This window comes from Humulus lupulus, chromosome 6, assembly GCF_963169125.1.
Source record: "Humulus lupulus chromosome 6, drHumLupu1.1, whole genome shotgun sequence".
Classification (NCBI taxonomy): domain Eukaryota; kingdom Viridiplantae; phylum Streptophyta; class Magnoliopsida; order Rosales; family Cannabaceae; genus Humulus; species Humulus lupulus.
Window position 1 is genome coordinate 134,903,933 of NC_084798.1, and position 72,089 is coordinate 134,976,021.

Consider the following 72,089-nt stretch of genomic DNA (forward strand, 5'->3'; position numbering starts at 1 on the left):
AAGAATCAATATGGTCAATAGCACTGAGGAGCCATGGTTTGCACCCATCATGAGGTACTTAAATGACGGGACCTTGCCTTTGGAAAAAAAAGAGGCCCGTAAACTGACTTACAGGGCTGCTCAATACACCCTAGTAGATGGAACCTTATATAAGAGAGGCTTCTTTACCCCGCTCTTGCAGTGCGTAGACAAGGAAGAGGGTTTAACAATTTTGTAAGAGATACACGAAGGGGAATGTGGAAATCATGCTGGGGGGCAGTCCACGGCAAAAATGGCCATCCGCCAGGGGTATTATTGGCCAACCATGGAGAAGGACGCGAGCGACTTCGTGAGAAGGTGTGACAAGTGCCAGAGACATGCGAATTATCCCCGACAGTCACCAAATAAGCTGGTGAGCATGACCAGTCCACGACCCTCACTGTGTGGGGAATTGACTTGATTGCAGCATTGCCAACAAGAAGAGGAGAAGCTAAATATGCGGTGGTAGCAGTCGACTATTTCATTAAGTGGGTGGAAGCGGAGTCTTTAGTCAACATAACAGCTAAGCAGATCACCACCTTTGTCAACAAGTATATTATCTGTAGATTTGGAGTACCTTACAAGATTATCTCCGACAATGGAATGCATTTTGGAGGAATATTTGAGGAATACTGTAAGGAAAAAGGAATCAAGAGGAGTTTCTCCGTAGTAGTACATCCACAAGCCAATGGACAAGTAGAGGCCATCAACAAGATCCTGAAAAGGAACTTGAAAACAAAGTTGGAAAAGTTGAAAGGGGCCTGGGTCAAGGAACTCCCCGATGTACTCTGGGCCTACAGTTCCACCCCTCGTTCCACCACTGGGGAGACACCTTTCGCCTTGGCCTACGGCTGCGAGGTTGTCCTTCCGATAGAAATGAAGATTAACTCCATCTGCACGCAAGCATATGATGACCAGGCTAGCATTGGTTGGGAACTTGGACCTGCTTGAAGCCAATAGAGAAAGGGCACAATTGAGGTTACCCACATATCAGAAACAGCAGCGAGGTACTACAATTCAAGGGTGCGTGAGAAAATGTTCAGGGTAGGAGACTAGGTACAGAGGAAAGTACTCTCCAACACGCGAGACCTGGGGGCAGGGATACTAGGGGCGAACTGGGAAGGACCCTACTAGGTCGCTCAGTGCATACCACCAAACACCTACAAACTGGCCCGCATGGAACGTGAAACACCTCAAGAAATACTACCAGTGAGACTTCTGCACCCGGTGCAAAGAAGACCTATGTTTAGTTTGTTCCTTGTTATGATAACTTAGTGAGTAAGAATCAAAGAGGCTACCTGGGTAACCTCCCCATTAGATGTAACCCTTTCATGTATGTCATTGTAACCCGCACGCTATGAATGAAACTGTTCGCAACTTCACATGTTATTCTTTTTCTCTATAGCATCCGCCAAAGTGTCTGCTGAAATAAATTTCACCAAGCACTTGGGGGGTAGGACAGAAGGAAAAATATACAGCAAAGAAAAGGATCCTAAAAAGGACCCCCTATTAGGAGGATCCTAAAAGGACCCCCTTATCGGGAGGATCCTAAAAGGACCCCTTATATTAGGACCCTTATAAACAGGAAGAAGACCTTGCAAGGCATCACTTGAGTTCACAAGGATTAGCTACCCTTGTGAACATCAAGGAGGCCAAAAGGTTCTACAAGAAAAGCTTCCAAATAAAGGTGGATGCTCCCACGAGAGGAAAGGCCTCAGAAAGAGCGCCAACCAATAAGCCTAGAGCGGCCACCAAGCCGTATAGCCAAAAAAGGTCATAAAAGAGACCCTTGCAAAAATAGTACTATGAATAATGATGAGAAGGACGCTTCTCGCAAGAGATAATAATCGCCTGCAAAAATATATAAAAGGTTAACTAGAACCCAAGGGGTCAATATATCCTTATAAGAACAATCAAGAGGCACCAAAGAGGGACCTATTGAACCCCTTTGCATGGGCTCCAAAGGACCTCAAGCCTGATAAATCAAAAAGATAACCTATTGAACCCCATCATGCAGGCTCAAAAGGACCTCGAACACAGAGGAATAAAAATGAACGATCACATATGTATATATAAAAAAAGATTTTTGATAACTTAACAAGACTCGGAGAAATTACAAGAAAAATAGGGCTCGAACGAGCATACACACACATTGGACTAACTGGAAAAAATCACAAAATGATAATCTCAAGGCCTCCTGCCACGGGCGTTCCACTCAACCGCCCGGGCAACGGCGTGCTCGCCAAAGGAGGAGAAATCGAAGTTAGGATTCTGCCTCCATACCCCGTAAAGGGCGTGCTCTATGGATCTTTACTCAATAGCCACCTTGTCCACCTCCATAGCTGCCTTGTCTGCCTCTAACGAAGCAACCCTCCCCTACAACACTGCGATAGTAGCCTTGGCACCCTCAAGTTTGGTCTCTAAGCTAGTGAGCCTTTCATGTATCATCGTGGCCTTAGCAATTTCCCTCTTATTCTTTTTTGTTGAGGAGGAAGCCTTCGCCAAGGCCTTCTCTAGCATAAGCCTGGTTTCAGCAAGTTCCCTCTTGAGCCCCTGGACCGTAAGACAATCCCTCTCAGCATTTGACGTGGAGAGGTCTTGAGCCGAGTCGGAAAATCGTTGAGCCATTGTATAGGTCTGCACAAGAAAAATAACAATAACGATGATAAGCAACAAAAAAAAAAAGAAAGAGAGGAAAAAGGGATAAGGCCGACATAAGATGCATGAACTCACCCAAGTAGCGGAACACGCAAGAGTTTCCCCGAGCTTCGACATAGTAAAACTCCCAAGAACTCTCCAATTAGCCTCAGGAAGGTCTATGGCAATCTGGACATACCGTCGCCCATAAGAGGACACCATGCGACCCAACCAGGGCGCCCCTTCTGAGCCAAGGGCACTTGGCTGAGTAAGGACAGATGACCCGCTCGCCGAAGGAGGAAGGGGCGCAGGAAGATCAGAAAAATGAGCCCCCGATGGACCAGGAGGGGGCACAGGAAGATCGAAAAATTAAGCCCCCGATGGACAAGGGTCAAGGGAAGCCTTAGGAAAAGCATCGAAGTCCTCAGAATAAGGACAGATGAAATACCCCAGCATGGCCTGTTGATCTTGGGAGTGGGAGGCCATGTCACGGTCTGTAGGGGCTACAGGAGGGCACCCCCTAGGAGACAAAGATGGTTGGTGGGGTTGCCCATGTCCATGGGAGACCCCCTCTGGCACACGCTAAGCCTCAACCCCATCCGAGTGATATTCAGCTGAAGCAGCCTTCTTCTTCTTTGATCCATAATTACTCCACAACAACCCGGGATCCAAAACCGGGGACAGCTTGTGAAGCTTGAGTTTGTCCACGGTGAAGAGGTATGCAGCCATTTTCTTGGTAGGGTTAGCCTCAAGGAATGTATCCAGTGCATCCGCCTCTAACCCAACAACTCCAGGCGTGGCGAAATGCTCTACACAATCCACACAGTTGCCGACACAAACATAAGTTCTAAAACAGTAAGTTAAAAAAAAAGGGCGGGGGGGGGGGGGGGGGGGGAGGGGAGCTTGAAGTGCTTACTATGAGCAGAGCGAAAGTGCTCACGGATAGAGAGGGGACCCTTCACAAAGAAAAAGTGCTGCTTCCAGGACCCTGGGTTGGATACAGCTCCCTCTATCAAGGGGACCAAAGTATTGGCTTTTTACAGGAAAAAAAAGCTCTTAGACTTAGGAGAGGGCATGAGATTGTACATGAAATGCACCTCTTGGGACGTAGGAGCATGCTGGTAACGATCCATATACGAGATGAAGAGGCAACTCAAGGTTAGCCAGCTATTGGGCGCTAGCTGGAGTGGAGCAAGGTCAAAATAAATTGAGAACTGTGATGAAAAACGGGTGTAATGGGATTGTACCGCCTACTTTCAAGATATGCTCGCTCATAGCCACGTAACCCGAATTTGGGTAGTCAGCCTGGCACGTGTTCGAAGGAACGTATAATGTGTAGTCTGGTGGAACACGATAGTTCTCCATTATTTCCAACAGTTTATTTTCAGGCACATGGGACATTAGAGTGGATGCCAACAGGGGGCCAGTGCCCTGATCATCAGCAGTCACCTGTCGTCGCCCTCTCTTCGGCATATTTGCAAAACTAAAAGAAAAAGTTGAGTTGGAAACAGGGCACTTTACCCTCCATTTTTTCTTCCTAGCAAGAATCTTCCACCGAGGCACCGGCTGTGAAAGCGATAAATTAGGGTAGATCGAGAATAAGGGTTGAGGAGAAGACGGGACGGTCCCATGACAGTCATTAAGGGAAAACGAGTTAGGAGGCTCAGGCGAGAGATTTCCCTCCATAAACTCCAACTCCATCTACAAATCTAAAAGGGTCACCCTAAGGTTCGCTACATGATCGTTAAGGTCAAGGGAGAAAGGTACTCCGTCTCGCCTTAACACCGAGTCTATTTCGCTCTCTACCACCCAAATTTTACGCCTAAGTTAAGCCATATGCTCAAGATGACGAATGCGGGCCTGCCTTAATGTGTCGTAGTCATAGTGAGGATTTTCCTCAGGGGACTCCGAGTCTGAAGACAAGTCAACAAACTCAACCCCCGGAGGAGCATTGAATGGACCATCACATGCCATGAGACCTCGTCCCGAAAGCAAAAAGGGTTCACATATAAATGACAGGATTGCTACAAAACACAAAGGAATGGGCTCAAAACCTCTAGGTACAAGCGCTCTAACTAACCCACTACAGGGTATGAATAAGGACATGCAGCTGGGTTAACTCACGACAAGCTCAGGCCAAAATACCCCCTCCCGAGTGGTGCTAATTTGGACCCAATAAACATAATGGGGAAATAAATTATACCTCAAGCAAGTAAAATTGAGTGTTGTCATGGTCAAAAGGAGGTCGGGGCCAAAAGCACTGTCACGTCCAAACATAGGCAAGTGGTCGAAAGTATGCGTCTGCAAAAACAAAGGAAAAGGGTGTTTTAGTCCTCAAATGCCTGCATGGATATAGACATGCAAGAAATGAACTCAAATATATATATATAAAAAATTAAAAACAAAAGAAGGGAAAAGATAACAAAAATGAGGTTGTGGGGAATTGAACCCCTCACCTCTTGAAAGGAGCAAGGATCCTAAAACCACTAAGCTGAAGAGGTAAGGTGTGAATAATAGGCTAGACATGAAGATGTATTTATAAGAATAAAAAAGGAGAGTCTACCAGAGCAACTAAAGGTCCCTCCTAGACTGAGGGGCAAGTGTGGATACTCAAAATGTCATGCTTGTAAAAGACCCGAAATACATGCTTAGGCCCATGAACGTCTAAATACATGATTGAGCCGTGATGACCCATGGGCCATCATTGTTTTATGATTGCCTACTCTTGGCGCCCCCAGCGAGGCTAGATCTCATGCAGGAGCGTCTCGTGAGGCCCTTGCCTCGCGCCTCCTCTTGGTGCACCCCACCTTACCTCGCCTAGATGAGAGCCCGAAGGGTCATGTCTGGGCGTGCATCACATCCATTAGCACCACGGACCAGTATACATCGCTTCATACGCCCACCAACAGCCTTGCGTCCCTACCCCTTGGAAGACAGCCTCACGGGACCTCAGGGTCTCGTGCACCTGGCCCTCGGCAGATGGCCTCGCGAGCCCCCAGTGCCTCGTACCTCTGGCCCGCACACCAGCGCGCCGCAGGCCCTCGGTAGATGGCATCGCGAGCCCTTAGCGTCTCGTGCCTCTGGCCCATGCACCAATGCTCCACTGGCCCTCGGCAGGTGGCCTCGCGAGACCACAACGTCTTGCACCCCTACCCCTAAGAAAATGGCCTCGCGAGCACCCAGCGCCTTGTGCCCCTAGCCCTCCGCAGATGGCCTCACGAGCCCCCAGCGCCTCACGCCCTTGGCCTTCGGAAGTGGGCCTCGAGAGCTCTCAATGCCTCGAGCCCCTGGCCCTCAGCAGATGGCCTCGCAAGCCCCCAGCACCTCGCGCCTCTGGCCCTTGGCGGATGGCCTCACGAGGCCCTAGTGCCTCGCGCCCCTGGCCCTCGGTAGATGGTCTCGTAAGCCCCCAGCGTCTCGCGCCCCTGGCCCTCGGCAGATTCCCCCAGCGTCTCGCGCCCTTGGCCCTTGGCAGATGGCCTCGTGAGCCCCCAGTGTCTTGCTCCTCTGGTCCACGCATGGACCCGTGCCCCGCGCACCAACGCACCAATGTCGGAAACGCAGCCCACGATCTCACGCAGCACCACTAGCTACACCGCGGCCTTGCGAGACATCGCGCCATCACACCAAGAGCCTCGTGCCACTAGCCGCACCAAACGACTTCGTGACTCCGCCTCACACGTGGTCCTTCCACCCATGCCTTGTGGGAGTATATCTCCCATGATAACCCATACAAACTCCAACAGCTACAGGGTAAGAAAGTAGGATACATGATAAGTATAAGTAAACCCACGAGTGACACAAAACAGATTATACGGATATGAAGGACGTACAGGGGTACAAATCTGAATGCCCTAGGGTACTAACCCTAAAGACCACACCAGACAAGTAGTGGTCGTACAAATGAGGTGCCTGTTGTGGTCCTCACCAGCCCATCTCTGACACTAGTGCTGGGCAAATAGTGGAGACATCCCCACAGAATTTGACCGTGTACTGGAGCCAACACCACAACCCCTGAGACCACTCTCCTGACAGTGTACCTATGTACCATCTTGTCCCTTGGACCACAATGTATCAGGGGCCATTAGAGCCCGTTATAAAAGGAATCCCACTTCCACATGGAAGTGGGTTGGAAAAAACATTGTAGCACCATACCATAAGAAATACAAGTTCTTTTCACCATTTTCCTTCTGCAAGTATTATCTAAGTTTCTGTTTAGATTTTTGAAGTTCTTCATTGGTAAGCTCTACACTATGATTTTTCTAAATTAACTTCGTTCACGAGTTCTCACCGTCAACAGAAGGTATATTGTAGCGCACCAAAAAAAAATTATTTATTTTATTTAAATGTTGTGCTTTATTTTATTCAATTGTTAAGTGTTGTGAATTAAAATAATTGTTAGAATTTTTTGGTAGAATTTTGTGACTTTAATTGTTAATTGTTATTTATTTATTTATTTTTAAAAAATTTGCATAATTGGGTTTTGGTTGTATGCACTAAGGTCCATGGTAGGTAGTGATGTACCCTAGTTATTGAGTGTGTGCATGTGCATGGTTGTATGGTGCACTTATATAGATTTCCTACACATTTTTTTTTCTTTTATTAGATTTATTTTATTTAATTACAAGAAAAAATAAATAAATAGAGGAAGAGGAAATGAGGAGTGTGGCGTGTGGAGTGCGAACACAGGCTAGGAGGGTTGTTTCCTTTTTAAAAAAAAAATACCATATTAATATGAAATTGGATGGGAAAAAGGAAGGTCCACCACCCTTTATTAGAAATATAGGAAATCAAGGGATTAAATAAAATAAAATAAAAAGGAAAAGAAATTAGTTGCCTTTTCTTGTTGGGAGCTAGGTTATTCGGCCATGAGGGAATAAAAGCGGAAGGAAACTCTTTTGTTGACCTCATTTGCTTGTAGAGCCAGCCGACCATAGAAGGAGAGAAATAGAGAGAGTGCATGCGATCTAGAGAGAGAAAGGAGGAAAGAAAGAAGGAGAAGAAGGAAAGGGTTTCAAAATCCCTAGGTATGTACTCATCTATTGGTGCTTTAAATCCTTGGTTAAGAGTCTTCTTCTTCATTAATCAAAGAATATTTTGTGGTTTTCTTTCTTTCTTTGAACAATTTGAATGGAATGGTTTAATAATTTTTTGCAAACTCTAAAAGATGTGGCTTGAATGTATGATTTTTTCAAATATCTATCAAACTATTATGCGATGTTCCTTCCTTATGATTTTCCTTTGATTGCCTTAGAATCTCATAATGTCGACTAGAGAAAGAGGAGGCAAGGGAAGAGGAGGAGGCCAAGGAAAGGGTGTCTCCACAAGGTCTAAAAACACGACAACCCTTGACAAGGGAATGCCATCAGTTCAACCTGCAGCTCCAACCGTACCATCTGTGGGCCTGGCCGTGGAAGTAGCAAGGTTGAGATAACAACTAAGGCTGAGAGATGAGGAATTGGCACATGCTATCCAAGCACCCCAAGTGCCCCAAATGCCCCAAGTGCATCAAGTGCCTGTGGCGCAACCTCAACCGCCAACACCACCGCCTGCACCACTGCCGGTAATTTATGGGTTTGAACCAGTGTATGAACGTCTCAGAAAGCAAGCTCCACCAACCTTTGAGAGGAAAGTTGACCCCATTGCAGCAGAGCATTGGTTAAGATCGGTCAAGGCCGTCTTCGATCATTGATATAATTGTTAGGAAAAAATGTATTTGCCTCAATGGAAATGGTAAGAAATTACAACTCTATACAATATATTACAAATAAATAATGATTGATTAAAAAGGAGTTACAACTCTATAACTGAAAATTACAAATAAACAAAGAAAATGAAGAAGATGATGAAGAAGAAGAGAATGGTGAGAATACAACTCTAAGCAAAATATTACAAGTAAAATAAAGGTGGTTGAAACAAAAGAAAGGATTACAACTCTTCAACAAAATATACAAGTAAAACAGAACAAGAGAATAAGAAGAAAACAATACAATAAAATGGAGAACAGAAATACAAGAAAAACTCTCACATACACAACCTAAGTGAAGAGGGTTGGGGATCACCAACTTCAACAAGGTTTAAAACCTTTGTCCAAAAGCTTATTTCCCCCTAACTCAAGCACTAAGGGATCTTTCTCAGATATTGGAAAAGCTTTCTGGAATTATCAAGCCTCAAGGTGTTTCTAGCCAAGTGCTCTAATGGATAGAAAAGTTGTGTCTTACAAGTGAGCTATATGCTCCTATTTATAGAGTTTAGAGACACCGTTTGAATTTCAAATTCCACCAACCCCCATGGCTGTTACCAATGTTTAATTCGATTAATATGGAATTAAATATGAGATTTGGGAGTTATTTGGGTATTTTGAGTCGTTCAACAAAGATTGAAAAAACAGAAAAATTGGTCAGTTTTTGGCCTGTGGCCGCGGCCACAAGTCTCTGTCCCACAGGGCCGCGGCCACCGACCAATTTCAGCACTTAAAAATGTGCTGTTTTTCCAAACGGTTCCAAACCCTCCCAAATGATTTTGTAACTCCCAAAATACATTATTGGGGTTAAAATCATATCTCTAACATCCATTTCACATATGGCTTTATGAAATTCATCTCAATATTGTGTAACAACAAATTTACACAATAAAGGGTAATATTTGGAAGTTACAAATTTGTAACACCAAATATGTTACATTATTTGGATATATCTCATATATCTAAATATTGTAACTCTCTATTATATGTTACAATATGTGACACTCTTTGTCACATTTATTTAATCTAAAACATTGTATTATATTATAATATAATATTACATTATATTATAAAATAATATAACATTCCCCTACTAGATTAAATAGTTATCTATTGTAACACTTATTTAATCAATCATTATATTTTGAAATATAACATATCCCCTACTTGATTAAATAAGAACTCTCTCTTATAGGAATCATTGCATTAGTGCATAAAGCAAAGTGTTTTTCAACTTGAACTTTACTATAGTGTAATTATCACAAAATCTGTTGAAAATTTGGTTGCACTAGGCATTGAGCCATCTTTTAATGATAACAAATCGGTGATAACACACACACCTTTGCGATGTTCACTTGAGACCTCTATGTCTCAATTTACACCATTAATGGCCATGTGCACTTTCCATTCATGGACGTTCTTGAGAATACACCCAATTCTCATGAGAGGCGGCACCACCCCTAGGTCCATATAGGTAGAATTCTTACAGTATTTTGTTACCAAAATTACTTGTCTTTACAAAACTGAATTCTATTAAAAAACCTTTCGATTTTAACCCTCCACTTGGTAACACACAAGTACTCAATATCTCAGATGGGACTTGTTTTGAGTACAACTAATATTCACTTGATTGACTTGTTGTTACCTATTGAACCTAACACTAGTTGAATAACTAGTGTTAAGAAAGCTTACCATCAATCATGAACCTCTTTAGGGAGTTTAAGTCGCATCCCACGAGATGATGCAGCCACTAAATCCCTCGTTAGTGGCTTAGTGAAAGGATCCACCAGATTTTCACTTGTTCTCACATAGGATATTGAGATGACTCCTCTTTGAATCAATTCTCTTACATATCCATGTCTTAGACTAATGTGTCTAGACTTCCCATTATACACTCCGCTATATGCTCTAGCCAATGTCGATTGGCTATCACAATGTATCGATATAGTAAATACATTATCTTTGATTAGGGGAATATCTATCAACAGATCCCTTAACCATTCGGCCTCTTTGCCGGTAGCAGCTAAAGCTATGAACTCTGCTTCCGTAGTGGAATGAGATATATAGGTTTGTTTCTTGGAATCCCAAGAAATTCCACCTCCACTAAGTGTAAATACCCAACCAGTTGTGGACAAGTTGTCCCCAAGATTGGATATCCAACTTGCATCTATATATCCTTCTAAAATCAAAGGAAATTTGGAGTAGTGAAGACTTAGTCCTTTGGTTTTCTTGAGATAACCTAGGACTCTTCCAATTTCCATCCAGTGATCCACACTTTGATTACTTGTAAACCTACTAAGTTTACTTACCGCAAATGCTATATCAATTCTAGTACAATGGGCAGCGTACATTAGACTCCCTATAGCACTAGCGTACTCCAATTGAGTCACCGCTCTTCCTTCATTCTTCTCTAGTTTTACACTATGATCGAATGGAGTATTGGCATCTTTAACCTTGAGATGGTTAAATTTGTTCAATACTTTCTCAACAAAGTGGGCTTGCCCTAACGCAAAACCCCCACTATGTTTCTTTACTTTGATACCGAGTATGGTATCAACTTCTCCAAGATCTTTCATCTTGAAGGTTGATGATGGAAACCTCTTCGTTTCTTCTATCCCTTTCATGCTATTACTTAGAATAAGCATGTCATCCACATATAGGCAAACAATGATCACATATCCCTTACAAGTTTTGGAATACAAACACTTGTCTCCATTGTTATGTCTAAACCCATTAGACATGATGGCTTGATCAAATTTCTCATGCCATTGCTTAGGAGCTTGTTTCAATCCATATAAGGATTTTACAAGTCTACAAACTTTATGTTCATATTTTGGTAGGACAAACCCTTCGGGTTGTTCCATATAGACCTCCTCATTGAGGTCACCATTAAGGAATGTCATTTTGACATCCATTTGATGAACATACAAGTTGTGTATAGAAGCTAAAGCGAACAAAATTCTTATAGAAGTTGTTCTTGCAACAGGCGCATAAGTATCGAAATAATCGATACACACTTTTTGCCTAAACCCTTTAGCTACTAATCTAGCTTTAAAGGTTTGGATAGTGCCGTCAGTGTGGTATTTTCTCCTAAATACCCACTTACACCCAATTGTCTTAGACCCCGGTGGGAGGTCTACCAATTCTCAAGTGTTATTGGAAAGAATGCAATCCATCTCATCGATGATGGCTTCTTTCCCAAATGTACTGTCTCTCGATTGCATAACTTCTCTATAAGTCTTAGGATCATCCTCAACGAGAAGTACACTAGGTATTTTCCTAATAACTTCCTCTCTATTTCCTTCTACCATGTAGAATGAAATTCGTTGAGAATCTATCTCATCCACTACTAGACTTTTATGATTTTTAAGCCTTTGAATTCTTCTAGGTTCAAAGGGTTGCTTTACATCCTTTTGAGAATTCTCCTCTTGAGAACCAACTTTGGATGTAGAAGCTTAAGAATTGTTCTCATATAACAAATTCTCCTTTAGAGATGTTGAAGCTTGAAAATTGATGTCACATAACATATTCTCAAAAAATTCAACTTCTCTAGATTCCATCACAATATTAGTCTCTAAGTCTAATAGCCTATAAGCTTTACTATTGTTGGCATAACCAACAAAAGCACACGTTTTGACTCTTGAACCTAACTTTGTTCTATTAGGTTCGGTTTTCTTGCAATATGCAAGACACCCCCACACTTTGAAGTACCCTATGTTGGGTTTTCTTCCTTTCCATAACTCATATGGAGATATCTCATTTTTCTTCATCGGTATTCGATTAAGAATGTGACAAGCGGTTAAAAGCGCTTCACCCCATAAGTTGAAGTTCAACTTAGAAAACACCAACATAGAATTTATCATCTCTAGATAAGTCCTATTTTTCCTTTAGGCAATATCATTGTGTTGTGGTGTATAAGGTGCAGTGCACTCATAAATTATACCATTTTATTCACAAAATGTATTGAATTCATTAGCGCAGTACTCTCCTCCTCTATCACTTCTTAGCACCGTAATCTTTTTATTTAGTTGATTTTCAACTTCTAATTTATACAATTTAAAAATGTCAAAAGTTTCATCTTTATGCTTTAAAAGAAATACGTATGTATATCTACTAAAATCATCTATAAAAGTAAGAAAATACCTTTTACAACCTCTAGTTAAAACACCATTTAATTCACAAAGATCACTATGGATTAAATCTAGTAAATTAGATTATCTTTCTACACTAGGAAATGGTTTCTTAATCATTTTTGCCTTAACACATGTTTCACATTTACCATAGTTTTTAATATTGCATGCAATCATACCACATTTTATTACTCTTTTCATGGTTGAAAAACCTATATGCGATAGTCTAAGAAGCCACAAAAATAAAGAATCATACTCAACAATATAGGCGGAATTAGCATTTTTATTGATAACATTGAAAGTTACATCATTGGTGCACAATTTAACCACTCCCTCACAAGAGTACCATTTTCCCAAGAATACATTTGATTTGGTAAGTATAAGTTTACCGAACTCAAAAACGGCTTTAATGCTGGGCTTGCCGAGCAAATCACCACTTACCAAGTTTCTACTCATTTCGGGAACATAAAATACATAAACTAATGTAAATTTCTTGTCGGAGGTGAAGTAGACTTCAATAGTACATTTGCCAAGTACCTTGGATTTGCCCTCATTGCCCATTTGTATCTCATGGTTGCCCTTTGACTCTTCAAAGGTCTTGAACAATGATTTTTCATAGGTGACATGGACGGTGGCACATGTATCATACCACCACCCTTTCACCTTGCCTTGGACCGCATTCACCTCACTAAGGGTAGCAACTATGTTTTCCTCTTGAGTTGCGTTCACCTTAGGTCCTTGTTGGTCTTTTCTATGCCTACACTCCCTAGCATAGTGACCATTTTTCCCACACACAAAGCAAGGACCTTTCTCGCCCTTAAACTTGTTTGGGTTGGTTTTTGGACCCAAAGGTTTCTCGCTACCCTTTTCCCCTTTTTTTTTGGGATGTTTTCGTTGTGACACCGCATTTGCTTTGGAAGTCTCTCCATTAGACCCCTCCACAAGTTTATCTCTACATATCGATTCCTCTTCGATTAGAATATGCTTTTGGATCTCCTCCAAAGAATAATCCTCATTTTTATGAAGGATTCTTTTCCTATAGCTCTTCCAAGAAGGTGGTAATTTAGCCACTATAGCACCAACTTGAAAGGCCTCAGGAAGCTCAATCTTTAACACTTTCAATTTGTTAACAATTATTTGCAATTCATGTATTTGAGGAAGAATAGGCTTATCACCAAAAAATTTGAAATCGAAGTATTGAGATATCAAAAACTTTTTGGTACCTTCCTCTTCCGCCTTAAACTTTTTCTCAAGTGCATCCCATATCTCCTTGACCGATTTGGTTTCGGTGTAGAGGTCATAGAGCCTATCAGAAAGGGCATTGAGGATATGACCCCTACAAAGGAGATTGTCCTCCTCCCTCTTCCTTCTCTTCTCCACCTCCTCGGGAGTGTCCTTGTCGGATGGCGTTGGGAGAGGTTCTAGAGTGGATTCTAGAATGTAGGCGATTTTGAGAGTGGTCAAAAGGAATCTCACCTTGTCTTGCCACCTAGTGAAATTGGATCCATCAAAGGAATAAGCTTTTGAATGTTAGGAAAAAATGTATTTGCCTCAATGGAAATGGTAAGAAATTACAACTATATGCAATATATTACAAATAAATGATGATTGATTAAAAAGGAGTTACAACTCTATAACTTAAAATTACAAATAAACAAAGAAAATGAAGAAGATGATGAAGAAGAAGAGAATGGTGTGAATACAACTCTAAGCAAAAGATTACAACTAAAATAAAGGTGGTTGAAACAAAAGAAAGGATTACAACTCTTAAACAAAATATACAAGTAAAAAAGAACAAGAGAATAAGAAGAAAACAATACAATAAAATGGAGAACAGAAATACAAGAAAAACTCTCACTTACACAACCTAAGTGAAGAGGGTTGGGGATCACCAACTTCAACAAGGTTTAAAACCTTTGTCCAAAAGCTTATTTCCCCCTAACACTAAGGGATCTCTCTCAGATATTGGAAAAGCTTTCTGGAATTATCAAGCCTCAAGGTGTTTCTAGCCAAGTGCTCTAATGGATAGAAAAGTTGTGTCTTACAAGTGAGCTATAGGCTCCTATTTATAGAGTTTAGAGACACCCTTTGAATTTCAAATTCCACCAACCCCCATGACTGTTACCAATGTTTAATTGGATTAATATGGAATTAAATATGAGATTTGGGAGTTATTTGGATTTTTTGAGCCGTTCAACAAAGATTGAAAAAATTGAAAAATTGGTCAGTTTCGCAGCCAGATACATTAGTGGCCGCGGCCACTAGTCTCTGTCCCACAGGCCACGCCCACCAACATTCAGTGGCTGCGGCCACCGACCAATTTCAACACTTAAAAATGTGTTGTTTTTCCAAACGGTTCCAAACCCTCCCAAATGATTTTTGTATCTCCCAAAACACATTATTGGGGTTAAAATCATATCTCTATTAGCCATTTCACATATGGCTTTATGAAATTCATCTCAATATTGTGTAACAACAAATTTACACAATAAAGGGTAATATTTGGAAGTTACAAATTTGTAACACCAAATATGTTACATTATTTGGATATATCTCATATATCTAAATATTGTAACTCTCTATTATATGTTACAATATGTGACACTCTTTGTCACATTTATTTAATCTAAAACATTATATTATAAAATAATATAACAATAATTTGCATCATTCTTTTGGTGATTTTATGTGTAATTATGCCTATTGGAAAATTATGGGTAGTTTTCACCATGTGTGCATGGCCCATGCGCACATGTGATATATGAGTTGGGCACAAGAAAGTCTTATGTGATGGTAATGGATGTTATTTAATTATGATATAGACTCATTGTGAAGTTTGTCAAGTTTGATTTGCTTGGACCTGAGGTAAGGAAGTTAGATAGAATTCTATTTGTTTATGCTATGAATTGTAAGGTTTGCTTGTGTGAATAAGAATGTTATGAATGATGATACTTTGGTGATATGAATTATAAAATGCTATTTTGTGTTGATATGGCTGGATTTATGTGTCATTTGATTGATGTATGTTATGTAATAGTTGTTAGCGTTATGAATGCGAAACACCAAAAAGGGGTTACTAAGGATGAGAAGACGTAACCCGAGTTACTAAGGATAAGAAGACGTAACCCATAGGGCAGACGTGCCTTGGTTATTCAAGGACCAGAGATCCTGTCTACCTCAAGATGTGACATGCACAAGTTAGCGGGTCATGTTCACAAAGATATGATGTTTTGTTTTTTGATGACTATGTATATGATGTTTATGTTATGATGATTATGTATATGATGTTTATGTTATGATGGCTATGTATATGTTTATGATGATGATGGTTACTATAACAATGCTTATGATGTATGACGATGTATGAGTATGAATATGTTTTTGTCGTATTCTACTTGAGTATTATTTGTACTTCCTTACTGGGCTTTAAGCTCACCCCCTTACTTTCCCTTCTAGGTAGCAAATAGGTTTTCTCTTTGGCACGCGTGGTGATGTGGGGAGTTCTATCATCAGAGTGTGTATGGCGTGGGGGCATTCTATGGACTAGAAACGATCAGTTTAAACACCATTTTCTACAGAATAATGTTATGTTTATTTTAAATTTTTAGAACTTATTAGTGGGACTTGAACTTTAATTATTTTTAAAACGTTGCATGGAAACTGTTATTTTTCTTTTAAATTATTAGGCCCAACTTGCATGTTTTAGCAAGGCCCCATTGGGATATTTATAATAATTGGTTTTTCTTCTATAAACTTAGGAGCATGCAAATATTTTATACAGTATTAGATTAGGGCGTTTTAAACAAGGTTTACAACCTTTGTGCAAAAGCTTATTTTCCCCTATCTCAAGCACTAAAGGGATTCTCTCAAATGGAAATAGCTCTCTAGAATAAACAAGTCTCTAGGTGATTTTCTAGCCAAGTTCTCTAGAATAAAATAGTATGTAAAATAAGAGAGCAATAGGCTCCTATTTATAGAGTTTTGAGATACCTTTTGAATTTCAAATTCTATTAAACCCCATGGCTGTTACCAATGTTTAGTTAGATGTTTTATGGAATTAAAATAGAGATTTGAGAGTTACTTGGTCGTTGGAAACGTTCAAAATTGGATAAAACCGAAGTTGGAAAAAAGGTTGTCAACCCCTTTGGCCGCGGGCGCTGGCTTTTGTTCCCCAGGATGAGACAAACACTGGTCGCAGCCACAAAGCATTTCAGCCACCCAATTTTCCAAGCTCTTGCAAAACGTTCCAAACTCATTCCCACTTGATTTTGTAACTTCCATACACATTATGGGAGTTAAAATCACATCTCCAACAGCCATATCACTTATCACTTTGTGAAATTCAAACTCAAAAATGTGTAACATATAATCTACACATTATTGGGTAATATTTGGGTGTTACAAATTTGTAACTGATTTTGTATTGGATAAAACCGAAGTTGGAAAAAAGGTTGTCAGCTTCTCTAGTCGTGGCCTAGGATATGCCTGACCACGACCGCTGGCTTTTGTTCCCCAGGCTACGGCCTGGGACAAACACTGGTCGCAGCTACAAAGCATTTCAGCCACCCAATTTTCCAAGCTCTTCCAAAATGTTCCAAACTCATTCCCACTTGATTTTGTAACTTCCATAAACATTATGGGAGTTAAAATCACATCTCCAACAACCATATCACTTATCACTTTGTGAAATTCAAACTCAAAAATGTGTAACATATAATCTACACATTATTGGGTAATATTTGGGAGTTACAAATTTTTAACTTATTTTGTAACCCCAAATATGTTACACATTTGGATATGCACACTATCCAAAAAAATGTAACTCTCATTTATATTATGTTATAATATGCATGTGACACACTTTGTCACATTATTTAATTTAAATATTATATTGAAGATTATATAACATTCTCCCACTAGATTAAATAGTTCACTATTGTAACACTTATTTAATCAATCAACATTATATTTAAAATATAACATTTCCCCTACTTGATTAAATAATAACTCTCTCGTATAGAATTCATTGCATTGGTGCATAAAGTAAAGTGTTCTTCAACTTGAACTTTACTATAGTGTAATTATCACAAGGCCTGTTCAAAATTTGGTTGCACTAGGCATTGAACCAACTTACCACAATAACAAACCAGTGATAACACACACGCCTTGTTCACTTGAGACATCTTTGTCGCACTCTGCACCGTTAATGGCCATGTGTATTTTCCATTTATGGATGTTCTTGAGAATACTCCCAATTCACATGAGAGGCGGCACCACCCCTAGGTCCATACAGGTATAAGTCTTATAGTATTTTGTTATCATAAAATATTTGTCTATTCAATACTGAGTTCTATTAAAATAAACCTTTTAGTTTTAACCCTCAAATCTGTAAGTTAGAAGTACTCATATCTCAGATGGGACTATTTTGAGTACAATTAATATTCACTTGATTGACTTGTTACTACCTATTGAACATAATACTAGTTAAGTAATTAGAATTAAGATAGGTTACCATCAATCGTGAATCTCTTTAGGGAGTTTAAGTCTCGTCCCTCGAGATGAGGTAGCCACTAAATCTCTCGTTAGTGGCTTAGTGAAAGGATCCGACAAGCTTTCACTTGTTCTCACAGAGGATATTGAGATGACTCATCTTTGAATCAATTATCTTACATATCCATGTCTTAGACTAATGTGTCTAGACTTCCCATTATACACTCTGCTATATGCTCTAGCCCATGTTGCTTGGCTATCACATTGTATTGATATAGTGGATACATTATCTTTGATTAGGGGTATCTCGGTCAAAAGATCCCTTAACCATTCAGCCTATTTGTCAGAAGCAACTAGAGCTATGATCTTTGCTTCCATAGTGGAGTGAGATATACAGGTTTGTTTCTTGGAACCCTAAGAAATTGCACCCCCACCAAGTGTAAGTACCCAACCTGTGGTGGAAAATTGTCTCCTAGATTGGATATCTAACTTGCATCTTTATATCCTTCTAAGATTGAAGGAAATTTAGAGTAGTGAAGGCTTAGTCCTTTGGTTTTCTTAAGATAACCTAGGACTTTTCCAATAGTCTTCCAATGATCCACACTTGGATTACTTGTAAACCTACTAAGTTTACTTACAACAAAAGCTACATTAGGTCTAGTACACTGAGCGGCATACATAAGACTCCCTATAGCACTTGCATATTCCAATTGAGCCTCCGTTATTCCTTCATTCACTACTACAAAAACACCCTCTTAGGACACTTTTTTAGGGCACTCGCCTAAATATGAGTCCTAAAAACAACTCTGGGACTTCTTAGGACTCGCGTTGCAACTCCATAAAGAATTTATTTTAGGACATACGGAGCGAGTCCTAAAAGCTATGTGTGTCCTAAAAGTTTGATTTTTTTTTTAACAAACACCTTCTGGACTTTTTCGGACTCGTGTTGCGAGTCCTTAAAGAATTTCTTTTAGGGCTCGTGGAGCAAGTCCTAAAAACTATGTGTGTCCTAAAATTTTGAATTTTTTTAACAAAAGTTTTATTATTATTTATTAAAAAAAACAAAAAAAATCACTCAACCCTTTTTTTTTCTCTCTCTCCTCGATTCCCTCTCTCTCTCTCTCTCTCTCCCTCTCTCTCCTTGCGTCATCTTTGCCAGGGTCGAACGGTCGCCGTCCCATCTCCGGCCACCACCACGCGCCATACCATCGGATGCGCCGTCCCCCAAAACCCCCGACCCCCGAAGATGGACACCTCACGAGCGGCCTAAGGCCCTCAGCGGGGCATTCGAAGTTCGGTCGTTCATGGGTTTCTCCCAAACTTTCCGAGCATTTTCCGGTCACCTCAAGCCACCACGAGATGAACCGCCACCTCCACCATACTCCTTGCTTCTTGGGCTTCAAAACCCACTAAAAAATTAGACTCAATGGTCACTAGAGTTGGAAGTCAATGGTTGTCGGAATCCATGGTGATTTCCGAACCTTCAAGCGTAGATCAGAGATTTTTTGGTCCATTCCAAACTACACCACCGCCACCACGACATTTCCCTTGGATTGGGCTTTAAAACCCAATAATTTGTTTTCCGAACCACCACCTTTGAATGGTGGCACCACCGCCATCGCCTGAGCCCCGCCGCCGCCGACCACCACTGTGCTTTGGGATTCAAAACCCACCAATTAATGTTTTAAAAATAAAAAATAAAACTTTTCAGGACTCGCAACGCGTGTCCTAAAAAGCCTTTTTTGTAGTAGTTATGGTCGAATGGAGGATTGGCATATTTAACCTTGAAATGGTTAAATTTGTTCAATACTTTCTCAATATAGTGGGTATGCCTCAACGCAAAATCCCCACTATTTTTCTTAACTTTGATACCAAGTATGGTATCAACTTCTCCATAATCTTTCATCTTGAAGATTGATGACATAAATCTCTTCATTTCTACTATCCCTTTCATGTTATCACTTAAGATAAGCATGTCATCCACATATAGACAAACAGTGATCACATATCCCTTACCAGTTTTGGAATACAAACACACTTGTCTCCATTGTTATGTCTAAACCCATAGGATCATCCTCAACGAGAAGTACAATTGGAATTTTCCTAATGAATTCTTCTCTATTTCATTCTACCATGTAGAATGAAATTCGTTGAGAATCTATTCCATCCAATCCTAGTATTTTCTCTTTTCTAACCCTTTGACTTCTTCTAAGTTCAATGGGTTGCTCTACATTCCTTTCAGAATTTTCCTCTTGAGAATTATTTTTGGAAGTAGATGCTTGAGAATTGTTCTCATATAAAAAATTCTCCTTTAGAGAGTTTGAAGCATGAGACTTGTTGTCATATAAAATGTTCTCAAATAATTCAACTTCCCTAGATTCTATCACAACATTAGATTCTAGGTCTAATAGCCTATAAGCTTTACTATTGTTGGCATAACCAACAAAAGCACACTTTGTTCTAATAGGATCGTTTTCTTGCAATATGCAAGACACCCCCACACTTTGAAGTACGCTATATTGGGTTTTCTTCTTTTCCCTAACTCATATGGATGTATCTAATTTTTCTTCATCAGTATTTGATTAAGAATGTGAGGTAGTTAACAACGCTTCACCCCATAAGTAGAAGTTCAACTTTGAAAACACCAATATAGAATTTATCATCTCTAGATAGGTTGTATTTTTCCTTTAAAAAACATCATTGTGTAGTGGTGCATAAGGTGCGATGCACTCAAGAATTATGCCATTTTCTTCACAAAATGCATTGTATTCATTATAGAAGTACTCACCTCCTCTATCACTTCTTAGCACCTTTTTTTTGGTGAATAAGATCATTGTATTTCTCAAAACCAATTCATGTACAAATTCCATATATGATTCCAATTCTATAACTCCCCACTATACCTATCTTCTATACATCAGCTAGATATTTTGACAAATAGCATGAAACCAATCTCTATCTAAATGATTTGTTTTGTTTGGAATTATAGTGTATATCCACAAACTAATATCTCTTTGTATTGCTTGGACCGTATGAGCTGTAGACCAAACCTTTTGTGACCATAGTATGTCATTCCTCACTCTCCAAATGTGATAAATCAAGGAAGCAACAACAGCTGTTAAGATACTTTTTCGAAATCTGCTCCATCTCCTTGTTTTCAAGATACTTCTTAGCACCTTAATCCTTTTATTTAGTTGAATTCTAACTTCTAATTTATAAAATTTAAAAGCATCAAAAGTCTCATCTTTATACTTTAAAGAAATACATAGGTATATCTACTAAAATCATATATAAAACAAAGAAAATACCTTTTACCACCTCTAGTTCAAACTCCATTTAATCCACAAAGATCGATATGGATTAAATCAAGTAAATTAGATGATCTTTCTTGTTGCGGATTTTATGCTACGCAAGTATATTAATTGCAATTTATAATAAATCTTGGTAAGACCAAGTATCATCCCGCGAAGATTGATTTATCAATAACCAATTAATTAATTCTTGATTTCTATTTGGCTAACGAAAATTGGATTTGTAAAATTTAAAATCAAGAAAGCATAAATAAATGTAAAGTGCACCAATAAATTAACAACAAGAACGCAAGAATGAAATTCTCGAACGAGAACAATTAGGAATTCTAATCTTCTCTACTATCCACTCTATTATTCTTTAATGAAATTACCCTTGAAATTATTCTCACTAAAATGATAGGTCTACAAAAGTAATAACTACTCGGATTAAGAAACAGAAAACTCAACCTAATGTGAATTCCCTCTATTTCTATGGTTAATACAAACAATAGGAAGCAATAAATACAGCCCTAAATCATATAGACCGATTTGATACTCTCGTTTTAAATTGAAATTTACGTCTACTAAATTTTATCATATTCAAATCTCACTTTTTAGATTTTGATTCAAATTCATAAATCGTATATAAAATGTGTGCAATCAATAATATACACGGGAAACAAAAATTGAGTAAAGTTTAGATGAAGAAGAAATAGACAAATGAATTAAATCATAATAGAGTTTCAAGAGAGTAAATTAAAAACCCTAATAATGAAATTAGTTCATAAACATGACTATGAAATCAATAATACTGATGATTAAAATAAAGAAAGACAAAGAAAAGAGAAAGAGAATTTTAAATCTAATCCGATCTTCCTCGAAATGGCTCCCCTGCGTTTTCTTCCTCTCCTACTCTACTAAAAAAAAAACTCTCCTCTCGAAATTAGGATTAAAACCTAATTTTTTTTACCTTCAGAAGCAATGCGGGCCACGATCCAACACTTCAAGTGTCGCGGCCCATGTCAATTTGGCTTCGCATGGACGTCAGCTGGGTTGCGACCCAACCTTTTCATCACTGCAGCTCTGGGTCAATTTTTGGGCAGACAAAGCCTTTAGTGCCGCTTCTCTTCATCCCTGCGTCGTGGCCCATGTTGACCCTTGAAAATAAGAGAAGCTTTCTGCCTTGGACCTGGCCGTGGATCAGCATTGTAGTGCCGCGACCCTTAAGAACTTTCCCAGTTTTTACATTTTTTAGTCCGAAAATTCATTGAAGTCGTTAAATGACTCAAAGATCCATCTTAATATGGAAACAACACCGAAAAGCCAGATTTTGTCATCTTTTTCTGCTAATTTGATAAAATTGTTCTTTTCCTTTTTTTTATAAGCTAAAACCTTAAAACAAACAAAAACAAGTGTAATATTGCACTAAACAATAAAGAAACTTAAAAAAACTACCTAAAAGCAACACAAAACTAGACTCAACAAACTCCCCCAAACTTAACATGTACTCATCCTCGAGTAAAGAACTCTAAACACTCTAAAAAAACACAAACAGACTCTAAAATGAATCAAAGTCAAATATTTCTCAAATTCACTTAGAAGCATCAATACATATGACAACCAAATCATGATTAATGAATAAACAAGTACTCAACTTAGTTTACACAAATTGAATTCACACCAGCAGCTCATAGAGTCCATAATCCCATAGACTAAAACTTGCTCAAGAATCACAAGGACTTTTCAAGGTTATCACAAACTACTTAGGTAAAGGTGAGTGAAAAAGTCATTTCAACTCAACCTACCACAAGTATATAAACCAATCAAACTAGTAAACAACTTTACAATCCCCAATCAACCCTTCTTTTCCTCTTGTTCATTGCTCGAGAGAGATTTATCGTAACTCAACCAAATATTTTTTTTTTCTTTTGTTTGTGATTTTCTTTTTTTTTTCTTTTTTTTTTTCAAAAGATGTATACTTCCCCCAAACTTATTTCTTTATTACTCACGGGAAGTAACATTTAAATATAATATATATTATTTCTTTTCTTCTCTCTCTCTAAAAACCATTCCCAACACCTTACTTCCCCAATTACATATTATATACTCATGGTAGTCAACAGAAAAGGAATATAACTGAGGTTGATGAAAACATGGTACAAACAATGAAAAAGTTAATTTAAAGCTCAAACAAGTTAACTATGGATATCAAATTGTAAAATTCGGCTCGAAAGGCTCAAACATTCCAACAAAATGCCTTAACTATCTTCCTAAGCATGCTAAGTCTCAAAATTTTCATCTCGAATAGTAAACAAGCAAGTTCTAGAAGTTTCCAACATCTTTCCTCAAACCATAGATTCAGCAACGCATAAACCACACCATTGAGTACAAGAAATTCAACAATCACGATCAAGTGTTCATCTTTATTAATAACCACAAGTAAACTCAAGAAATATCCAGCTTAAGCACAGAGATTTTTTTCATAGCATAGCTTTCAGTTCCACAAAATATAACACATTGTATTTGTTGGAAAACTTATACATGATCTTTATTTATTTTCATGTAGATCTAATATTAAACAAGTTAATATGAGACAACCTAGAACATGTTTCTAAAATTGAATTCAAAGAGAAATAATGATAAGAATACTTACATTATACATACCGGAATGAATGAGTCATTTCTTCAATTTCTCTAACCCTTGTATCCTTTCTGTCGCAGAGTATTACCAAGAAACTGAATCATTCTTCAAATTTCTTCACAGTCTTCCAAAGTATATTTAGAATCACCTAGTCTAGGGTGGGCAATTCTCAACACATGAGATAGATACAGAGAGAAGAAGAGAAAATAATAATGAGGCTTAGAAAATGACTTATGTAATAGAGAGAATCTAAAACCTAATAGAAACTTGTGATTCAATTTATGATTTCAACTCTCACTTAGCATTCCTTTTATAGGCTCAATTAGGTCACTTATTTAATTAAAAGATCAATAAAATAATAGCCAATTGTAACGCACTGGTTACTCCAAGACCATTACTGTGAACTTTGAACCGTGCTTAACTCGCTAATCGAGTCATTTGGTTATAAACGTGCAGCTAGGTGTTATTAATAGGCTAAGGTGAAAAACTCGATCAAAAGGAAAGGATATATTTTATTAAAAAACATAAAACTGTACATGGTACCATAAAAGTGTTTACAAGTTATTTACAACTCAAAATGGTCATTACAATGTAAAAATTACAACCCACCGACCTAAGTGGCAAAAATAGGGTTAACCCCTAGTTCCTTTGAGAAACACCTTGGCCGTGGTAGTCAAGCGGCCGCATATGTACACATCGCCACCTAAGCTCTCCACTCAAGGTTGGGTGAGCTATTCTTTCCCTTTACATGCACCACATAGCACCCATGAGCCAAGGCTCAGCAAGAAAACTCATTACTGCATGTATATAATATCAAATGATGATCATACAAAGCTTATAGCCCTAACTAGATGAGTGAATATTACTTCAAGGTTCTGGTAACCATGCTGGGACTTGTAGCCCTAATCAGATAATATCGAGATTCTGATAATCATGCTGGGGTGTGTAGCCCTAATCAAATGAGTGACTGATGAGTAAGTCACTAGTTTAAATCAGATGAGTGATTGTGGAGTCACAAACTTGAATCGGATAAGTGGCTCATGTGTGAGTCACGAACTTGGGCTCAGTACTACTGCTGAACTTGACTAGTAAGTCACAGCTTCACAGTCAGTACTGACACCATTGTCGATTCCTGGCTCATAGGTCAGTGCCATTCACAGAAAAGCAAGATTGCTAAGCATTTAATATGCAATCAATTTCCACATATATATCACTCAACATGCCTCATGAATAACCATGCATGTCACATATGGGGTGCAGTTTTCTTACCTATGGTTCGAGCGAGAAATAATACAAGAACGACCCGTGAGAACGATCGAACCTTTGATTCCTTAGCGGTCACCTAGACAAAACCAAATATAATTCCCATCAATGAAAATGAACAATAAAAGGTTCATGACCTAAACCTCACTCCCAGGACCTCGAATCGTACCCAAACGGTGAGTAAATTTGATCGTGAGCATTAGGAATTGAAACCCCCTGCCAAAAACCCTCAAAAGTGCTCAAAATAGGAATTTAGAAAAGCAGGGTAGCGCTACAGCGCTGCCCCCCTAGCGCTCTAGCGCTACAAGCAGGGTTGAATGGCCCTGGCTAGCGTTGTAGCGTCCTCCCTTTGGCGCTGTAGCGCTAGGACCAGGCTGATCATCCCTGGTTTTTCCCTCCTTCGATTCTTCCATTTCCCTCCTTAAAAACATGCTCTCAAACCTCATTCAAACTCCCAATTGAACCCAAATAACCTACATACAAGTCCTAGGCATCATAACCCAAGAATATTGTAATGCCCTAAACTCCAGGGACTGTTACGATGTGCATTTTAAACAGTGCTAAACTCGCTAATCGAGTCATTTGGCCATAATCGTGTAACTAAGTATGATTATCGATTTAGGGTTAAAATTTTTGGTTAAGATATAATGTTTCACTATAACGTTTACTGTATACATTGCGATCCAAAAAATATAACTTAAAGGTTAATTAGAACAAAATATTTACAACCAGCCGACCTAAGCTGCAAAATAGGGTTTGACCCTAGTTCCTCTTTCAACCCTCGACCGTGGCGGTCGATCAGCTACATATGTACACATCCTCACCTAAGCTCTCGAACTGACGGATGGTCCAGCTTTCTTTTGCCTTTACCTGCACCACATAGCACCCGTGAGCCGAAGCCCAGCAAGAAAACTCAATATGCTCATGAAGAGTAATACATGTCATCAAATCATAATGTGCATGCCTAGCAATAATAGCCTTAATCACACATGAAAATAAGTCCAAACAATGATGGTTGTGGGCCCAGCCCTCCTGTATGGATGACTATCAAGTCAATCCTAAACAAATGAGTGATTAACACATGAGGTTTCAATAACCATGCTGGGGCTTATAGCCCTAATCAAATGAGTGACTGAGGATTAAGTCACTAACATGGAATATGCTCCCTTCGATGAGTGACTGATGAGCAAGTCACTAAAATGGAATCTGCTCCCTTCGATGAGTGACTGATGAGCAAGTCACTAACATGGGATCTGCACCCTTAGATGAGTGACTGATGAGTCACTAGTGTGGGTTCCGTACCCATAGCCATGTGATGATACAGTCACCTGGGCCTTCTGGCCCTGGCTCTGAATAACTAGCCATAGACTAGACAAGCGCTTATATTTTTCATCGAACTTGAGGTCGGTCCGGCATTAATGCTCATGATGAGTCATTCAATGCAGATGTCGATTAGATCTAATCTTTTCGGCTCTGCGTTCATGACACATGCCGCTCCTGACTCATAGGTCAATAACACACGACCAGTGCTCAGTACTACTGTCGAACTTGACTAGTAAGTCACAACTTCATAGTCAGTTCTGACACCATTGCTGATTCTTACTAGTAAGTCAGTGTCATGCATAAGTAAGCAAATCTTCCAGGCATATATCATATGTCAAATATCCAAATGTAGGGCATTTAGCATGCTTACTTAACAATTTCTAGCATAATTAGGATCATGCACAAACATATAGACTTATGCTCTGATCAATCTCATATTCAACATTCATGGCATGCCCTAACCACATGTTTCTCGTGCATCACATGCATCACATACTGGGTGCAGTTTTCTTACCTCTGGTCCAAGCACAGGTTACCAATAAACGAGCCACAAGCACGACCCTGATTCCAATCCCCTAGCGATAACCTAGACATAACCATAAACGGTGATCCAATGAGTTCAAGTTCTAAAACCCATTCTTGGAACAAAGACCTAGCCTTCAGGACATCAAATCCCACTAAATCGGGTAGTAGGAACGATCCCAAGGCCTAAGGTTTGAATTCCCATGATCAAAACATCACTTCGGCCTCAAATGCCCTCAAGCACCGCGACCCCACCTTCCAAGCGTCGCGGCCCTCAGGCCCATCAGCACCACCGCCCACCTGCACCAAGCTCGGGCCGCAGTGTCCAGGAACAAGGCCACAGCCCCACCTCGAAACCTAGACATAACCTTAATTTTCCTCTTTTAAAACCTTCCAAAAATATATCCAAACATCTCCAAATCAAAAAATAAAAGTTCCTAAATATCCTAATCATCCAAAACAATTAAAACCCAAGTCTCAAATCAATCAAAAACTCATCAAAACACAAAATCCAATTCAAGCTTAAAAACTTATAACTTAATACTTGGATTACCTCCGATTGAGTTGTTTCCCAACTAAATCCTCTGGCTAATAAGCTTCTAATCTTCCCTAGAATCGTTGTACCTTGATCTTCGCTTGAATCCAAGTCCTAGAACTCAAGTTTCCTTCGAAAATGCGATCGAGAGACGAAAATGGAACTTTGAGGGAGAGAGAACATTCTGAACGTTCTTTTTATTTCTTAACAAATTACTTCAAGCTTAAGTAACCTCAAACAAATCCTAATGCTCGCGGTCCCGAAAATACCCCCGGAGGTAAAATAGACAAAACTTCCAGAATTTCCCCCTAATCTCACTAACTCTCAATTTATCATTAAATATTTATTCCCATTACCCAATATCCCGGTAATGTACTAAATACCCCATGACTCACTCCGAGTCAAGTATAAATCCCGTTGTGATTTTCCCACTAGCTTACCTCCTAGGATCGTCTTGTGCTGAGTAACCCTAGCATAACCAAATAATAAAGAAGCACCACACATATACCACATATATGCCAAATATGCCCGAAATGGCCAAAATATGAAAATCACCAAATTAATCAGAAATGGGTTCACATGCATATTTAATACACCTAAACATGCATATAATCATTTAATAACATAATAAATCAATTATGGCTCTCCCGGCCTCCTAATCAAGGTCCTAAACCTTATTAGGAAATTTGGGGCATTACACAACCCTTGCCAAAAACTCCCATCAATTCTCATTATCAACCTTAAAAATCCAGCTGAAAACCAAAATGAAAACAGAGCAAGAACCAAAGTTCTAATGGCTAGAAACTTACCTCAAGCTCAGTATGGAACCCTCTTCAATGGTAGAATACAACCCTAGACCCTCAAGGTTCACTTCCCTAGCTTGGTTCCTCAAATGGAGCTCAAAAACTCAAAGAGAAAAGTAAGAAAAATGTTGAATGGGAGAAGAAGAACTATGCTCTGTTTTGCAAGTTTCTATAGTCTTCAATGGTTATATCTATCCTTAGGTGAAAAGACTATATTGCCCCTAAACGCAAATAAAATCCTTAACAACCACCAAGGGCAAAATCGTCATTTCCAGCCTTTCTCGTTAATCTTAATTAATGCTCTCCAATTCCCATTATTTCCAATATTCTCAAATGCTAATAAATCATATTCCATTACCCTTTAATTCCCAGTAATTTTCTAATCACCAAATTACCCCGAGACTCACCCCGAGCCCCGAAATCAACCCCGTTATGACCAAACCGCTAACTTGCACTCAAAGATTTTCTCATGTCGAATGGCTCGAACAAATCCACAATATAATGTGGCCTCATCAATAGTTCACCAACACGCATGAACATACACAATTATTCCCTCAACGGGCCAAATTACCAAAATGCCCCTATAAAGAAATGTGGACCCACATGCATGCATTTACCATCATATAATAATATAATTCACATAATTATGCATATAATCAATTAATGGCATAATAAATCAATTATGGCCCTCCCGACCTACTAATCCAACCATTAAACATCATTAGGGATTTTGGGGCATTACACCAATAATCAGCCCTAGGTCGAAATTATCATGGGCTTTAGCCCCGTGAAATTTCTCATTTAATTATAAGCCTGTTGGACATAAAATCAAGGCCTGTATTATTTTCAATTGATTTAATTAATTAAACAATTATTCAAATCCTTTATCAAATTAATTATTTATAATTTGAACCTTGATTTTAACTTATTTATTATTTTATATATCAATTTATCTTAATTAATAAATTTGCCATAATTTCTAGTTTCTTCTCTAAATTGTATAACTCTGTGAAACTATAAAATATTGACATGGTCAACCTTGATAATTCTAATTGATAATTAAATCAATTAATTGAGACTATCAAGGTGATTTTATCCAAGGTACAGTGGGGACCATGGCCCTATGAAATCAAGATCCAATAAGTTATCATAAATCTAACAAATAAATTTACTAACTTATTAATTCCTCGTAACTCCACTAAAGACTCGTAATTGCACTCTTGAATTCATAGAACGCTCTATAAGCAATATAGATACATTATTAATTACCCATTGTTACAATCATAATTGTCACTCAAACCTCTATAGACGGTCTACAATGTGATGGGACTAAAATACTATTTTACCCCTCATTGTATTTTATCTTTAAAACACTTAGTTCCTTGTAAATGATATTTCAGTAAACTAATATTAATTACTGAAATGAGATCTTTGTCATTTAGCACCTTGAACCACACTAAAAGGAAACCATCGTTTCACTTCTTCATCAGAAGCTATAGATGTTCATCTCTATGATTAACACTCCAACTCAATTATACTACCGAGTTCCCATGATGTAAGTATGGGCTAGTATGTAGGGTAAGCTGGTAACGAACAAGTCAAAGAACTCAAATAATACAATCAGTTAGAATACTAACCACTCAGAATTAAGATTGTATTAACCTATGGTCAACTATATGATATGACTAGAATAGATAATAATGATATGTTTACTTATCACATCTACTGTCAATATCGGTCCAGTCCGATGTGACAAATACATTCGATCTTATCTAGTTTGGTAATGTTCTGGAAAAAACATAACACTGCAATGTGTAAGTAGATCATATCATAGATTGGTAAGTCAGTGTAAATCCTATGCACTTACTAATCTTACGACTAACTTATATTTGAACATATAATTATATTTATATTCCACTGTGATTACATCACTATAAATACGATTAGCTATATACTCGGGATTTAATAGAAGTTTATATCAAACAAATAATCATGAAATTAAACATGTGAGCAAAGTGATTGACCAAATCAAAAAATTATTTCTATTCTTTTATTGATAATAAATGAGATTACAAAGAAATTGAGTTTTAATTAGGCATAAAACCCCTACAATATTCACTGAATCTCATCGGCTATCATTATCTACTTGATTCCACAAACATGACACTCTAAAAATCCTAGACACAACAACACAATAAATAAAACACAAAATAATAAGAATCCTCCCCCAAAATTAGTTGACACATTGTCCCCAATGTTCAAAATAGAAGCAAAACGAAGAAGACTTACCGAGATTCTCTAGCGCAAGGGCGCTTCTTATGCAGCGCCTAGGAACTTTCCCCTGGAGCAACATTCTTCGACTTTTTTAATTTTTTATTAATTTTTCACATTTTTCACGATTTTAAAAATAGAAGAAAAACTACATAATTAATATTGAACCTAAAAACTATGCAAATAAAAACAGCAAACAAATAGTTCCCAAAAATTCAAATTATTCAAAAATAAAAATAAAAAGTAAAGCAAAATTTGAAGTTACCATTGGGATGCCTCCCGAATGCGTTGTTGTTAACGTCATTTAGCTGGACATTGACCTTCTTATTAAATTCAACTCGGATCCAAGCCACCTCTCAAGTCCTTGAGAGCTATAGTGTCATAAGAAGACATTCTTTTCTTGATATTACAGAGTGGTGGGACTTTCCACCACTCATGTAACAGTTGAGCTTTCCCACTAATGAACCTTTTCAAATGATGACACATTATTTGACTGCCAACTTGAGCAATGACCTTTGTCTTGATAACTTTCAACTTACTGCCACCTCATGTTATCACATCCACTCTACAACATGTTGGAATTTCAGTTGCAGCAAACACATTAAATGTCACCCCCTCATTTTGTACTCACAACTTCAATTCCCTTTTTTGTACATCAATTAGCACCCTTCTAGTAGCTAAAAATGGTCTCCCAAGAATAATCAGAATATTTTCATCTTCCTCCATATCAAGAATAATAAAGTCCATAGGAAAGATGAATTTGTCCACTTTCACCAATATATCCTCAATAATACCTCTTGGGTGCTTCACTGAACAATTTGTCATTTGTGAGGACACGGTAGTAGGGCAAGCCTAAAATACAACCTAAACACAACACAAAACTAGACTCAACAAACTCCCCCAAACTTAACATTTACTTGCCCTCGAGTAAAGAACTCTAAGCACTCTAAAAAAACACAAACGGACTCTAAAATGAATCAAGTCAATAACAATTGATCTAGCCTCAAAAATCATGAATATCATGCAATATCATCCTTAAAACATTATAGCCATCATTTTACAATCCATAATTTTAAGTCAAATATTTCTCAAATTCACTTAGAAGCATCAATACATATGACAACCAAATCATGATTAATGAATAAACAAGTACTCAATTTAGTTTACACAAACTGAATTCACACCAGCTCTCCATTGAGTCCATAATCCCATAGGCTTGCGAACTTACTATTCTCCACTAATTTAGACTAAAACATGCTCAAGAATCACAAAGACTTTTCAAGATGATCATGAACAACTTAGGTGAAGGTGGGTGAAAAAGTCATTTGAGCTCAACCTACCACAAGTATATAAACCAATCAAACCAATATACAACTTTACAATCCACAATCAACCCTTCTTTACCTCTTGTTCATTGTTGTAGAGAGATTTATCATAACTCAACTAAATATATATATTTTTCTTTTTTTTTCTGTAGTTAGTGATTTTGTTTTTTTTTTCTTTTTTTTTTCAAAAGATGTATACTTCCCCCAAACTTATTTCTTTATTACTCACGAGAAGTAACACCAAAAATCCAGATTTTTGTCATCTTTTTCTACCAATTTGCTCCAATTGTTCTTTTCATTTATTTATAAGCTAAAACCTGAAAACAAACAAAAACAAGCATAATACCACACTAAACAATAGAGAAACTTAATAAAAACTACTTAAACCACAACCTAAACACAACACAGAACTAGCTCCACATTTCTACACTAGGAAATGGTTTCTTTATCATTTTTTCTTTAACACATGTTTCACATTGTCCTAATTTTTTTAATGTTGTATGCAATCATACCATATTTTACTACTCATTTCATGGTTGAAAAGCTCATATGAGATAGTCTAAGATGCCATAAAATTAAAGAATTATACTCAACAATATAAGCGGAATTAGCATCTTTATTGATAACATTGAAAGTTACATCATTGGTGCACAACTTACCATACCCTCACAAGAGTACCCCTTTACCAAAATACATTAGACTTGGTAAGAATAAGTTTACTGGACTCAAAAATGACCTTAATGCCGGGCTTGCGAATAAAATCTCCACTTACCGAATTTCTACTCATTTCGGGAACATAAAGCACATTCACTAATGTGACCTTCTTGCCGGAGGTGAAAAAGACTTCAATTGTACCTTTGCCAAGTACCTTGGATTTACCCTCATTGCCCATTTGAATCTCATGGTTTCCCTTTGACTCTTCAAAGGTCTTGAACAATGTTTTTTATATGTGACATGGACGGTGGCACATGTGTCATACCACCACTCCTTCACCTTGCTTTGGGGCGCATTACCCTCACTAAGGGTAGCAACTATATTCTCCTCTTGAGTTGCATTCACCTTAGGTCATTGTTGGTCTTTTCTATGCCTACACTCTCTAGCATAGTGACCATTTTTTCCACACACAAAGTAAGGACATTTCTCGTCCTTAAACTTGTTTGGGTTGATTTTTGGACCCAAAGGTTTCTCATTACCCTTCTTTCTTTGGAAGTCTCTCCATTAGACCCATCCACAAGTTTATCTCTACATATTGATTCCTCCTCGATTCGAATATGTTTTTGGATTTCCTTCAAAGAATAATCCTCATTTTTATGAAGTATTCTTTTTCCATAGCTCCTCCAAGTTGGTGGTAATTTTGCCACTATTGCACCAACTTGAAAGGCCTCGGGAAGCTCAATCCTCAAAACTTTCAATTTGTTAACAATTATTTGAAGCTCATGAATTTTAGGAAGAATAGGTTTATCACCAAAAAATTTGAAATCAAAGTATTGAGAAATTAAACACTTTTTGGTACCTTCCTCTTCCGCCTTGAATTTTTTCTCAAAGTTCATCCCGAATCTCCTTTGCCGACTTGGTCTTGGTATAGAGGTCATAGAGCCTATCGGATAGGGTGTTGAGGATATGACCACTACAAAGAAGATTGTCCTCCTCTATCTTCCTTCTTTTCTCCACCACCCCGGCAGTGTCTTTGTCGGATGGCGGCAGGAGAGGTTCAAGGGTGGACTCTAGGATGTAGGTAATCTTGAGAGTGGTCAAGAGGAATCTCACCTTGCCTTGCCACCAAGTGAAATTGGATCCATCAAACCTATCCAACCTCACTAGGTCTTGGTTCATGATCTTGATGCTCTCACCTTCCATTGAAACAAACTAGGGATAAGCTTTTGAATGTTAGAGATTCATATATTGCCTCAAAGGAAAATAGCAAGCTCTTACAACTCTAACCAATATAATACAAATCACAAGGTGATTGATTAAATAAGTTACAACTCTATTACAAAAAATACATGTAAATATAGAAAGATATAGATGAAGAGAGTTATAGAAAATACAACTCTATAATAAAAGGGTACAAATAAACTAAAAGATGAAGAACAAGAGATATAGATGGAAGTACAACTCAATAGCATATAGATACAACTAAATATGTAAATAGACAAAAAAAGAGGTGAAGATAAAAAAAACAATAGAATAATAGAAGAATAAGACTAATAAACAAACACTCACACTTACACAACCAAAGTGAAGAGCATTGGGGATCACCAAATTGAACAACGTTTAGAACCTTTGTCCAAAAGCTTATTTCCCCCTATCTCAAGCACTAAGTGATTCTCTCAAATAGAAATAGCTCTCTGGAATAAACAAGCCTCTAGGTGATTGTCAAGCCAAGTGCTCTAGTAGATAGAAAATAGTATGTCAAACAAGTGAGCAATAGGCTCCTATTTATAGAGTTTTGAGACAGCTTTTGAATTTCACATTCCACCAACCTCCATGGCTATTACCAATGTTTAATTGGATATTTTATGGAATTAAAATATAGATTTGAGAGTTACTTGGTTGTTGGAAACGTTAAAAATTAGATAAAACTGAAATTGGAAAAAAGGTCGCTAGCCTCTCTGGCCATGGCTTGGGATATGTCTGGCCGCGGCTGCTGGCTTTTGTTCCTCAGGCCGCGGCCAGGGACAAGCACTGGCCGCAGCCACAGAGCATTTCAGCCACCCAATTTCCAAATTTTTCCAGAACGTTCCAAACTCATTCTCACTTGATTTTGTAACTTCCATACACATTATGATAGTTAAAATCACACCTCCAACAGCCACATCACTTATGGCTTTGTGAAATTAAAACTCAAAAATGTGTAGCATATAATCTACACATTATTGGGTAATATTTGAGAGTTACAAATTTGTAACTGATTTTGTAACCCCAAATATGTTACACATTTGATTATTCACACTATCCAAAAAATGTAACTCTCATATATATTATGTTACAATATGTGACACACTTTGTCACATTATTTAATATAAACATTATATGAAAAATAATATAATATGATATTGGAAATCATCATCCAATCCAATCAAATTTTTCCTCAAAATCTAATCCAATCCAGTTGTAGTTGGATTGGACAGGTTATCTTATCTTTGAACCTAAATTTTAATATTAAAGAAAGTAACAAATAAAAAAAAGCATACAAAATAAATCATATAAAAAGCTTAACATTATTTAGTAATAATATTCAATTAAGCATTTATAATTACCACATTAAGTCGTTAAAATATTAAGCTTACAACACAATCATTCAAATTTACAACTAATATCGCAAAAGCAATAACTAGAGTACTTAGATAGTAACACAACATGAACACAAGAACATCTCCACAATGCTAACATAACATCCAAAAATAACAATAATCAAATTAAATATATTTATTTATAATATAATATGTATGAAATATATATATATTGATGGCCCCAAGAGTGGGTACGTTTTAAATATTTATAACTCGCAAGCGTACGAATCGTATATGGAGCATAGTGTTCGTGTAAGCACGAGGTCAAACCCAAAGGAATTGACTAAAATAAAAAGAAAACTATTTTAAACCAAAATTAAATAAATTATAACATAGCTCCAAAGATTCATAAGATTTAATGTCAAGAAAATAAAATAAAAGATAGGAAATAATGATATTTAAGACAAGAAAAATAAACAAACTATGATTTGTAAACAAGTTGTAAAAGAAATATTATTAAGGTATTAGAATCCACAAAATTTAAGTTTAATAATACTTATAAGTATATTGATTCTCAAGTTTTATTGATAGTAGAAATTAATCGAACTAACAATTTTTTTAAATTAGTTTTTGTATTTAAGCACAAGTTATTATAGAAATATAGAATTTATCTTCACTTATAAAATTATAATTTCAAAGAATTTAGTGTGGATCAATCTAATGAAACAACAAAGAAATCAAAGAACATTACTTATAAGGCAAAACATAATATTTTTGTTCTAAGCTTGGATGTGCTAAATTTAATGGCACACCTTAATCAAATAATATTATGATTTTGCACAAATGAAAAACAAAGTGTAAGTATGTTCCAACAATAAAAAATACAAGATATTAAAGATGAAAGAAGATATTTGAAGAAGAAAATCCATAGACATTATTGCACAAAATGAGAAATCAACATACAAAATAAACATTATCTAGTTAAATATTATTTCATCATCACCTTAATAATCTTAAAACGATTAGAAACGCATAACTAGATAGAAATTACAATACAAAAGAGATACATACTTGGAAATGCTCTTGGAAAATACTGAAATGTAGAAGAGAATGGTAGAGAGAAAGTGTCGAAAAGATGATAATAACTCAAAAATTAAGCACCCCAAAATGCTCTTGAAACTCCTTATTTATAGCCAAAATAAAGTACTAAAATAATCAATTTAAATTAATTAGATTAAATCTTAAATGAAAAATAATATGACAAGTAGAAGTAAATTTTAGGGAGTAATAATGATTTTAGGGCCACTGGGTAGAGGGGGAAGGCCCAGGCCCATGGGACCTTCAGCTGGCTTCTCCTGGGTCATGGGCTCAAATGGAGGTTGAAAATTAGGCCCTGGAATTCACCAATTTCCTTTGCTTTTCTCTCAAATCTAACACTTTTCTTTTTTTTTTTTTGATCAAAAGAAAATATATATTGATCAACTAACAGTTACAAACAAACCAGAGGAAGGGAACAACCCACCCCAGCCAAAACCAGTGCAACAATCACAGATTCATTACAAACTTAAGCATTTGCTTTTCACGATATGAACACTTACTGCCTACTAAATTCAAAATTCTAGCTTTGATAGAAAATATAATCAAATGGTCAATCCTATACACTGGTAAGCAAAAGTTATCATGCCAGCAATGGTTCCTATTCTGCCATATGTGATACACAGCAGCTGCACATGATGCATGAAGAACCACCGAAAACCAGCCAGCCCGAGGCAAAGCCAGCCACTTGATCCATTTACTAAACTGAACCGGCCAAGAAAATCCTCTTAGCCAACCCTGGTCAGCAATGATAACATTTCTGGAGAAGACACAATAAAAAAATAAGTGAGTATGAGACTCTTCCTCTTGACCACAAACAGGACAGCAAGCTGAAATGAGAGGGATATGGCAGGACTGCAACCAGTCTCTGGTATTCAACTTCTGGTTTAGTGCAAGCCAGAGAATAAACTGGTGTTTAGGAGCTGAAAGTCTACACCAGACAGCCTTTACATACTGCACCAGCTCACCAGGAAACACAGTCACATACAAGGTGCCCAGATGGATTTTTCCATTCCTAACCGCAGCATTCATCTCTGCACCAGACCAGAGGTGGCTCAACTTAATGATTCTCCTCCAATACCAACTTGTATCTTGCTTTAAACGATACTCCCATATTGACTCACCCTTTAGATAAACACCATTAACCCATTTAACCCATAACAAGTCCTGTTTGGAAGAGATTGCCCAAAAGTATTTAGCCATCACTATTTTGTTCCAAGAAGAGCTGTCCTTGAACCCCAACCCTCCAAAGCATTTAGGTTTGCTGACATGCTCCCAGGATATCCTATGCATTTTACTTCTATTCTCCCTCTCACCCCAAAGGAACCTCAAACACAGCCTATCAATAGCTTTCACAACTTTTTGAGGTAAAATAAAGATGTTCATCCAATAGGATCGAATCCCCAACAAAACTGAGTTGATTAAATGAACTCGGCCAGCATAAGATAAATGACGATTAGACCACCCTTTCAGCCTAGCTCTCATTTTTTCAATCAGAATATCACAATCACTTGCCCTCCACTTGGTCGGTCTCAAGGGAACTCCCAAATAACTTGTAACGACCCAAAATCGCTAATAAGGCTTAAGGGCCTTGATTAGTGTGCCAGGAGGGCAGGTTGGGATTTATGTGTGATTTTATGAGTTAAATGCGTGGTTATGATTTAAAGCATGTTATTTGGCTATTTGTTTATCTGAGATGCATGACTACGTATATTAGTATGCATGTAGGCCCGGATCGTGTTAGAAGGGCGTAATTGTAATTTTGGCCATGTTGGGCATAACTGTATCGATAAGTGATAATTGTATTCTGTGAATTGTACCACGTGAGTGTGGTTTTATTATTGTGATGCACGTGCCGAGACGGTCCTAGAGAGCTAGTTAACTCAAGAGTCACAACGGGATTTCTATACCCGGCTCGGGAGGAGCCTAGGGGTACCTCGGGAATTTTATGGTTAAGTTGAGATTTAGCGGGTAATGGTTATTGGAGATTTAGTAACCTGGGTAACCATTAGTTACTGCTGAGAGTAACAAGTTTTAGAAAGAAAATGGTAGAAATGAAATAGAAATGAAAGGACTTAAGTGCCCTTGAGGTTTAGGTAGGAAAGGATAGGCAAGGAGGGGCAAAATGGTCATTTGGTTGGGAATTAGATAAATGGCAGCTGGGTTATATGGGGTACACGGTTTGGGGCTTAGTTATTTTGGTCATTGATTGGTTTTGTTAAAAATAAAGAGAAGAAAAGTTAGGGCAATGAGAAGAAGAAGAAGAAGAAGAAGAAGAAGAAGAAGAAGAAGAAGAAGAAGAAGTGAAGTGAAGGAGCTGAAATTTGGAGACTTAGGAGATGAATCAAGGGAGCTTAGGATGAGATTCTCTACTTAAGGTAAGGATTTATGCATATTTAAGTTTGATTATGTTTAGATTTGTGAAACTTAAAGCTTGAGTTAAGTTTTTTAAAGTTTGGGTTTGAAGTTGCTGATTTTTGCAATCTAAGGGTGGATTGTTGGATATGTTTGTGTTTTGAGCTTGAATCTAGTGTTTATGGGTTGTTAGATGGTCCATTTGAAGTCTTAAGTTGATTTTGTGGTTTGGGTATTGGTTTGGTATGATTTGGGAAGGTTTTAGCTCGGAGAAAACGCAAGAGAAAACCCAGATTTTCTGGGTTCGCGTATGAGCGCCGCGGCCCTGTTCTTGGGCGCCGCGGCGCGAGGTTGCATCAGGAGGAGGCCAAGTCGCTGGGCGCCGTGGCCCGTGAAGGGAGTGCCGCGGCCCTAGGCCAATTTTGACACCCAAAATTCTGGTTTTTAGGGCTTTTGCCCGGGGACTCGGGGGTTGGTTCCGATGTATCGTTTTAGGGAAATAGAGGTTCCGAGAGTGCGGGATTGGTCCCGGGAAGTGGTTTTGGGTTGGTTAGTATTAAAAGTGTTGTATGTGTGTTGTGACTAGGATTTCGAGGAGGCTCGTGCTAGAGGACCGTGCTTGTGGCCTTGGTGCATCGGAAAGCTCGGGAAGTAGGTAAGAAAACTATATCACCCGTAGGATGGGGCGTGGGCCCATAGTGTGATTGCGGGGCACGGCCCTATATTGCATGATGAGATGATTGCCGGGCATGGCCCTATATTGCATTACATGTTAGGGTGTAGACTTAATGAATTAATATTTATTGGAATGTTGTTGTGTTATGCTATATGTGTGATTATAGTAAATTGAACGGCAAGGGCCGAGAACGGCGTAGGCCGGGTACGGCAGCGGGGCCGAAAGTAACACCTAGCACATGGGATGCTATAGTCAGGGTGGGACCCAGGGGATACATGAGTTATCCTCGCGGTGAGAACCGATACCCCAGGGCTTTGGTAAGGTTTCTGGGGCGGCATGGCCGTGTTTGCTTAGTCTAATGATTGACTTGTTTATTTGTGGATTATCTGTTATGATAAACTGTATACATTGCATATGTTATGTTCTGCATGAGTTTTCTTGCTGGGCTTCGGCTCACGGGTGCTCTGTGTTGCAGGTAAGGGCAATGACTGAGTCAACCAACCATGAGTACGGAGAGCGTGAAGCGACGTGTACATGTTTGGCCTGCCCGACTGCTTTGGTTGGGGGTTTATTTGAAAATGGCTGTAATAATCTATGATTTTGTAACTGATCAACTGTAAACTTATTTCAAGATGTAAATAGTTTTCAAACCTTATTTTGGGATCCCAATTGTCTAATACTAGAAGTTTTTTTTGAGTCAACGCATTTTAAAAGATTACATCCTTAACTTTTATTAGTCACACTTTTGCTTCAAAACCTCGGTTAGCGAGTTCATTGCACTGTTTTGTCTTAAAACTCACTTAGTAACGGCTCTAAGGAAGTAGGGCGTTACATAACTCATGGGAAATTGCCCTTCTAACAGACAAAAATCCTGAAGCAATCTGTCTTTCTCCCCTGCATCAAGCCCTCCTATGTAAACTCTGGATTTATTTTTACTTACAGTGAGACCCGAAGAGTTAGCAAACACAGTGAACACTTGCTGAATAATTCTAACTGAATCCTGATTAGCCTTGCAAAACAAAAGAAGGTCATCCGCGAAACAGAGATTAACTAGCTTTAAAGACTTACATAAGGGATGAAACCTGAATTCTTTCTCCGTTGAAGCTTTAAGCAACAATCTAGTGAGGTAATCCATCACTATAACGAACAGTAAGGGCGAAATAGGATCTCCTTGTTTCAGCCCTCTAGCACCTTGAAATCGCCCTTGAATACTTCCATTCAAAACCAAGGAATAAGAAGAACCCCTGAGACAAATCATAAATCCATCTTATAAACCTCTTCGGAAAGCACAATGCATTAAGGAGATTTTCCAAAAAATTCCAGTCAATTGAGTCATAAGCTTTGCTTATATCAATCTTCATAAGGCAACGAGGAGAAATATTTCTCCTATCATAACCTTTAAGCAAATCTTGGAGAATAAGAACATTATGAGCAAGGAGGCGATTCTTAATAAATGCCCCTTGATTCTGGTTTATCAAAGCAGGAAGCACTTTATTAAGTCTATTGCATAACATTTTGGAAATGCATTTATATAATGTATTGCGACAAGCAATAGGCCTAAACTCAGAAGCATTAACTGGTTGATCAACTTTCGGAATTAGAGATTATAAGGTACTGTTCAAAGAGTGAGGAATAATATCTTATTCAAAAAAATCTAGAACAGCCCAAGCAATTTCCAAACCAATATCCTTCCATAAAGCTTTAAAAAATCTAGCCCCAAACCCATCCGGACCTTGAGAGAATTGATGCTAAACATGGCTATTTTTACCTCTTTGACAGTAAAAGGTTTAATTAAACACAGCTGGTCCTCCCTGCTCAAAACAGCTCCAAACCAGATAGCTTGATCATCAATCACCCCTGAAGCTTTACTAGCTGTACCCAGAAAGTTTTTGAAGTGAACCAGAAAGTGGTCTGTAACTTTATCATAATCATCAACAATTTTACCATCATTAGAAACAAAAGAAACAATTCTATTAGCTAGCTTTCTTTTCTTTAGGCTGGCATGAAAGAAAGAGGAGTTGGAATCCCCAAACCTTAACCAATCTATTTTACTCTTTTGATACATAAAGCTAGCATATAACTTCTCTTGCCTCTTAAACTCAAGATAAGTCTCCCGGTCTTCAATGGAAAGCATTCTATTGGACGGATCAGCAAGACATTTAGAATGAGCTTGTTGATACTCAAACTTGCTTCTCTCATAATTACACGAAACATCCCCCATAATCTTCCAGTTAAATCTCTTCAGAGTATGCTTGAATTTTTCTTTTCAGCAAGACTTTGCTTTTCTTTCTTCTTTTTTTGAATTTTTCAAGAAAAATGCACATCACATCCTACAAAATAAACATGCATTAAGTCATAATCAAATATTTTCTATTATAAAATAAATCATATCAATTCTTTGAAAATATTAATTAAAATTAACATTTGAGATCAATAAAAGTGTATTTTTTGACTTCTAACTAAATAATAATAATTCCAATAATAAAACTACATCATTTTACAAAAATATAACTATATAAACACACAAAAATATATAAATTAAAATAAACCTAATAAATTCTAAATAACTTAAAAACTTAATAAATTACTTAAAAATTTTAAGAACTAAGCAACAATTGACATATAAAATGTGATAAAATAACTCTATTTTGTAGAGTTATCATATATATATATATATTAATTGTAATTGGATTGGATCAGTTCCTAATTGGATCTTCACAGTCTCATCCGCCATTCGTTCCAATCCAATTAACATCAACTTATCAAATCCAATCCAATTGTAATTGGACTGGTCAGGGTAATTGAATTGGTTTGGATCCTGAGCACCCTTAACTTTTTCCAACATAAATATATATATATGGAGCGACTACAACGCATCCTTTTTTTTTGCAACACCGGTGCATCCTTTTTCTATTTCGGCACCAGAATAGTTATAATCCCAATTTTTTTTATATGATGATATACATTATAGGTATCTACAACATCCTACAAATTTTCAAGAAATTCTGCATAAATTATGGTACCGAAACAAAGTCTAAACTGTCTGTTGCACTCGTACCTATTTTTTTGTGTATGCGTGTAAAATTTGACAATTTGAACTTTGTTTTCGGTTTCGTAAACTATTAAGAATTTCTTGAAAATTTGCAGAATATTCTAAATATCTACAATGTACACCGTCATATAAAAATATTTGAGATTATATCTATCCAGGTGCCAAAATAGAAAAAAATGCACCGATGTTGTAAAAAAAGGAATGCCTTGTGGTTCCTATATTAATATATACATATTTATTAAAAGTAAATTATAATAAAGAAAACTAAAGTGGCTGAGCGCCATGTGGTTTTGCTCAGAAGAAAGATAATAAAAGTTCAGTGTGAAGACTCTAGTCCAAACAGAAATGAAGATAAAGGGCAGTGCTCTATGTCAATCATGACAAATGAAGAATGAAGAAGAGGAGAAGAGTAGGTTCACCCATTAGCTCACTCTTTTTCTTCATATTCTCATTATGAAACCTTTTAAAATAAAGTTCTACTCATCACTATTAATTATATATATGGCCCTAGCTATTAGACTATTAATTAAGTAGTAGTATAGTACTTCTAAAACAATAATTAAAACACATTTTACTTTGATTAATAATTAAAATAAATCCAAAATGTGTCCTAAAGCGTTGTGATGCAAATATGGGATCATGCTCTGCGACTGTTTGGCTGGCAACTGACCCCTATTGCGGGGCTTTTTTACTCTTCTATATATGCTCCATCTTTTCATAGTTCAATTAGTACTGGAGAATATCAACCGCTAGTCTGCCACATTGAAATGCATCTTTGTTTTGCATTGTACTTTTAATATTATTGAAGGGCATGTATTGATTTGTGACTGTCAGAGATATAATATTTAAGCATTCACCCAAAAAAAAAAATGAAGAAGAATAAGATATAATATTTAAGCCATCCATTTATATTATTATTGTTAATTATTATGAAATGCATACTGTATATAATTATTCCTTTTTAACCTTTCTCCCCTTAACCCAACAAAAAAAAAATCGTATCCCCTTAATAATAATTGAATGGATGTGTATGATTCAAATTATTACTTAATGAGCACACATGTGTGATTAATAATAAAAGAAAAAATAATCGTAAAATAATGTGAATTGGTTAAACTAATGGTAATATATGTAAATATATAATTTTAATATTAGGTGGTTTTTGAATGGAGGGAAGAAAAATGAAAGAATAGGAATAAGAATGGAAAACCAATAAAAATGGAATTGAATTAAAATTGATAAAAAAATTTATTAATTTTTTTTCAATCTTGTATTGTAATGATTTTTCCTTCTACTTTAAGATGAAATATTCATTTCATAAAAATGGTAGAAAAATCATTCGATATTCCAATACTTTAAATGCAACAAAACGAATTAATATAATGAAATTTGATTCATTTTCATTTTATTATTTCCAGCCAAATATTATATTATTTACTGAAGCATTGATATAGTCTATGGCTAACCCGTAAGATACAAGGACAGGCTGATTTATTTTTTTTATTACTTTTAACTTTTTATGAACTTAGTCTAAATTTTTTAGATAAGTTTTTACACTTATACTCCCCTAAAAAAAAAATTCTTTTATCTCTTATGAACAAAATTTCGAGAAACATATAAATTGTAGTAGGTAATAATTTTCTATATATTGATGATGAATTGTACAAAAGACTACTTAAAAGATAGGGCTTGAGTACTAATATCTATTTATAGGATCACTATTTCATTTCTCTTATGGAATATAGAATATAGAAATCATAGCCAAATGACACAACATATGATAAATAGTTGAAGTTATTAAACTAAAAAATAAAAAGAAAAGCATAAGAGAACAAGCAGGAAATATGTATTCAACAACCATGTCCTCACATTTTATAGGAAAGAACGTAAGGAGGGTTTGTGATATGTGTATGAGAGGGGGGTCAAGGACTAAGAGGGAATGTTTCATCAAAGAGGGTCAAGATCCATGTCAACCCCACCAAGTGGGGGATACAGAGAGGACTCATTTTAGTGACAAGACAATATCCCACTAGTCAAAATTATTAATTCACTTATGATCTTCTTATTGAACCAATTGTTTATAGTTGAAATTGGACTATTAACAATATACAATTTTCAAACCAGACATAGATAATTCAAACTAAGTCAATGAAAAGAGAGTTGGTCGTATAAGGCACACATAAATATTAAATCTAGTTCCACTACTTCTACCACTTACATCATTATAATAATTATATACATTAAACCACCTTTTTTTAATAAAATAAAAAGCATAAATAAATAAACAAACATAGCAAACGGGGTTTTAAATGTTTTTAGGGGGTTGGTAAGGACAAAAAGAATTTAGACTTGTTAATTTAAAAGTATATATTATATACATTGTCATCATGATTGCGCTGCCAAATTAATCTTTAAAAGAAATATATATAGAGAGCGATTAAATATATGCACTTTTTTTTACAAGACATTGTATTTTTTTTTTCTATTTTTGACATCCAGATAGATATAATTTCAAAAAAATTTATATGGCGGTGTTCTTTGTAGTTATATAAAACTTCCTACAAAAGAGTGTCTTAAATTATTACAATGTACACTATCATATAAAATACATTGGAAAAAAAATTATCGTTGTTGTAAAAAAAGTAAATACAATGTAGTCTCCCTATATATATATATATATTATATGTTGCCACTACACCATTTTGTGTGAATAATACTAGAATAAGAAGCCATGGGTTTTCTCTGCCCCTAAACATTTATTTTATTTTGGCCCCAATGATATATATTGTTGAATTATTTAAGGTAAAATTTTTGTTTTTGAATTTTTTAAACACAAAAATAAAAATATTATTTTACTTTTGTTTTTTATTTTTAAAAAATAAAAATATATTTAGTAACTATTTTTGTTTTTTGTTTTTAAAAATAAAAAATAATAAACACGTTTGATAACTTTTATTTTATTTTTTGTTTAATAATAAGATGTGTTGATTTAAATAAGAAAATGAAAAAAAAATTAAAAATGGTTTTAATTAAAATTCTATTTTCAAATTTTAATAAATTTTAATTAAAATTTTAAAAAAATAATAAATAAAAATAAAGTTACTATACACATTTTATATTTAATTATCAAATTTTTAATTAATTAAATTAAAAATCATTTTTAAAGTGTTACCAAAGCACTTTAATTAATTAGTTGTTTAAAGTTGTACATATCCTTATATCTCTCCCTTTGAGGAGCCAACTTTTGAAAAGTTGTCAAATTCATTAGTCTTTCGGCTAATATATATACGGATTTCGTGCAGTCCAGAGGAACAAAGTGGAAATGTTAGTTGGTTCGTATGACAAGATTATATAATTTGATGGCTCTATTTCTACAATACTACTACTTTTTTAGTGGATGAGTAAGCCCCTTATACTTATTTAAAAAAATAATATATATTTCAATAATGTTAGGGGGCAGAATATACGTTAAATTCCATATTAAGGTAGAAGAAAAATTAGGTATCGTTATATATAAATATATAGTATTTATCGTTACTATTGGGAAAACAAAAGGTCTATAATAATAATGTATGCTAATTCTTTTTTAGTTAGTACAAATCTCTTCATTTTTCAATTGCATATTTCGTAGAACGAATATACGTTGTTATATATAAAGAATTTACAAAGCCAATTATTGAAGATCCTTAGCTTTATTCTAAAATCCCTGGTTTTCAGGATTTCCTTAGTACTGAAAATTTATTAAGGTATTGTATACAAAAATTTTCTAAGAAATATTCCTAACCGTGAATTTTAATATAATATTTATCTTTGAGATTTGGCTGCTTACTGGAAAATTTAGGTGTAGAGGGAGTGCTTTAAAAAAATATATACATATGGTGTAGAGATAATCATTTGATAATTGACATTTCTAGTATTGTTGTGTGCTAGAGCCAAAGGTGTTCACACTGTGAATCAGCCCAGCGTAAAATTGTTAGTAGCTACCAAAAAATAATTCAATGGTCATTAGTAATCACAGGGTGCTTGATACAGATTCAAGACTATATAAATATAAATATATATTTATATAATAAAAATAACAATCCTGTTTAATTTTATTTAAAAAATGTATTAATTTATTTTTATTATATTTTTTAAATATCATATAAATTTTAAATAAATAAACAATATAAAAAATTATTAACCAAAATATTGTTTATAATTAAAAAAAAATGATATGTTAATTTTTAAATCACAAAAATTGGCATACTTATCATTATTCAAGATACAAAACATTCGACTATGATATTCTTCAAAGTACATCTCAGTGATTGGACAAGAAAATTTGTTTATTCTTGATAGAATATGAATGTTACTTTACTTTTTTACGTAATTATACAGTCACACACTTTGTACACATATGACACTTATATATAATGTATTTATAATATTGTTATTATTTAAAATGAATAAATATATTTATATAAGTTAGATTAGGTAATAGAAAAATAGTAATATGTTTTAAAATATATATAAATGATAAAAAATTATTATAAAATTTAGAATTAATTATGTATTAAATATTATTATAATAGTGATATTTTATAATATTTAAATTTATATTAATATAATTATTAAATATTTAGTCGACAATATTTTTTAATTCGTTTCAAAGATATATTCTGTTAAATATTTTTAAGATTCTTTTAAAGTTGACAGAAAAAAAACTGTTAAACCAAGAATTCGTTAAATACACACTTTTTTATATACTAGGTGCAGGCAACGTGTAATGCACGTTTGGTTAGTTTTATTAATTTTTTATTATTGTCATATAAATTTTAAATAAATAAATAATATTATATATAAAAAAATGACATAAATATTTTAATAGAAAAATTAACTAAAATATTAAAAAAAATATATGACATACTACTCTATATATTATTTAGAATATTCTGGTAAAATTAAACAAAAAAAAACAGTTAAAACTAAGAAAAACATTAAATACAATCATTTTATATATAATAAAGATAACGATATATAAACTAGTGATAAGGCATATTTTTACCTCTAATTTTTGCAATCCTCAATTTCAATATTGAATTTTTGTATCCTATAGTATATAATAAATAACATTTTTTATATATTTCAATAAAAAGAAATACATTTTAATAATATAAGGTACGTAAAGATTTTCACTATTTTAAAAAAGTATTATTATTATTATTATTATTATGGAAAATTGGAATAATTAATTGTAAGAAACTTTTTTTTTATGTTTTGAAATATTTAATTTGATTTTATAATATATTTCATTTGATATGTTGTTATAAGAATTTTTCTTTTTTCTTTTTGTGATTGTTAAATGTTATTATATGTTATTACACTTTTTTAAGAAAATTTTATTGAAACATATAATCACTATTTACTAATTCAATCTTATAAATGTAGGCGTTGAGAAGTCGCAAAGACTCTTTTTGAAGCACAATAACATGAAATATATATATATATATATATATAATATATATAATATATATATATAAAATAGAGTTTGGAGGAGATGAGTTCACTTTCTTATTCTATTATTCTATTTCTCTAATTTTTTATTTAAAAATATATTTAATTAATATTTATAAAACATCCACATATTCTTACATGGTTTTCAAAAGATTGTGGGTGCCCTATAAATAAATTCATTTTCATTAATTTGTCTAAATATTAATATTTTTTTCCAATATGAATAATTGATTTAACTCAATGTTGTTAAAATAGTATTTTGTTTACATTATATATATATATATATATAAAAGAGAGTTTCAAGGAGATGACGTGGCACTCTAAAATCTCTTCAAAGTACTATTTCTATTTTCTCCTTTAATTTGATTTTTTTATTGATTTTAGAAATTTTAGTTGCATATTAGTTTAAATTTAAATAAAATATTTATAAATTATCTCATATATAATATAATATAATAACATGAGTCTTTATTTGAGTACACCTAACGTCTTTTTTTTTTAATTTTCTATTATTATTATTTTTTATAAACTACTGATAGAAAATAAAATTGCTTTATAATGGGATTATTATAAATATCTCATTTTTATCTCTCAGGTGTGGCACTCTAAATATTTTATTTTTTTTATTTTTTTCTTTAATCTAATTTTTTAAAATATATATTATGTTTAAATATATATATATCTTTATATATATATATAGATTTAATCATGCGTTACATTTATTTTTTTTAATTAATTTAAATATAATTCTTAATGATAAAATTTATCTATTTTCTAATTGATACAATTAATTTAATTATTATGTATACTTTAGTTATAGATATTTTTTGTTATTGTTTTCTTTTAAATTAAAACAATAATTATAGTAATTATATTTTAGTTATATATATATTTGTTGTTATTATAATAATTATAATATTTACAGATGACCTTTTTCTAAAACGAATATAGTTTTGTTTTACTTTTTCATAAAAATATAATAATAATAATAGTAGTAATTAATTCTATTTTATATTAATTTTGTTTTTAAAATTACAATTATAATACATGTCAATTAAAAGTATCTACATATAATAATAAAAAATAAATAATTTATATATTTCTATTTTAATATTTTGACAAAATATGAGGTTTAAAAGTTATTTTTTTTAAAATAAAGATTCTAAACGGTTAATCAACTAAAATACAATGTTCAATATGGTGTGAACTCTTACACAAAACATAAAATTTACTTTTTATAATTTTTTAAAAATAAAGATTCCAAACAGGTAATCAGCCAAAATAATTTTGCTCAAAACATAAATTTATTTATATATAATTTAGACTTTTTATAAAAAAAATCATGCAAAATGTATAATAATAATAATAATAAAAGTACACGCACAACAAATTGTTTGAACTTTTTTTTCGGTACTTTAATTATTTAAAATTTCTCAAAAACCTGCAAGAAGTTTGCTATAAAATAAAGACCATCATAAAAAAAAAAAAAGTTAGGGTCAAGACACCCTCACATATCCATATAAAAAACATGTTGTATGGGTAAGGTGAAAAAGACTTCCTATAAAATAATCTCCCAAAAAATTATTTTAAAACATATATTTTTTCAATCATTACAAAAGATTACGCGATGCACGTTTATATTTTCTAGTATCTATATAAATGAGAATTTTAAGGAGATGAGATGGCACTCTCTCCTTCTATTCTTCTATGTTCTCTATTTTCTCTAATTTGTGGTTTTATCTAATTTTTTATTTAAAAAAATATTTAATTAACAATTATAAAACATCTCTATAGTCCCACAAAATTTACAAATCATCGTGGGTGTTATAATATTTAGCTATAAATAAAGTAATCTTCATTTGTATTAATTTATCTAAATATTAGTATTTTTTTTCTTCTATGAGTGATTGATTTAACTCAATATTGAATTAAATCAATCACTCATAAATGAAACAAATAATGTAAATGAAGAGTATTTTATCTCAATATTGCCAAAATAGTGTTATTTTTTAGATCATCAAATTTATATCAATATGTAATATATTATTTATATTCTAATGGTATAACACCCATAATGGTTTGTAAACTATGTGTAACTATACCGATTTTTTTAATTATTTCATTAAATAAAAAATTATAATAAATAACAAATTATGGAGCAAAAAGAAGAATAGAAGGAGAGGATGCAAACTCGTATAATCAAAGCTCTCCTTTATATAAATATGTAAAAATATATACTTTAAAAATTAAATATATAAATAATATATTACATACTGATATAAATTTGATGTAAAAAAAAAATAATACTATTTGAGCAATATTGAGTTAAACAAATCAATCATATCTATCTATCTATATATTTATATAAATGATATCTTTGAGAAGATGAGGTGACACACTCTCTTTCTACTTCTATTTTCTCTAATTTTTTGTTTTTTAATTTTTAATTTAAAAAAAAATATTTAATTAACATTTATAAAACATCCTTATAGTCCCCATGGTTTACAAATCATTATGGGTGTTATAAATTTATGCTATAAATAAAGTATTCTTCATTTACATTAATTTGTCTAAATATTAGTATTCTTTTCCTATAAGAGTAATTTATTTAACTCAATATTGCGAATATAGTATTATCATTTTTTGACATCAAATTTATAACAATCTATATATATCTTCTTTTATATTTATATAAATGAGAGTTTTGAGGAGATGAGGTGGCACCCTCTCCTTCTATTCTTCTATGTTCTCTCACTAGAACAGTTTAGGGTATTAACAGCGGAAAGGTCCGCTGCTAATTATATACAGGTCGGCTGGTAATAATAGTTAGTTGCAGGGTTTTGCCACTAATACCCCATCGCTAATTAATGGCCGCTAATAATAGTTATTAGCGGCAGACTGACACACTCGCCGCTAATAAGTTATTATTACCAACGAATAGTAGCAGCAGAGACCACTGCTAATACCTGTGTCAGAGACGACATTATTAGATGCGGGTCCGCTGCTAATAATGCTTTTTTTTTTATATATTTTAAAATTAATTTTAAATAAATTAATATTTATTAAATTCAAATAAAAATAATTCATAATAAATTTTAACAAAATAACCAATTAATTAATTTAAACATAACTAACATTAAAATTAATATATAATTTAAATATTTATGAAACTAACTAATATTGATATTGTCATTATAAATAAATACACAGTTAATTTAATCAAAATACATAAACTAATAACTAAATATAATCATTAAGGTCAATATTGTAATTATCCTCATCTTCAACATTTTGCTGTGGCGGTGGCGGTGGTTGTGTCCGTGGCAGTGAAGGAATATAAGGCTGCTGTGAAGATCGTCCAAGCGTGAGGTCCCCAAACTGATCCCGAGGTTGTGGTTGTAGGGGTGGATAAAAAATGTTGTTGTGACTCGCTCCTAAACTCACCATATCTAACATATGGTTGTTGTTGCGAGGAACCCCCACGTTCACCATGCCGAGACAATGTTTGCTGCTGCGACGAACCTCCAACCTCCTTATACCTAATATTAGGTTGCAGATGCTGCATCGATCCTCCTTGAAAATCGGAAAAGTTAAAATATAGTGGAGGAGACTGGGAAGAGCGTCCAAACATGTACTGATTTTGATACTGCGGAGGTTATTGCGATGGCACTTGTTGCGATGGTACATATGGGGGATACATTGCAGGAGGCTAGTATTATTGCTGTGGCGGTGTATGAAGGTCAGGGTGGGCGGTGTTACTATAAGGAGATGTAGCACCTTCAGATTGTGATGGAAAATACCTCTGCAGAAAACTGTCAAACCATGGGTTATACAAATTGCTGGGTTTCTGAGGTGCCACCATCTAAATCGTCTCACGCATTACCTTCATCATCAGAGCCATAGTATTCATATCTTCATCAGGCGTAGGAGCAGTATGTGCTTGAGACTGACTTTGATTTGTAGAGCTGGAAGTTGACTTTCTCACTTTCCCTTTCACCATATAACCCACTCCTCTTTGGTAGTCAGATCTCTCCCCGAGTACTATACTTAGTATCTCGTATTGATTGACCGGGGACGAATCAACCCCTGATACATTACCAGACCCCTCGCTCTGCTGCTGAGACTGCCTATCAAGTTGTGACCTCTGAAGCTCCGTCGCCATTTTTTCCTGTATAAAGAAAACATTAGAAACAAAAAAAAGATAATTTTTCAAATACGAGAACACAATAATATTCAGTTATATAATCTTGTTGAGCTGCCTCGTTGACAAAAGTTTTTGTTGATTTTTTCATATGAACATCCCTCCAAGTATCAACAACATGCACATTTGGGTGCTCCTATACAAATTTAAACAAAGTGTTTTAGAATGTGTTATTTTGTAAAATTAAATTAACATCTTAACTTGCATATTCGTGACGCTTAACTGGCAACGATTTTGTGCCTTGTGTTGTTACATCATTTATTTTCTGTTTGCTTGGTTTTTAGTGGAGCGAGCCAAAAATCTTTCGCTCGTGAATAACTCACAAATATCCTTCCATGTCTCCTTATTGCAATGGTCAGGTGGCTTAGAGAGGACATTCTCCCAATCTTGATTTTTGAAGTGTTTATGTCTGATGTTCTTTCTCTCACGATATCTTTCTTCCATCTCCTTATAGACAGTTGCCACAACTGACTTAGGTTGTGGATGACCGTCTATATTATAGTAATACTGCATTAAGAAAAAAAATTACATGACTTTGTAAATACTGCAAATAAATAATGTAGAGCATAAGATTTGAATTTTTTTACCCTCATACGATCAAGCACTTGATCCTTAAACTATTGAGGTAAATCAGCATGCTATCCCTAAAAAATACGAGGATGACGTGGCGAATGAGAATGTGACACGTGACATCACAAATCAGGGAAAAACGACAAAGTATTGACAAAATACTAACGGGAAAAAAAGATAGGTCCAGGACCTAGGGAAGTCGACCAAGCCTAAAACCCCTAGGGGTGGTCGGCCTAAGCAGGCCCAAGGGCCTAGGAGTAGTTGGCCTGACCACCTACCCCGGGGGTGGTCGACCTGACCACCTACCCCAGGGGTGGTCGGCCTGACCCCAACCCCGGGGGTGGTCGGCCCCAGTATGCCCAAGGACGCCTAGGGGTGGTTGGTCTGGCCTCAGCACCTAGGTTGGTCAACCTAAGTAGGCCCAAGAGCCACTCGGGTGGTCGGCCCACCCTATTTTTCATAGGGTGGTTGGCCTAAACCCCCAAGTACACTTCACTGAGAAATAATCACTCTCCTTCAAACTGAGATCAATAGGCCTAACACCCAGAAGGTCACAAGTCCAGCACCCAAGCTGTGGTCGTCGAGCCTAGCACCTAAGTCTCATATACCAAAAGAGACTTAACATTTCCCCAGAAGTTTCAATCGTGCATTATCTACCAAACCACGATCCCAGTACTACTGGTCATGTAACAACCCCTGGGTACTATAAATAAAGGACCCATGACTTCATTTAAGGGGACTTTTTTGGGACTCTTGGCTGGATCACTTTCTCTGGAATTTTGGAGATCTAAAGAACATTCGGGGAGAAATTCAGGGCAAGTGAGAATAAATGAATACTTTGGCTCAACAGTGTAATTGTCGAGTGATTCAATACTAAAAGCTAAGTGGATTAGGTTATTAATGTTCATTAGAACAGGCTAAACCACTATAAAATTCCTGTGTGTTTATTTAAGATAATCGTACTCTGTCATTTATTGTATTTATTTCATTCAGAAGGTGTCGTATACTGCACATACAGCCGTTGGCCAATTTCACAGGTCAACATTTTGGTGCTTTCATTGAGAGTACAAAATCCAGAAACACACTTTCATCATTTTTACGATGCCTCCAAAATCCAGTCAGACCAAGAAGAATATTCCCAGAGATCCCATAGATCCTATTAATGAACCTCAAGTGGAGGTAGGAGATCAACCTGATGCAGAAGATCCACAACACGCTCACAAGAGGAGATGGCGCAATTTTTGGCGAGGGCGACTATGGAACGGCAACAACGGGCGATAGATGAGCAGGACCAGAGAATGATCCAGAGGGAGCAGGAAGCTGACTAGAAGCACCAGGAGGCCACTGTGGCCTTGGAGGCAGCTACTCAGTTAGCCCGGGCTAACGCTGAAACTACCGCTCAGGCGTTGAGGGAGGCTCAAGCCAAAGCAGTAGGAAAGCGAGACAACAGTAACTGAGAGTCCTAAGGGAGGAGTGGGATCCCAAGGACACTCTCAGAACCACTTTCCCAGAGACAAGATGAAGAGGCACAATCCAAGACTGCCTCCTCCATGATTAAGAAGAATAACACTCTATCTCGGAGTAGGAGTATTACCAACCCAAAGGCCCCCTCCCAGGGGGACTGACGAAACAACGCAGTAGATGAGGGTCAAACATCTTAAAGGTGTGACAGGAATGGAAATGGCAGCTCAAAGTCTCAAAGTCATGTAGGAGGAGAGGCTCGGGGGCAGGGTCGCACCGACAGGGGCAAGGTGGACCTACCATCCCTACACCCTTAGTCTCACAGGAGAAAAGAACCGATGAATAACACAAGTACTGTGTTCAATAGGCTGGGGAAAGATGCGCAACCTCAGGATTTGAGGGAGGTCATCAACAGGAGGACCAGCACTTAGGTGGGGGTATGAGGGCCCTCTACCCCACCTAAAGTAGCGATCCCACCAGCAGTACACGCTCAAATAGATGCACTCATTATGGTTGTTCAGGGTCTAACAAAGAAACCTTCAGATATTGAGCTGACTCATAGAAGTGGGAGTCCTTTTAGTACCAAGTGTTAGGAAAAAATAGATTGCCTCAATGGAAATGGTAAGAAAATACAACTCTATGCAATATATTACAAATAAATAATGATTGATTAAAAGGAGTGTTACAACTCTATAACTGAAAATACAAATAAAAGGAGAAGGAGATTTAAGATGATAGAAATAGAAAGTACAACTCTAGTACAAAAGATACAAATAAACTAGAAGTGTTTGAACAAAGGAAATAAAAGGATTACAACTCTTAAACAATAGTACAAGTAAATAGAACAAGAAGAAAAAGAAGAAAAGCAATAGAAGAAAATAAGAACAAGAACAAAAACAATAAACTCTCACTCACACAACCAAAGTGAAGAGTGTTGGGGATCACCAACTTGAACAAGGTTTGAAACCTTTGTCCAAAAGCTTATTTCCCCCTAACTCAAGCACTAAGGGATCTCTCACAGATATTGGAAATGCTTTCTGGAATTATCAAGCCTCAAGGTGTTTCTTGCCAAGTGCTCTAATGGATTAAAAATTTTTGTCTTTCAAGTGAGCTATAGGCTCCTATTTATAGAGTTTAGAGACACCCTTTGAATTTCAAAATCCACCAACCCTCATGGATGTTACCAATGTTTAATTGGATTAATATGGAATTAAAAATGAGATTTGGGAGTTATTTGGGTTTTTTGAGCCGTTCAACAAAGATTGAAAAAACTGAAAAATTGGTCAGTTTTTGGCCTGTGGCTGCGGCCAGAGACAATAGTGGCTGCGGCCACTACTTTCTGTCCCGCAGGCCACGGCCACCAACATTCAGTGGCCGCAGGCACTGACCATTTTCAGCACTTAAAAATGTGTTGTTTTTCCAAACAGTTCCAAACCCTCCCAAATGATTTTGTAACTCCTAAAACATATTATTGGGGTTAAAATCATATCTCTAACAGCCATTTCACATATGGCTTTATGAAATTCATCTCAATATTGTGTAACACCAAATTTACACAATAAAGGGTAATATTTGGAAGTTACAAATTTGTAACACCAAATATGTTACATTATTTGGATATATCTCATATATCTAAATATTGTAACTCTCTATTATATGTTACAATATGTGATACTCTTTGTCACATTTATTTAATCTAAAACATTATATTATAATATAATATAATATAATATTACATTATATTATAAAATAATAATAACACCAAGATCCAAGCTGCCCAACCACCACTAAAATACAAGACCCCGAAACTTCCTACATGCATTGGGAAGGAGGACCCTGTATGGAACATTGGGAAGTTCGAGGATCAGATGGAGTTACTCGTTGTGCAACATGATTATAGATGTAGAGTATTCCCTACCACTCTCTCTGACTCAGCTCAAGAATGGTTTTGGAAATTCAAACTTGGATCCATCACTTTCTAGGAGTAGTTCAGGAAGGAATTCTGCAAGGTCTTTAGTGCTGGGCGGATTCAACAGGTTTATGCCAGTCAGCTAGCTAACATCAAGCAAGGGAAAGATGAATCCCTTAAAGAATACATTCAAAGATTCATGAGAGAGGCAAACCGAGCAGCCACGGTAGGAGATGAAAGGAAGTTCGTTGCCATCTTGGCAGGGATAACTTATCGAAGTCCTTTGTGGGATAGTATACACATGAACCCTATCAACACCTTGCAAGAGTTCCTGGACCGAGCCGACAAATACATGAAGCTAGATGATGCTATCACGAAGGAAGAAAAAGGCATAAACCATCCGACCACTGTCAAGGCATATAAGAACGGCGAAAACCCTCAGGGCAGCAGTGAGGGAAACGGTAAGAAGAAGAATACCTTTGGGGCCGAGCAGGGTGGAAAAAAGTAATCTAAGTCTGCACCCGCCAACAAACAAGCTAACCATCAACCCTACTAGCCCAGGTTCACCAATTATACCATCCTGACCACATCAAGGGCTAAGATTTACTTGGCAATGTACCAAGAGGTTCCATACTGAAAGCCACCACCCTTGCGTTCAAAAGGAAAAAAGGACAAGAATAAGTTTTGTAGTTTCCATAATGATTATGGGCCCGACACAAACGAGTGCAAACAATTGAAGGATGAGATAGAGTTTCTTCTCCGATCAAGAAAAATCTTGAGGTACCGAGGCAAGACCAAGACCCCAAGCAGGTATCCAGAATTTTGAAGGCAGAGGAGTCCACCACAAGAGACGGCAGCTGTAGACTTCACATTGGATACCATATGTGGAGGGCCCCAAATAGAAGGCAACAGTAACCATGCTCGCGCGTGATATGCAAGAACCCTCAAGCATGAGGTAGGGGAGTCTTCCTAGTGTATGGCGGTCAAGGAGCGGTCTCCAAAAAATCCTCACTTTTACAGAGGATGATGCCAGACATGTGAGGTACCCCCCACAATGACCCTCTAGTCCTTACCATTAAAATCGCCAATGCCTGAGTGAAGAGATGCTTGGTGGATACAGGAAGCTTAGTAGATATCATCTACAAATCATCCCTTGAGAAGATGAAGCTCACGGTAAATTACCTGACACCATATTCCCAAGTGATATATGGGTTCACGGGAGAATTCCTAACACCAGCAAGAACTACCGGTCACAGTGGGGGACGCCCCCAGGAACGAGACTATGATGACAGAGTTCCTGGTTGTAGATTGCTCACCGGCTTACAATGTAGTACTTAGGAGAACCCTCCTGATGGCATTGCACACAACAACATCTATCTTTGAAGTTCCCCACCAGCACAGGGCAAGGATGCATACAGGATAACCAAAGGGAAGTACGAGAATGCTATAATGCGTCAGTGGTCAAGGAAAAGAAAGGACCATGCGTAAACAACACGATAGTGACCTGTTGTAAAGAAAGTGAAGGAACCGATGAAGTAGTCAACATGGAAGTTGATGTTGAAAGAAACATTCTACTGGAGCCGATGGATCCTTTTAACAAAGATTTGTTATTATAGCAAGTTTCCCAAAGTGAGGGAAACAACATCGATCCTCGCTTTGGGGATGACATCATGAGGGTAGGACTAGTCGAAGATTTTGACTAGAGTAATCAAAGTCAGGAAGGAGTTAAAGGTGGAAATTAAAGCACCATTGGTGGAATTTTTGAAGAAAAACCAGGACGTCTTTGCCTGGTCACATAAGGAGATGGTTGGAATTTCTCCATCTGTAATAAGTCATGTCCTCAATATAGACAAGAACTATCCACCAGTGTAAGAAAAAAGGAGACTACTTGACAAAGACCGATCTCAAGCCCTAAAGGAGGAGGTCGAGCTGCTCAAGGAAAACAGTTTTATAAGGGAGGCCTACTACCCTGATTAGGTATCAAACCCCGTGTTGGTCCCAAAACCAAACGGGAAGTGGAGAACATGCATGGACATCACAGATCTGAATAAGGCCTGCCCCAAATACTACTTCCTACTACCCAGAATAGACCAATTGGTCGATGCAATGGCAGGACATGGAATACTCTCATTCATGGATGCATATTCTGGGTATAATCAATAAGTATGCACCCTCCCGATGAGGAACATACCAACTTCTGGACAGATAAGGGATTGTACTGTTATAAGGTGATGCCATTCGGCTTGAAGAATGCAGGAGTCACCTACCAACATTTAGCGAATGGCATGTTCCGAGACTTGATCGGCAAAAATATGGAGTCGATGACATGTTGGTCAAGTCCAAAGAAGCTGGAGGGCATGTTCAAGCCTTGGAGGAATGCTTTGCAATACTTAGAAAGTATAGCATAAAGCTAAACCCTCTCAAGTGCTCGTTTGGAGTTGGTTCTAGTAAATTTCTCGGATACATAGTCAATTCACGTGGAATCGAGGCTAGCCCCGAGAAGATCAAAGCATTGCTCAACATGAAGTCACCTACCACAATCAATGAAGTGCAAAGCTTAACCGGGAGAGTAGTTGCCCTCAGTAGGTTCAAATCAAAGTCTACGAACAAGTGTGTCCCTTTCTTTAACTTACTGAGGGGCAGCAAGAAAATCCAGTGGACCAAGGAGTGTGAGGAGGCTTTCCAAGCCCTGAAGGAACACCTCACCCAACCTCCCATCCTAGCAAAGATAATATATGGAGAAGTACTTTTTATCTATTTGGCAATCACCGAGCATGCAATCAGTGCTGCTATGATAAAGGAAGAGAATAGGGTACATCACCATGTATAGTGTATCAGTAAAAGGCTAGTAGGTGCGGAGTCTAGGTATCCCCCTCTTGAAAACCTAGCTTACTATTTAGTAATTGCCTCTTGAAAGTTGCGTCCATATTTCCATGCTCACTCGATCCGAGTCCTGATCGATCAATCGCTGAGACAGGTTCTTCAGAAATTGGAGGCCTTGGGACGATTACTCAAGTGGGCAGTGGAACTAGGATAGTTTGATATCACTTATCATTCAAGGACGGTGATAAAAGGACAAGCATTGGTGGACTTCATAGTCGAAGGCACCAACCTTAAAGACCATTCCTACCAATCGGAGAGTGGAGATACCAAGAAGGAATGAGATTCTCCTATATGGAAGCTATATGTTGATGGAGCATCCAATGAACACCACCCAAGCACAGAAATCATACTGATCACTCTGGAGAATCATCAAATCCATTGTGCTCTCAGATTTGGATTCAATGCTTCAAACAACGAGGCTGAGTATGAGGCATTATTAGCTGGATTACACTTGCCTCGGGATGTACATGCGCAGTCCCTGGAGATATTTAGTGATTCCCAGCTAGTGGTGTACCAAGTAATGGGGGAGTATCAAGCCAAGAGACTTAGGATGGTACAGTTGCTGAACAAGGTGAAGGACTTGTTGGCACATTTCAAGAAATACTCAATTATACAAGTCTCGAGAGAACAGAACGCTAATGCCGATGCCTTAGCCAAGTTGCCAGTGCCAAAGAAGCAAACACCTTAAATGTTGTTCCCGTCGAATACTTGGAAGAAAGAAGCATAACCGAGCAGGAGGCACTACCTGTTGAGTTAGGAGACACATGGATGACCCCTATTATTAACTATCTCAACCAAGTAGTAGTGCCCAGCGATAGGAACAAAGCAAGGAAGTTAGTGAGACAATCTGCGCGATATATGATAGTTGAAGGGGTATTGTACCGACGAGGGTACTTCATACAACTCCTAAGGTGTGTTATACCCGACCAGTCAAAGTTGTTAATGATTGAGGTACACGAGGGGTCTTGTGGAGATCATGCTGGGGGGCAAAGCCTATCGAAGAAATTCCTAAGACAATGATACTTTTGGGAAATGATGAATGAAGACTCAACGGATTATGTTAGAAGATGCCACAAGTGCCAAATGTTCTCCAAGATACCTGAAGCGACACCTAACAAATTAACACAGATGCTGAGCCCTTGGCCCTTTGTTGTATGGGGGATCGACCTAATCGGAAAGCTACCCATGGGAAGGGGAGGAGTCCAATTTGTTGTTGTAGCTGTGGAATACTTCTCCAAATGGACTAAAGCAAAACCGCTCATCCATAACCTCGAAGAAAGTCTTAGAATTTATGGTGAAGAATATCATATGTTGATTTGGCCTACCAAGGAAGATAGTCTTGGACAATGGGACTCAATTTGACAGTGATATGTTCACCGACTTTTGTACAAGGCATGGAATCACAAAGAGATTTTCCACGGTAGCACGCCCCTAAGCTAATGGCCAAGTAGAAGTAGTGAACAAGACTATCAAAGACACTCTGAAGAAACAACTTGAACAAGCCATAGGACCCTGGCCAGAATTACTTCCAGAGGTCCTATGGTGACATCGAACAACGACGCGAATGGCGATAGGGCATACGCCATTCTCTTTGGCGTTTGGGTATGAATCTATGTGTCCAGTTGAACTCACTCCCCCATTGCATAGACGAGAGACATACGATCAGGGGAGGAACCATCAACTAATAGAAGAGTCGCTTGATTTAATCGAAGAAAGATAAGAAAAGGAAAGTCTCAAAGTAGTTGCACATCAGCAAAAAGTGGCCAGATACTTCAACTCCAGACTGAAAGATCAATAATTCCAGGTTGGGGACTTAGTACTCAGGATTGTAACTTCTCCTTCTTGGCTCCTGAAGTGTGGGATCCATACCTTGAGAAGTTCAAAGCTCGGATCCTACAAGAGCAGTCTGAGATCGGGGATGCTTCCACCGATGGCAAGCAGGGGACTGAAGAGGTTACATCCTCAAAGCGCCCTGGAGGGCCTTGATTTTTTTATTTTTTTTTTGTAAACATTCGGCATTTGTCCTAGTTTGAGGTTATTATTCCTTGAGACAATTTTCTTTTAATTAATATATCTAACTTTTTATCTATTTGTCTTTTCTTGATTGTCTCTCATGTTTATGCTTTTTTAGACTTGCACACTCAAAATCTTAGGAATCGATTTTTAGATCGGGATAGATATTTTGAATTTGGTTATATCCAAAATTAATGTGTTGATTTATAACATACCTGTTAAGTATCAGGCCTTGGACCCGGTGATATCCGAGATTTTAAATATTTCAAACTTAGTCCTCGTTAGGTTTACTACTATCTCGAGCTTCTAAGGCAGCCATCGAATTTTCAATTTTTCTAACTTCTAAGTTTTAGACCTGGTTGTATCCAGGGTTTTAAATGATTTTAAAACTTAGTTCGTGCTAGGTTTATTGACACCTAATGTCTTCTTAAAAAAAACATCGGTTAATAAATTTTACTAACTTCTAAGCTTTGGACCTGGTTGTATCCAGGAAAGTTTTGTACCTGGTTATATTTAGGATTTTAAATGTTCTAATCTATCTCGGGTTATATGCCCCCCAAGTAACCAGAAAGTGAACTTTCTTGGTTACTTGGACAAATGTTATTACATGAACTAATATATAGATAAACTATATGAAAGACAAGAAATACATAAAGATCCCTTCATTTCTTAATCAATTGGCTTTTATAACTAAGCCTTACATAGATGAATGTTATCATCATTGGTAATACTTCTTCATGTGCATGGCATTCCAAGTTCGGGGACTGTTTCTCCACTAAGTCGAGCTAATTTGAAAGTTCCTTCATGCATGACTTCCTGTAACGCCCTGGATAGCCAAGACCACTACACTGTGTACATTTAAAGGTGCTAGACTTGCTAATCAAGTCATTAATTTAAAAACGTGTCACTAAACATGCATGTGCTAAGGTTAAAAAGGTTTTGGTCTAAAAAGTTTCATTTAATATAATTAAACTGTTATATACACGGGATCCCAAAAGAAACAGAGTTAAAAGTAGGTTTACAGACTTCCAAAAGTACATAGACAATTATTAGCTATACTAAGGCAAAATAGACAATCTTTTGGTCTCGCGTCCCTGCCTAAACCTCAACCGTGGCGGCTGAGCAGCTGGCCATGTACATTCCGCTTGCAGAGCTCTCCAATCAAGGCTGATCAAGCTTTCACTTGCCTTTACCTGCACCACGTAGCACCCGTGTCCCAAGGCCCATCAAGAAAACATGTGCAACACAAACAGTAATAACAGATAACAAACTCACTAAGCATGAACTCTCATCATATAATCCACATTAATCACTCAACATAAATTCAGAATCATGGATGCAATCAAACACTTATAACATTCATATCACATAATAATCAGGGCCAACAACTTAGGCCGCACCCTCTGTTTACCCCACTAACTCCGGCCCGCTTAAACCGAGCTCAGTGCATATTAAGCTGTCCTCGGCTACTAGTGGCCAAGCTGTGCCCTGTGTGCTAGTGTAACCCTTGGCACCCTTAGGCCGTTGGTTCACTAATTAGCTTGCATGGAATAATACCATCTATTCAAGCATACACAATAGGGAACCCTTAGTCCCATCATATATATTCAACCAGGTGCAGTTTTCTTACCTTTAATCTTTGCGGTTACTAATTACGAGCAACGCTCCTCAAGCACGATCTGTTCCCGAGCCCTAGCTTTTATCACCTAGCCACAAGCAAAGTGAAGGATACCATCAACAAACTTAAATGAGCTTCTAGACAAAGTTCTAGTCTCCGGAACATTGAACTTCACCAAACATAGTAAAAGATTCAATCCCGAGCACCATAAGCTAAATTCCCAAGCCTAGAATCTCAAAATCCCAAAATTCCTTAAGGGTCGCTGCATTAGCCATCCATGCCACGGCATAGCCCCAATCAGAGACCACCCAATGCCCAAAAACAGGTAAGCGCCGTGACCCTACTTAGACCATGCCGCAGCCCGCCCTCCTTCCTCAGCATCCATCAGCTTCGAAGGGCCGCGACTCACCAAGAACTATGCCGCAGCCCGACCCCTTCGAACCCAAAAAACCACAATTTTTAACTCCCAAACCTCATGCAAACTCACTCAAAACCACCCCAAATCCACAACTCAATTACCCAAAAACTTCCCACAAGATTCCAACAACACAACCCATCTGAATCCTAGGCTAGAAACCCATAGAAAACCCATTTCAATTACTGGAACTTTCTAACCTAAGAACTCAAAACCCAGCCATGCCAAACTCGAATTTAAGCCTCTAAATCATGAATTATAACTTACCTCTTCAGCTGAACTCCTTTTCTAAGCAGAATCCCTGTTAATTCTCAAGTTTTCCAGCTCCAATTCAACCTTAACATCAATATCACAATCATCTCATTACTCAGTCAAAACTCAAAGTTTCTAACTTCAAAACACAGTTTAATTCTTACCTTAGCTTTGATTAAATGTTCCTTGGACAATCCTTGAGTTGAGCCTCTAAATCCCCACCTCAATTCTCAGAAATTCCCAGCTTGATTCACTAAATTTCAGTGGTTTCCTCCTTGTGTTTTTCCTTGAAAGAGAGAATAGAGAGAAGAGCTGAGAAAGATAGGTCGGTTTATTTCTTCTGTCTACAACTTTCTATTTTTAGTAAGTTATCCTTATCACTTAGGTCAACCTAAGGCTCGGGGCACCGAAACGTCCCCAAGGGCAAAATGGTAAAATTCCCCAATATTTCCACCTAGACTTCCTAACCTCAAATCTATCTCCATATATTTATTTTCATAACCCGATAGTCTAAATAACTACCCGATACCTGAAATACCCCTGACTTATCCAAAGTCAACTATTAAGCACCGTTGTGACTTTTCCCGCTATCTAGCTCCCTAGGATCGCCTCAGGTCGCACGCTGCAGATTTACCCACATAATAATGTGGTTCTCACATTTACCATATACACATATCACATTAATACCAATATAGTCACACAAGCATTATTAATCATAGAATTGGGCATTTAAATCAATATATTCATGCAAACCATACTTAATCCAATTATGCCCTCCTGACCCACTAATCGAGGCTCTTAGGCCTCGTTAGCGAATTTGGGGTCGTTACACTTCCACTATCTGATAGGGCCCTTCCCAGTTCAGACCTAAAACACCGTCTTTAGAGTCCTCATTTGCCAAAAATACCCTTCGGAAGACTTGGTCGCCTAGACCAAAACTTTGCCTTTTGACCTTGGAATTAAAATAATCAGTGATTTTTTTTTGGTAATGCATGAGCTGTATGGAGCTTGTACATGGTTACTTTTGTTTCGACGGGAAGGACGACCTCACTTCCGAAAGTCACGTAAAAAGGGGTGTATCCTGTGGAAGTCCGGTGGGAGGTCCGGTACACCCATAGTTCCTACGGGAGCTGCTCAGGCTAGACTCCCTTGGCCTTGTCTAACCTTTTCTTAAGACTCGCCTTGAGGGTCTTATTTACGGCCTCGACCTACCCATTGGCCTGTGGGTATGCAACCGAAGAGAAACTTTTAACTATGTCGTGCTTTTCACAAAACTCAGTGAAGAGATCACTGTCAAACTGAGTTCCATTATCTGACACGATCTTCTTAGAAAGCCCAAATCGGCACACAATGCTCTTAACTACAAAGACGAGGACTCCTTTTGAGGTGATGGTTGCCAAAGGCTCGGCCTTTACCCACTTCGTGAAATAATCAATGGCCACAACCACATAATGAACTCCTCCCTTTCCCGTAGGTAAAGCTCCTATTCAATCATTTCCCCATACTGCAAATGGCCACGGGGATGAAATCATTGTTAGCTCAACCGGCGAAGCTCTTGCAAATGTGGCAAATCCTTGGCATTTGTCGCACTTTCGAACATAGGAGATGGAATATTTTGTTAAAGTGGGACAAAAATAACCCTGCCTTAATATTTTTAAGGCCAGGTTTAGCCCTGCAGCATAACCCCACAGAAGCCTTCATGCGCCTCTTGCAGAATAGTTTTAGCCTCCTCTTGCAGAACATGTCGTAGCAGAGGCAAGGAATGGCCATGTCAGTACAAAGTTCCATCCACTAACACATATCTTGGAGCTTGATAGAGTATCCTTCTTGCATCTTTTCTTTCTTTAGGTAGTTTCCCTTTTGTAAGATATTCTATCATGGGGGTCATCTACGTCGGTCTAATGTTGATCATCTCGACCTCCATCATGCCTTCTGCTACGCTTGGATTTTCCAAGATTTTCACCGGTACTACGTTCAAAGTCTCAGCTTCCTTGGAGGTGGTGAGCCTCGCCAAAGCATCTGCGTTAGCATTCTGCTCGCGAGAGACCTGTTCAATGGTGCCATACTCAAATTCTGGTAGCTCTTTCTTCACCTTGGCTAGGTAAGCTGCCATCTTGGTACCCCACACTTGGTATTCCCCTTACACTTAATTGACCACGAGCTGGGAATCACTATAACACTGGACGACCCTAGCCTTTAATTCCTTTGCCACTCTAAGCCTGGCTAACAAAGCCTCGTACTCGACTTTTGTTGTTCAATGCCTCAAACCCGAATCATAACATGGTATGGAATGGATGCCCTTCCAGAGAGATCAATATGATCCCATCTCCGGACCCATTCTCCTTGGAGGAGCCATCCATGAATATTCTCCACAACATCTGTACTGGTTCTTTCAAAAGCACCTCTTGGAAACCTGTGCATTCAACCATGAAATCAACAAGGGCCTGGCTTTTGATCGAAGTCTGTGGTACGTACAGTATTTCAAACTGGCTGAGTTCGACTGCCCATTTTAAGAGACGTCCCGACGCTTCAGGTTTTTGTAATACCTACCTTAGAGGTTGGTCGGTCATGAAATGGATTGAATGGGACTGGAAGTACGGCCTAAGCTTCCTGGAGGCTAATATCAGGAAGAACGCCATGTTTTCCATTAGGGGATACCATGATTCAGCTCCGAGAAGTCTTTTGCTTATATAATATACTGGTTTTTGAACCCGGTCTTCTTCCCGGACCAATACAGCAGTGGCTGCATTTTCTGTCACAGCCAAATAAAGAAATAGGGGCTCCCCTACCACTGGCTTAGACAATATTGAGGATTCAGATCGAGAAATGCATGTTCAGACTCCTCAATCCATCCAAATTTCTTACTCCCTCGGAGCAAGTTATAGAATGGCAAGCATTTTTCAGTGGATTTTGAAATGAATCTATTAAGGGCTGCCACTTTTCCAGTCAGACTCTAGACTTCTTTACGCGAGTTGGGCGAAGGCATTTCCAATAATGACCTGATTTTATCTGGATTTGCCTCTATCCTCCTTGTATTGACTATGAATCCCATAAACTTTCCCGACGCCACTCCGAGAGTACACTTCTGGGGATTCAACCTCATGTCATATTTCCTAAGCATCTCAAAACATTCATTTAGGTTGGATACATGGTTGTTGGTAGTCTTGGATTTGACTAGCATATCGTCGACATACACTTCCATATTTTTTTTTATCTGGCCAACGAACATTTTGTTAACTAACCGTTGGTAGGTAGCCCCTGTGTTCTTTAATCCGAAGGGCATAACTTTATAACAGTATAGGTTTGTTGGAGTCATAAAGCTAGTATGATCCTGGTCTACAGGATTCATCGCGATCTGGTTATATCCAGAATAAGCATCCATGAAGGACATGAGCTCGTGCCCCGTAGTGGCATCTACCAACTGATCAATTCTCGGCAATGGAAAGTAATCCTTAGGACAAGATTTGTTTAGGTAGGAGAAATCGATGTAGGTCCACCACTTCCCGTTTGGCTTCGAGACCAGGAGAGGATTCGCGACCCAGATCGGATATTTTGCTTCACGAATGAACCCACACTTTAATAATCGAGCTACTTCTTCCTCCAATGCCTCAGCTCGGGTTGTTCCTAAACGTCTCTGTTTTTGGAATTTCGCAGGTACGCTTTTATCTAAGTTTAGGGTGTGCATGATCACACTTGGGCTTATTCCCACCATGTCTTCACGAGACCAGGCGAAGACATCTAGATTCCCTTGCAAAAATTTTATCAGCTCCATTTTTCTCTCATCGTCAAGATTTTTCCCAATCTTAACGACTCTCGAAGCATCCTTGGGATCTATATTTACCTCCTCGAGCTCTTTGATAGCTTGGAGCTTTGATCTATCCTCGCCCATTTGTTGGTCAATATCATCACTTGGGGCGATGCCTCTATCCTTGGTTTCCCGAGGGTCATCCGTTCCAGAAGCAACTTCCACTACAAGAAATTGTTCTAAATATCACAATATAATATTTCACATTTTTAAAAGTGTTATTATTGATTTGCTAAATAAATAAAAAACACGGAGGGAATGAAATTCTGGCGCCAAGTGAATTAATATAATGGCGCCTTTAGTCTCTTCAATCTAATAATATTATATCATATGTTTTCTTGGTTAACTCTTTCTTTCTCTTCTTATTTCCCATCTCTCTGCCATCTTCCATTTCCTTTCCTTTTCTTCTCCTTCTCCATCATAGTCTTGGCAGACTCCAAGCTCTGACGCTCTAGTCATGAAGCATGCGACACCCTTGGGGATTGGTTCAAAGTGCGACGTTGAGGAACTGTCGAGTATCACAGTTGTCTCGTAACTACAAATAATAAAGCTCTCAGGGGTGATGTCTTTCATGGAGTAGTTCAGGTGAGTCTTTCTTGGATTTAGAAAGTGATTTTGTCATTTTATTTGTTTGTATTTTTTTGGTACATGAGATGATTTGTTGCTCAGATTATTATATGCCCTTAACCTAATTTTACTGCAGGTGACTTTCCGTTATTGTTTTTCAGGAGCATTCCAATTGATGTAGTATTTGTTCTTAACATTCAATTTCCCTCCCTTTTCTTCCCTTCTCTGTCACAGTCTTTGCAGACTCCGAGCTTCGGCACTTCAGTCATGAAGCAGGTGGTACACTTGGGTTTGGTTCAGAATGCGATGTTGAGGAATAGCCCGTCATTGCTGCTGTCTCATCTCTGCAGAGGGTAAAGTTCTACCAATTTTTGGCTTAGGTCTGGTTGTGTCATATGAAATTGATTTAGTTTATTGGTTGGAATGGTTCTTATTTTTTTCAGTTTTGGGGTTTGCATTTGAAGGAAAAAAAAAACAGATTTGGGGTTTTGGGTTTGAAGTAGACTCTATGGTTCTGGGTTTAATATAATATGGAGGAGTTGAATTTTGTGGGTGTTAAATTCAATCCTCATTTTTTAATCATTTTACTCCAAAAATGAAGAGAACATGATCAAAACCAGCCATATTTGTTATTTAAAATTGGTTAAGGTGAATTTTTGATCTTTTTAACAATGAATTTTGTGTAAAAACTGAATTTTTCTTGTTTTTAAGCCCATTCATTACATGTAATACCATTTTGGTCTTGTGCTGATTCATGGAACTTTTGCTGGTTAGTGTAGGAGATTTCCCTTTCTGGAGGCAGGTTCCCTTTCTGCCGTTGATGTTGAGGACAAGGAAAAGGGTATCAAGATTTTGAAGGAGGACTGGGGAAAATTTCATATACACATTGCTTCATACAACAACTTCCCAATCGCTGCTGGATTAGCTTCCTCTGATGCTGGTTTAGCTTGTTTTGGTAATATAGAAATTTTAAGTCTTTCTTCTTTTCATACAGATGTAGCGTTGTTTTAACAGTTTTTCTTCTAAAGTATAGTTAAAAGAACCATAGTTTTGATTTTATTTTCTAAAGTACTAAAGTACCATTAACTTGATTTAAAATGTATGTTAAAGTGATATTTGATTTATTTTTAATCATTATGCAAAAAAAAATTCATTACATGACTGGTTATGTTTTATTATTTGACATAATTTTATGTTTTCTTGCATACTGGTTATTTATATTTTTAGCTTTATAATATGTTTGTATTTTGTTGCTAGAACTTTTATAAATAAACCTTATATTTTCACATTATGGTTGTGTCAAGATCCTTTAAGTGGGATTTAATTTGTTGGTTTTGCTTAAAGCTTATTTCTTTGGTTTGTGCTATTGTATTGGTTTCTTCAATACACCATTAATCTATACGTGGGTCTTTGTATTGCTGATGCACACTAGTATGTTGAATAACTAGAATGAATCTTTATTGATACCAAAACCAGATTACAAGGGGTTCCAAGACTTAGAGACCTTGGATTTCTCCACAGAGAATACAAATAATCAGATAGATCCCCCCAGACCTGCCTACCACCTATGTATAGCTATTCTCTTCGGTCACTCAGGCTTACAACAAGAAACTCTACCAATAAAACATTAGCTGACTAGGACAACTAATTAAACACTCAACAGCCAAGTCATCACATCAGACTTAAGGCTATTTATTGTTCTACACTTGCTGCCTTTCTTAGCATTGAGTATGTTAGGCGTATCAAAGGCCTAACAATTGCCTACTGGTTTTGCAATTTACAGAATTCTTCTATTCTGTGAACTTGTGTGTTGGTTATGTTCTCTAGGTCTTGTGTGAACTTATTTGGGTCCTAATGCTTGACTTTCGGTTTATCTTTGACCAGACCGTGAATTTCTCAAGTTCTTATTTCTTCATCAGCATGCTGTCATTTGATTATCTGTACTTGTACATATTAGAAATTGTCTCACATGTATGTTCTTGTTGAGTTCTTGTGCAGGGATAATTATGATGGAATATGTCAAAGAGAAGGTTAAGGAGAAGTCACTGGTTGCAGGTTTGGGAGAATCTATTGCATTCTTGGATTCTTGTAATCTATTAAAATGTGATGTTGAAAATATTTTGGATAGGGAGGAGGTATTAAATTGTCTAGCTGCTAAATCGAGAAAGAGACATGCAAATAGGTCAGTGAATCTCACTTGATTACTGATTTAGTTTGGCTTGTGAGGTTTCAGGCGTACAAATGGGATTATTGAAGAGTAACAAAGGAGAAAACGAGTCTTTGTTGCTCTTATATCATGTAATGTATTTTGAACCAAAAACAAGAAGAAAAGATAATGCTTATTGTTTTTTATTCCTACCAGAACTGCCTAGTACTTCATTTTAGACATGGGCTACAACTTTTAGCACTGTTAGCTGATCTTTATGATGTTATTCATGCTAAGACCTTGATGTATTTCATTTAGAGCACTGAAAACTAACATAAGTGTTTAAAACATCATATTATGTAGGGTCATGAACTTGTGTGTCTGTATGTGTTATCACATTCATTAGTACCTCCCTATTGAGAATCCAACGAGTGGATGATGTATAGAAACATTGTTATTACTAATTTAAACTCGATTCACTAAATTATTTTAGATAAATGTTTATTACGAAGTGGAGTTTATACGCATAGTATGCTGCTGCTGTTCTCAGAATATTATGATTAATTTTAGGTGCAAAATCTTTACAATATTTGAATAGGGTCAATGTTGACGGTGAGAACTCGTCAACCAAGTTAAGTTAGAAAAATAGAAATGTAAAGATTATCAAAAGAAAAACCTTAAAGATCTAATTGGAAACTCAAAGAACACTTGCAGAAGAAAAATGGTGAAATGAATTTGTATTTCTTATGGTGTAATGCTACAGTATTTTTCCAACCCCCCTCCATGTGGAAGTTGGGTTCATTTTATAATGGGCTCTAATGGCCCTGGATACATTGTGGTCCAGGGGACCAGGTGGTACACAAGTACACTGTCAGGAGAGTGGTCTCAGGGGTAGTGGTGTTGGTTCCAGTACATGGCCAGGTACCATGGGAATGTCTCCACTACTTGATCCGTACAAATGTCAGAGGAGTGGTGCCAGGCATAGTGGTGCAGGTCGTGGTGGTGTCGACTCTGACATCTAGCCATAGACACACAGGCCATGTCTCTTCTCCCAGCACTCCCACTACTCGACTGGCATGAGTGTCCGTGCCTGACATACGGGGTCTTAAAGGCCGTACCCCGTACAAGATTGTACTAGCATGATCCTTTTGAATCATACTTGGGCTTTTACCTCTAAATGCTTGAGTCTCGATAGGACTTCGTAAGAGACACCACATCGAGGTGTAGGGAGTGAGACACTTGATGTAAGTAAGGGTCGTGGCGCGAGGTGGGGCTCTTGGGTCCTTGGCGCGAGACGCCCGAAGCACCTCAAGGCCACCCCCGGACATAGGTGATAGGTGTGCGAGACGAGATGCTTCCTTCGCGAGGCCCTTGGTGGTGCTGCTCACGTGACGCTCATGCGACCCTTATGGATACGTGTCTCGCGAGGCCCCTTAGGACGCGGCTGTGGCGAGTCCCCCTAAGGACACGCCTCTTGCGAGGCCTCCTAAGGACACACCTCTCGCGAGGCCCCTTAGGATGTGGCTATGGCGAGGGTGTCTACCGCGAGGCTCCTAAGGACACACATCTCGCAAGGGAAGGAGCGCGCGGGCATGAGGTCGTGGGCGCACGGGCGTGCGGGGCGCGAGGTCGTTGGCGCACGGGCGCGAGACGGGGCCCTTAAGCAGTTTTTGCGATATGCCCAAAGCACATCAGACTTACACACGAGGCGTGGGTGATAGGTGCATGAGATGGATCTCACAAAGTGCAGGGCTAGGCGTGAGAGGTCCCACGGGGTGTATGGGTGCTAGACGCGCCGAGACTAGCCTCATGTCCCTCCTTGTGAGAAGATGGCTGCCCAAGGGCCTCGCGACACAAGCATGTAATTAGGCATTTATGGGAGCTTATCACACACTTTTGGACTTTTTATAACTGTTGAATTTTGAGCATCCACAGCCAATAATTTGAAAACAAAATTTTCTTCTTCTCTTAACCAAATTTTAGCTTACAACTTGCCATGGCTTCTTTCTCTTTTGCTCATACCCACTATTGCAACCATATTTATATATACATTTGTTCTAGACATGATATGATTTTCATCTTGTCTTTTTATGGTGCAAGCATATACAACCACCTTCGTATTACAAAGATGCCTCACAAATTCTAATCTTCTTGTCTTCAAACTTTTATTCTAGCTCACAGTTTCAGCTAATTTAGTGAAAATATGAAATTATCTAGATCAGGCACTTTTTTCAATTATGGTGTGAAATCAATGTTAGGCATTTTATAAAAGCTAATGTGCTTGTTTTTATTTATTTATCTCTTTTCTTTTCTATGTCAGAAGACATAACGAGGAAAATCAGAGGAAACAG